At 44.9% G+C, this 71,872-nt stretch overlaps 4 protein-coding genes across 6 annotated transcripts in view; 3 read left to right on the top strand and 1 right to left on the bottom strand.

Moving 5' to 3' along the window:
• LOC307240564 (ephrin type-B receptor 4a-like) overlaps positions 1-1,878 on the top strand; it is a 22,517-nt gene extending 20,639 nt beyond the window's left edge. The window contains exons 15-16 of the mRNA XM_080014378.1: positions 119-277; positions 1,045-1,878. Of these exons, the coding sequence (XP_079870504.1) occupies positions 119-277; positions 1,045-1,177 (292 nt within the window). The 3' untranslated portion in view covers positions 1,178-1,878. The remainder of the gene's footprint in view (positions 1-118; positions 278-1,044) is intronic.
• An 11,504-nt stretch (positions 1,879-13,382) lies between these two features.
• LOC307240565 (voltage-gated potassium channel subunit beta-3) lies at positions 13,383-39,248 on the top strand (the record flags this gene model as incomplete). 2 transcript variants are annotated; one of them, XM_080014379.1, is made up of 14 exons in its annotated part: positions 13,383-13,684; positions 25,703-25,746; positions 25,836-25,873; positions 26,200-26,279; positions 26,574-26,618; positions 27,478-27,522; positions 27,630-27,673; positions 28,004-28,090; positions 28,646-28,731; positions 28,852-28,972; positions 30,276-30,370; positions 31,065-31,185; positions 38,867-38,955; positions 39,159-39,248. In XM_080014379.1, the coding sequence occupies 14 exons, from the start codon at positions 13,383-13,385 to the stop codon at positions 39,246-39,248; spliced, it is 1,287 nt and encodes a 428-aa protein (XP_079870505.1). The 2 variants fall into 2 exon arrangements, with proteins under 2 accessions (XP_079870505.1, XP_079870506.1); XM_080014380.1 differs by lacking the exon at positions 13,383-13,684 and adding an exon at positions 17,804-18,057.
• Positions 39,249-46,700: 7,452 nt separating this feature from the next.
• On the bottom strand, positions 46,701-49,288 carry LOC307240586 (sialidase-3-like). 2 transcript variants are annotated; one of them, XM_080014409.1, is made up of 3 exons: positions 48,917-49,288; positions 48,256-48,559; positions 46,701-48,180 (listed from the first exon to the last, which is right to left on the bottom strand). In XM_080014409.1, the coding sequence occupies exons 1-3, from the start codon at positions 49,139-49,141 to the stop codon at positions 47,567-47,569; spliced, it is 1,143 nt and encodes a 380-aa protein (XP_079870535.1). In that variant the 5' UTR covers positions 49,142-49,288; the 3' UTR covers positions 46,701-47,566. The 2 variants fall into 2 exon arrangements, with proteins under 2 accessions (XP_079870535.1, XP_079870534.1); XM_080014408.1 differs by having other exon boundaries at positions 46,701-48,559.
• Positions 49,289-51,190: 1,902 nt separating this feature from the next.
• xrra1 (X-ray radiation resistance associated 1) lies at positions 51,191-57,009 on the top strand (the record flags this gene model as incomplete). Its single annotated transcript, XM_080013578.1, has 11 exons — positions 51,191-51,266; positions 51,870-51,994; positions 52,110-52,181; positions 52,289-52,361; positions 52,454-52,551; positions 52,774-52,898; positions 54,752-54,856; positions 56,059-56,174; positions 56,355-56,398; positions 56,717-56,794; positions 56,884-57,009. The coding sequence occupies 11 exons, from the start codon at positions 51,191-51,193 to the stop codon at positions 57,007-57,009; spliced, it is 1,038 nt and encodes a 345-aa protein (XP_079869704.1).
• Positions 57,010-71,872: the final 14,863 nt, after the last annotated feature.

Here is a 71,872-nt window from a genome sequence, read left to right as displayed (position 1 = left end):
TCCCCGGGGCAGGGATGCAGCCGCAGGGGGGGGGGGCCGCGGGGGGCCGCGGCGGCCGCTGTTTGGGGCGACGGCGCGTGTAACCGGTTCCTTTGTCCCTCCTCTCCGGGTCCTCCAGGCCGTCCTACCCCCTGCTGGACCAGCGCGGGCCCCTGGCTCTCTCGGCGTGCGCCTCGGTGGGGGACTGGCTCAGGGCCATCAAGATGGAGCGCTACGAGGACAGCTTCCTCCACGCCGGCTTCACCTCGGTGGAGCAGCTCCCGCAGATCACCACAGAGTCCGTTTGTTTCCAAAACTCGACGTATTGTCACTTGACGTGTCGGAAATCGCGCCTCTACAAATACTGTTGTTGTCGTGTGTCTTTTGTCGTCGGTTGTCGAATGTATGTTTACTTATTTACTCATTTTAATCTTTTGACGTGACGGTGCTTTTATTGCTATTTGTAATGATTGTTTGAAATTATTCACATTAATAATTATTCTGTTGATAATTTTTTTTTTTATTATAGAAATAATCTGTCACATTTATTTATTTAATTAATTCAATTAATTAATTTATTTTTATCATAGGCCTTGAGGCTGCTCTTCACAAGTCATCCTCACCTACACGGGCATTTAGCCAGCAGCATGCAGTGCAACATGACTTTTTCATTTGGCACAAAGACAGGCACATTCACATTTTAGTGAAATGACGTTGCCACGTAATAATTTAAATGGATGCGGTGTTTAACCGGTAATTTGATTAAATTCACCGCCATTTGAATTTTTTCTCAAATTTCTCCTCAACTAATAAGTTGTATAAATATTCGTTTATCCCCTACGCCAGGCATTTTAATATCAAAGTCATTTGATTGCCTGCGACGGGAGCGAAAGTGAGAAATATTGACAGAAATTCAAAACGTGAAACGGCCAAGTACCGAACGTCGTTTGATCCGGTCCGGTGGGAAGCGCAGCGCGTTGCCCCCGCACGTGGGTCCTGCAGCGGTCGGGGCCCGTTTGACTTGACGAGTCCGCTCGTTGTGCTGTTCATTTCTCATCGCCGCAGAGACCTGCTCCAGGTGGGGGTGACCCTGGCCGGACACCAGAGGAAGATCCTCTCCAGCATCCAGACCCTAAGCACCAGGAGCAAAGCCCCCGCCGCCGCCTCAGCCGCCGCCGCCGCCGCGGTGCCGTTCTGAGCCCCCCTCCCCGAGCCTCGGAGCCGGAGCGCCGCTTCACAGGAATGCACTCAAACGCACGCAACAAGTATTGGCCGGGGCAAACGTGGCCGATCATTCATTGTGGACTTGTCGAGAGTTTTTTTCGCGTTTGCTCCCGGGTGAAAACAGCCTTTATGTTGAGGACGTTCTTCCGGAGGCTCGAGGAGAAAAACCCTCTTTGGGGACATTTTGTCGTTGGGCAGACGTCCTCCGCGACGGGGGGCTTCACCAAAACGCTCTTTTTGTTGTTCTCCTCACCGATTATATGTAGAAGTGCGGTCACTCAAAGCCGCGAGGAAAACAACAGTTTGACGCCAGTATTTAAACGTTTCGTAGTTTAGCACGTGTTTTGTTTTTTTGTTTTTTTTTCAAAGAGCAGCCATTTGGCCTAAAAACATGTATCGACCCACAATGTCCTCTTCCGCCGTAGGAGAGATTAACAAATATCAAATCAGAGTTTTATGATTTCCATAATATTGTGTAACCATGAAGAATGCCTTCACCGTAGTTGTAGTGGTAGTCTTGTAGTAATTGATTTGGATGACGGACTTGCATTCCCTCGTTTTATTTTTATTTTTATTTTATTTTTTTTCAAACGGCCTCTTCTTGACTCAGGGGTGAAGTGAGTTGTTTTTCTCGGCGAGCCCTCATTGTGCTCGGCCCCCTCGTACCTTCAGCGGCCGCCCACGTCCCGGCGGTGGCGGCGGCGTGCGGGGGGGGGGGGGGGGGGAAGCCGCCCAGACGTATCCGCACTTTTGTGGTTTTTTTTGTTAGTTTTTTTTTTTTTGGCTTTTTCCTCGGCGTGGCGGTCCTGGGCCGCCTCCTGCGCCGCGCCCTGTCTCCCTTGGACTCGGATCGGTCCCGTCCCGTCCCCCACGCAGCTCCGTGCCAAAACGGCGACTGAGGGACACCTGAGCCACGCGCCGAGGCCAGACAGCAATGTTCCAACAACCGACGACGCATTTATTTACCCAGAATGCCATCTGGCATCATGGGGTTTTTTTTTTTGGGGGGGGGGGGTTTGATTCACTTTTGATCCATTTTTTCATGGTGGTGTTTCTTTGTTTTTTTTTCTTCTTGTCGCGTCCCAATTGGTGATTGAGTGCCATTTATCATGTTTGTGTACTTAAAAAAAAAAACCCAAAAAACAAAAAAAAAAAAAACATGAAACAACCGTTTCCGTGATTGAATTCAGTCTTCTTTAAATATACCTTACGGGGGCACCTTGATATGTTGTTATTTTTTTTTTATCTAATCTTTTATCCTTCATACCTTGGTCACAGTGTTTTTGATTTTATTTTATATATTTTACAATTCTTTGCTGGCACAATGAGGTTAATTAAGAATTTCCCTCCGAGACAGAAGCTTCATGTTGTTAAGCTAATGTGCAGCTAGCCTTACCCATTGGTTTTAATGTGAAATGCTATCAGTGACGTTTCCCGTGACAAATGCCAAAACACCTAAAGATGTTCAAGATGTAAAGATAAACCTTGATTTCTTAATTAACTCTGAATGTTTATATATATAACAACATAACTCCCCAAATACTATTTAAAGCCCCTACAAAGAGTTGTTGCTATGGCGTTGTCGCAGATCCACCTGCCGCACGCCATCCGAGTGGTGGCATTTTCAGGGCCCTCTGACACAGACGATGGGGTTGAAGACACACCAGTTTTATTATAGAGAGTGGGCAAGGTGGAACAAGCCCGGAGCACATCAAGGGCTCCTCTCCTGTGTGTGTGTGTGGGGATGGGGGTTTTACCTGTTGCTTGTTGATTACTCTAAAGAACAACAGGCGTACAGCCACCCTGGTTGCGGGCCCAATTAGTTAGACCCAAGGCAGGTGTGGCTACTAAAACCACACCACCCCCACACCGCAGGCATTATTTTAAGGGGCAGAGTTTGGGACACAATGATCCTAATTAATTCTATGGATATTGACAATATTCTTGCAGACGGTCTAGTTTTCTTTTTCTTTCGTTGTTTGCGGACAAATCAAGGTTAAATTGACACTGGTGGGTAAATAGCGATAAACTCCTTATGGGCGCTTTAAGTAAACGGAAGAAAATCACTTCAAACCCACAACAACAGTAGAAAAAAGTACTGTTATTATTTTAAGAAAATGTAGACCTTCATATTGAAGATCTCCATTTGGCTTAATTGCATTGCAATGCATAATTGATAGAGTATGTTTTTGTTTACCATTCCATGTGTAGCCGAATCTGTGTTGAATATTCATAATAAAAAGAAAATTTAAAAGATTGTGAAAAGCTGTTTTTTCGCCATCTTGGACTTGTTCTTCGCCTCCGAACCCCTCAGCAGCCGACGAGAAACGGAGCGGGGCGCCGGCCCAGCCGCGGGAACGCCCGCGACGCCCGGCTTTCACTTTAACTGCCGAGTGTGAATTGACATCATCCAACGGCTGATTCCAGGACGGACGGACGTGACACCATCATGTGAACAGCTGTAGAACGCGGGGGACCAGAGCGGTCGCCCGCGCGTAACGTCGTTTAGGCATCGGAACCAAAAAGAAAATAATCGGATGACGCTCGGATTTGTTGGCGGGTGGATTTAAGAGATGGAGATTAAAGGTCGGTCGGACGCTCCCTTTACAAAACATAAGTAAATAATCATGTCCACGAACCATCCGCAATCCTACGATAGGCGGAAACCACAAGGCAGGGCTTCTCAAACTCTTCTCAGTAGAGGACCCCCTCAAAGATCCTCTTCTCAGTTGGGTACCCGCCTCACTGGCATTGGGGGTATTGGGAGTTGGGTCTCGGTATTACTGGATCTCAGCGCTGCATTGACGCGGTTGACCGCGGCATATCACTCGAGCGACTGGAAAAGTGGGAAAACTCAGGCGTAGCGCTAAACTGGTGTAAACCCTACTTTGAGGGGGACAAAAAGGGACATGCTGAGTTCCGCAAGGCTCCATTCTGGGGCCTCTTCAGTTTGACGTCTGCGCGCTCCCACTGGCTCCCATTATGGGAAACAACCTGCGATGATGCACATTTTGCTATTTCTTAGAGCTTATTGCGCGTAATCCCCGGGTGTCCCGGCGTTTCGCTGCGTATATGTTTGAGCGTATGTATGTGTGTGTGTCAAATCACCTCTTGAACTTGAACTGGAACAAAATATGTTACCGTTTTTAAGCAGACGACACACGAGTTGACGTACCCACATCACCAGGGGGCGATGGTCCAATACGATCACTGAGCAGGTGCCTTGAACAAATCAACGATGGGATGTGCAACACGTTTTTTTAAGGTTTAGGAATACCCCCCTGCAGTACCCCACAGTACCCCTAGAGGTCTTGAGAAAACTGGCATACGTGATACTGGTTTTGAGGGCAGATGCTTTTCTTTTTGGGAAGATTCCTTCATTCATTCATTCATCTTTTCCGACTGCTCTCACCCCCCACCCCCGCACCCGGGTATTGGGGCGAGAGTTGAGTTCTTCTTGCCCCCCCCCCCCATTGTTTCCAGGCCTTGCTTTCTTGTTGACAATCCTCCGCCTTGAGTTACTGCCAGACGACCTTTAACCCCTCAGGGCTCAAGGTGTGTGTGTGTGTGTGTGTGTGTGTGTGTGTGTGTGTGTGTCCTGCTCCTCTACCTCTCTAATCCAGAGAAGATGCCTTTCTGTCTTTCTCATGCGGTGCCTGGGGCTGCAAGCAGCTTATAGCAAGCTCTATGGCAAATCTCTCCCTCTCCCTCCCCCTCTCCCTCTCTCGCTCTCCCTCCCTCTCCCTTTCTCTCCCTCTCGCTCGCTCGCTCGCGCCGCCCCGTCGCTGGGATTGTTTCAACCCTGGTTCCACAAAGTGCTCGGCGTCATTGATTTATTAACTTTGATTATCTCCGCGTCTCACAGTCGTTCCTCTTCTGCTGTCGCTCCCACGGGGCCGCTTGGCGCAAGGCCCCGCGACGGGGCGACGGCGAGAGGAACTTTCGTACGTCGGAGATAAACATTGATGACTCACTGCCGTGTGTGTGTGTGTGTGTGTGTGTGTGTGTGTGTGTGTGTGTGTGTGTGTGTGTGTGTGTGTGTGTGTGTGTGTGTGTGTGTGTGTGTGTGTGTGTGTGTGTGTGTTAGCGCCGCGCCGCCTCCTCCGGTTTCCACTGCGGTCAGCGTCTGCGTGACCCCTGCCCCCCCAGCGCCCTCCTTTGCCGTTCACGCCGAGGGCCACGCTCGGGGGATGGGGGTTGTTGTTAAGGACACAGGTGGGGGCCGTTGTTAAGGACACAGGAGAGCGGGTGAAGCAGGTTTTTCGGGCACTTAGCAGGTGGTGTCATTCCGTTTGCATTCCTGCGTGCACTGGAGTGTGCTGCACATAGGGCGGGGGCAGGATAGGTAGGTGGGGGTGTCTTTTTGGACAGGGTACTAACAGAGGTTCGGACCCGTGAGCCGGAGCTTGTTATCCGCGTGCGTCGGGGAGCTCCCCCGCCATCAAAGCCGCCGACTAATTCACAACTTCTGAGTCAATCCGTCACGACGGCACGTTTGATTCCTTTCCGCCGGCGTGCGGCGCGGCTAGGGCGGAGGAGAGGAGGGGGTGTCGCCCGATGAAGCACATTCCACCCCGTCCGTGTTCCGGTCGACGGCAGAGTTGGCACCGGTGCTAAATAAAGGTGATTGAAGACGTTGTTTGTATGCCGCCCGTTTGGGGCTGGCGTGGAACGATCTGATCCGTGGGACCACTCCATCGCTGAAACGCCAAAAACTTTTTTTCATTGGAATTGTATTATACTGCATATCTACTGTTTTGATTATATTGGGGCCTGGTCTCTGGTTCTATGCTTGTGCAAAATAATAATAATAATAATAATAATATAACAACAATACAAATAATAATAAAATTAACAATTATAATAACAATAATAATAATAACAATAATAACAATAACAACAACGACAATATTATTATTAATAATAATAATAATAATAACATTACACACATTAGCATAACTTCCAGAATGTGAATCTGCTGCTCGAGAGGTGGAGGTTTTTGAAGTTTATAGCAAACGTTCCGTTTACTGTGGAAATGTTGAGTTTGTTGTACATTACCGTTTCCTTTCATATCTTCAGGTTTACTCTTCTCGTTCATTATTTCGTTAGTTATTGTATTTGACCAAATGTTTCCAGTTACATTTTTTTAGGTCATTTTATTTGTTATTGTTATTTATTGTTATCTGTTGTTTTCTCTTTGGATGTTTGTTGTTCATCATTAGGTTTAGTATAAATTGCCATATTTTTATTGTGTACAGGTTGGTTTTAACTGTTAGGTTTTATTGTATATTTTAGCATTTTCCTTGTTATGTTTTTTCATTCTATTGCCTTTTCTATCTATCTGTCTGTCTGTCTGTCTGTCTGTCTGTCTAGGGATATGGATACAGATAGATAGATCATTGACTAAGCCCCCTCTCTGGCTACCTGCTGCTTCCTGTCTGCCCTCCGTCCACACACTGAAGCCGTCTCCTCCACAGCTCCCTTTGTGACGCAAGAGCTTCTCGTTCCCTTCTCTGAGGAAATGAAGGAGGTGTGACCTTCCTGCTTCTCCACACACTGCATGTAAATCACTCTGTGCTCTGAAACGCCAGCGCCGGCTTTCATGGCCCCTTAAGGAAAAGAAAGAATAGTGGAGCCCTATCGAATTTCCCCCATAAGGTCTTTCCAGCGAGAGGGCGGCCGAGCGCTCCGGGAGGAATTGAATTTAGGTTGGTTTTTTGTTGTTGTTTTTTTTTTGTTTTGTTTGTCGAGGACTGTTGACGGAGGGGAGATGACAAGAAATGATGAATATCTCGAGTTTTTAAGTGGTTTCCTCAAACGTGTACGGGTGCGTTTTAGCTGTAGTCAGCCGTGCACTTAACCTCTCTCAGAGGCCTCAGATGAATCTCATATTTCAAACCAAACATTTCCAGTTACAACAAAGTCGCTATAAATCGATGGCAACCATATGTCTACACCGAGCTGCAGTTCACGTATAGTTCTAGTCAATCATTTAGATAGATAGGCACTTTTTTCATCCCCGGAGGGAAATTGCAATTGTCTCGGCAGCTCACATCAACACAACAGGAAAATAATGATAATAATAATAATTAATAATAAAAAAATACAATAAAAACATTCTAAAGAAAAAGGCTATGCAATAAATATAAGCCTTCAACAGCAAACCACAAAATGTTGGCAATAAGCCTATAAACAAAATATAAATATATACAATTCTATTCTATTGTAGAACACAAGAAGGAGAACCTCACTTGGAAAAGTCACTCATGGACACCGAAACACCCGACCTGTGTATGATATGTTTTAAATCGTGACTCACCGCTCCGCTGCAGCTCAATGTGTTTCGAGAAAGCAAGAGTTTACCTCCGTAGCGAGGTCTTGCGTCACCCCCGGTGTTGCGCTTTCCTCCCCAAAGGGCCCCCCAAAAACTTTCGAAGTGTTGTTCCGAGACATATTTGAGTGAGTGATTAAGACCCCTCGTAAAAATGTGTGTGCACTGAGAAAACACCAGCGATCACGTTCATAACTCACCCGGCCGTTAGGATCCATATTGCAACAATCTGCGGGCCATTCAAAACGCTGTGTTGTCTCTCTGCTTTTCCTTTGAATCACCTTTGTTCCCCACGTCTCGGAAAGGGAAGGAGCATCTGGTTATGATTTTGACCAACATCTGGCAGCGATATACAGTAATGCCGCTCCACGAATGTGGGCACACTGCGTCCGTGTACAGTGTCTTTGGAGCGCTGGTAAGTGACGCCGACGGGAAACTCTCTAGAATATCGTCAGCCGGATTGCAAATATTGAAGCGGAAACCAAAATACTAAATAGTGTTTCGCACCAAATGCTGCATGTGGGCTTATATTTTGAACATCCCAATGTAGGCCTGGCTCTAATTGGCATGTCTTGTAATGGAAGTGCATTGACATAACAAGCGCACCCCGTTTCACTTCAGCTGACAAACATATCCATTCTATTTTCTCTCTTTCCTTTCATTTTTGCAGCAACCCTTTTTTTTTTTATTGCTGTTACATGATCCTAACAGGGGCAGCCAGGGTACATGCAGCAGGTCCCATGTGTATTATGCTATGTCAACATCTCCAGCATATTTTTTTTCTCTTCTCACAAAGCAAAGGTCCTTAAAAAAATATATGGATCACTTCTCAATCCAAACAGTATCCCAAACGACTGCAATAACATGGGTGTAGCCTATCGTCGTGATTATATATTGTTTATTTATGTACTTAATTATGTATTTATTTATTTGTTTGTTTCCAATGCTACTCCATGCATTGCCAAACAATGTTTGGTTTTAATTTGTTTATTTTATTAATCTATCTTTCTATCTATGTATGTATCTGTCTATCTATCGATCTATTATTATTATTTTATTTTTTTTAATTTAGTGTGAATATTTAAATCCTTCAGCCCATCGTCCCTCGTGGTAGCGAAGAGTTTATTATTATCATGGAAAGACTAATTGCAGATTTTTTACTGTGTAGGTCAAACACCCCACATTAAATCAAGCTTACTATATATACTGTGTGTGTGTGTGTGTGTGTGTGTGTGCGCGTGCGTACGTGTGTGTGTGTGTGTGTGTGTGTGTGTGTGTGTGTGTGTGTGTGTGTGTGTGTGTGTGTGTGTGTGTGTGTGTGTATGTATATATATATATATATATATATATATATATATATATATATATATATATATATAGTGCTGCTGCAGTGTGCTTTGTCGCCATCTGCTGGATGTGCTGGGTATGCCAGGCTGAATTACCAGCAGCTTGTGCTTTGTCGCCCCCTGCTGGATGTACAGGACGTGACAGATGACGTGCCGTGATGATGCTGTTCGGCTGCAGTTCACAGCTGGTGGCGCGTCCCCTGACGCTCGGACGCCAGTGGGGCCTCGTGGATTTGTGTGGATTCATGGGGTTTTTTTTCTCATAAAAACTCGCGATCGCCACCGTGCATCATTCCCATCCCATAAGTATTATAATAGTAAAAAAGTACTACCTAAGTACTTACTGCCACTGCATATGCAGTGGTGGTACTAGTAAATATGCTGGTTTGGTAAATATATATCTGTATAAATATATCTATAGTCTAGACTAGGAGAGAATAATTAACTGTGGTGCCAGTCAAGTGGAATCTTAATCTAAGAAAGAAAATCCAGCAAATATATCTTATAATAATAATAATAATAATAATACTTATTATTATTATTATTATTATTATTATTATTGTTATTGTTATTATGATTATTATTATCATTATCATTATCAGCCCGCGTTCTCTGAATTTTGAAATCTAAAATAATTTGAAACTGGGAAATGATTGAAGCTATGAACAGGGATAATACATCTTTTTTGAACCGATATGTCACAAACACCTTGTGGTTGAAGTTTAATCCAAATCGATCCACATGCGGAGCAGAAATCAGTGAAAAACTGATTTGATCGATATCACAGACACGGTCCAATGTATTTCACGCCAACCTGGCTAAAAGTATCTGGAACACAACAATGACAGAAGCTAAGAAACACGGTGAAGGTGTCGTTACAAATATCTTGTGGTTTTAATGTCATACAAATCGATCCACATACGGAGCAGATATTAATGAAAAACCGTAGAAATATGACCTTAAGTATTCAGATGGTCGTGCTTGACTGACATGCCACTATTCATAAACAAAATGAACGAGATGAGATTAAGAGTAAGATGCTTTATGATGTCATCATACTATTTAGTATTACTAAATACTACATAGACTGACTATAAATGTGTAAGTTCTGGTTCAGAATGTACATCGGCACCGTGTCCAGTGTGAGGTGTAGACTCCGTCGCTCTGTAGTGGTTTGACATGACAAACTCTGCCTTTACATGTTTGTTTATGTACCTTTTTACCTGGTAGATGGTCTGTGGATCTGTTCCATTGATATTTTATCTCTTTGGTCCCCCGTTACTTGGCTGTATTCATGAAAAATAAAAATAAAAAGTAGTCCACAAAAACTCGTGACCACATTGAGTCGAATCCACTGAAATGTGCGGCTGAGTGATATATTCAAGATCCAGCGAGCCTTCGGAAAAAAAAAAATAAAACCTGTGCAATGTTAATTATTTACAGAAATACCACAATGTTTTTCGTATTTCATGGAAAGGTTACTTATTGAAAATGTAATCCAAGGAAAACAGTCACCACTAAAATCATGTGAATTCGACTTCTATCAAAATCTCCCGAAATACATAAACTTATGTAAATATGTCATAATTGACACACACGAGACATAACGTCAACTACCATCACTGATACTGATGTACTTACAACAAGGTAAGTTATAACAATCACAAGATTTGTTTTAAAGTAAAAAAAACAACAACTTTCGTTAAAAACAAATGTCATGTATCTACAATTTCCTACAGCTAAACTAATTTAAATGAAAAGGCAGAACGTGCTTGTCGTATCGACAAGTTATTCCATAATAATTTCTCACGAGAAATGAATGTTAAAGTTCCATAAATGTTGTCTCCATTACAACATAGACAAGGAATCTATCAAACTGAATTTTCCAATCACACATTATCAACAAAATTAACGATGTTCGTAAATTCAGTAAATTGTGATGCATTTCACAAAAAAACAAAAAACTGTAACACATACCTAAAATGAATAAACTGGAATTGCTGCCTGCAGCTATATTTGTTATTATTATTATTATTATTATTGTTATTTTTATTATTATTATTATTATTATACTAGGCTGATCACGCCTACCCACGATAGATGCATTTAATTCATTTTTTTTGTGGCTTTATTTAGGAGTTATAGTATCTTAAGACCAGCTGAGATTAAAGGTGCAGTGTGTAGAATTTAGTCGCATCTAGCGTTGAGGTTGCAGACCGGCCGCAACCAACTGAATCCCCCTCCGCATGGCGGTGCCACATGGCGGTGCCACATGGCGGTTCGACATGGCGGTCTGACATGGCGGTGCCACATGGCGGTTCGACATGGCGGTGCCACGTGGCGGTTCGACATGGCGGTGCCACGTGGCGGTTCGACATGGCGGTGCCACGTGGCGGTTCGACATGGGGGTTTGACATGGCGGTGCCACATGGCGGTTCGACATGGCGGTGCCACATGGCGGTTCGACATGGCGGTGCCACATGGCGGTTCGACATGGCGGTGCCACATGGCGGTTCGACATGGCGGTGCCACATGGCGGTTCGACATGGCGGCCTCCGTGGAAGAGACGTTGGCGGCGAAACTCTCACAAAAAACACAAAGGTCACTCTCTAGTGTTTGGTTCGTCCCTTCTGGGCTACTGTAGAAGAATCATGGCGACAACAACATGGCGGCCTCCGTGGAAGCGCACCACATAGGGTACACACTTATGAATATTATATTCCGTTTCTGCCAAGTCTGTCCCGTAGATTCTACGCACTGCACCTTTAAGATTTTCACACACTCATACTGTTTGTCTATCATGAATATTTACACAACCATCAACTTCTCACACACACACACACACACACACACACACACACACACACAGATTTCTCTGTGTGTGTTATCCACCCGACTCTGCGTTTTCCTCTGGGATCAGAGGTAACTCTCTCCCTGGGAGCACAGTGATTTGCAGTGGCGACGCTGAGATTGACCTGCGCCAGATGCCGAAGAGATTCCACTCATTGGAAAGTGCGATTACAGAAACTTAATCCCAGATCATCTGTGCCGTTAAAAGCTGAATCGCGGCAGAGTAGCACAGCCCAGAAATAGTCCCGGGATTCCTTGACAGACGTGGAGAGCAGACGGGTGAATGGACAGATGGACAGTCAATGAATTCAGTGTGGGCGCGGCCACGGGGCTCCGCGTCTTTCTTTCAAAGTTTTTTTTATTTTTATTTAATGTTAAGCGTTAGTATCGCCATTCTGTTTACTGTTTCATTTGTCAGGTTGATTTTCATATTGTTTTCTTTTTTTGGGGGCCCAATTTTCAGGCTTATATTTAATGTTGATCATTAAGTTTATTGTACATTATCAAATTCCCTCACGTCTTTAGGTTGGTCTCTCTGGTTCCCTGGTTTCATTTCATCAGTTGTTGCGTACGACAACATTTTTCCCGTTTATTCTTTGGGTCGCTTCTGTTTTATTTTGACATTTTCTTGAGGTTGTATTTGTTGTTTATGATGAGGTTTAATGTACATCATCGTATTTTATTGTACAGTGAACCATTTTTCCATATATTGTAGTTTTGTTTTAAATATTTTTATTCCATTGCAGTATTTCCATTACTGCCCATTTTTTTTAGCTGTCGTGGCGCCGTGAAAATAAGTCTCCTATTAGGGCTGGCCAATGTATCCACACGTAATATTCATACCGTGATGTGTCCACTGCAGATATCCTCTGGGCTTTTGCTTCTGTGATCATCGTATCATACAGTCAGTTGTCGTCTTTAAGGCTTCAGTGATGCATAAAGTAATAGAATGCTCCAGCTGTTCTAATCTCTAGCTGCTTGGTCGTAACATCCGCATTATTAATGATTGGTTCCCAAATATGGGCTTTGGCGGGATTCCTCCAGCACGGAACGCACGGCGTGCAAAGCCCGTGTCGGTAAATTAATCCGGCGGTCTCCCAGGAAGGTGGTCTTTCGAGAAAAAAAAAAAAAAAAAAAAAGGTCAGGAGGCCGAATCGCAGCCCTCCGCCGAGCCGGTTCAAAGTGTTGTGTCTACATCAGGACCGCGGCGTCTCCATCCGGGCCCCGCGTTAATCTGGGTGAATGTAAGCTGATGGGGGCCGCGGCGCAAATCCCTCACTTTCATTCCTCTTGAGGGATAAAGAGGGAAAGATTGCTTTCTCTGCGCTCTTCAGCCAAAAAGAAGCAAGGCGTATCAGCGCGTCGCGGCGGAACCTGCCCCCCGCCGGCGACGGGTCGGCCGGGCGTTCCTCTCGACGCAGACGCTGAGGGAAAACAACTTTTTGTTCTTTCGTATTTCGCGGGAGCTCCGGGCGATATTTTACCGTAGGTTTTTTTTTTTTTTTTCTTCGCCCCGCCCTTGGCCCCGGATGGTTGAAATCGACCGCCGCCTCAACCGGAATCCTGCCTGCGTGACACAGATGTCGAAACTCAGTTGTCTCGAGTAGCCGGCGGGAGTTTGTCATCGGCGCGGGGAAAACTCTGCGACGGCCATGTTTGGCGGGCGCGGCGGCGGCGGCGGCGGGGGGGGCAAGGGAGGGAAGTTCTCGGTGGAGGACCTGTACGGCATCAGCAAGAAGCCCAAGGCCTCCTCCTCCTCGGGGGGCACGGTGGCCAAGGCGGCGGCCCGGAGCGGCAGGGCCCCGGCTCCCAGGACCGAGTCCGGGGCGCTGGCGTCCCAGATCCTGGAGGCCGCCCACAAGCTGGTGGAGCGGCGCAAGCTGGAGCTCTACCTGAGGGAGTGCGGGCTCTCCCTGGCCGACTGCGAGGCCCAGCGCACCGCCATGGTCTACAGGTGAGGAGGGCTGAACGTGTGTGGGCAGGCGAGAGGCCGTTGCAAAGGGTGCTGTTTTCGGCTCAGTCGAGGCGTTTTGTCTTCGGAAACGCGGCGTGCGATGTGCGAGTTCTTGATTTTGACGTACTTGATACGGAGACCTTGGCAGCAACGTGTTTCACGGTAAAGAACTGACAACGGCTGACGTAGATTACAGCCTACGTAGTTTGAGGTGAGATCAGATGCGGTAAAAGGGAAACTCGGGGCGTTGCAGCAGCAAAAAACAGCAGAGTTGAGAAAGAGATGCAGAAACATAGTTCACTACCGGGCCAAATATGGGAAGCACATTTAATAGCATTAGCATTTGAAATAAAATATCTTGATGTAAATATTTTTTGTTAAGATGTTTATCAGGACCATACATACAGAATTTTAAATAAAAATATCTTTCGGAAAATATTTTGATGAAGATATTTATTTGATATTTTATCAAGATATTGACAATGACCCCGCCTGGATCCATCAAGTTCATGAACACAAAAATATGTTTTTGTGTTAACTAGGTATTTTTTCTGGGTGTTGACAAATGAAATGTCAATGCTTTTTGGGAGTCCTTTAAGGGAGGCACCACGGCCCACTCTCGACAGCCGCCGTGCATCGTGTGTCTGAGCACAGCGACCATGCAGAGCATTAAGGACCCAGAAATGAGGGCTGGAGTGGGCGGGGAAAAGCGTCGGTCTGGGTCTCCGCGGCGACTCAGGGGGAAGAAGCAAACCAATTTTATTTAAATAAGGGGATTTGAAGGCAAAGCGCGGGTTTTTTTTTTTTTTTTGTTTGTTTCTTTGTATGAAAGTCTCGTCGTGACCCCCGTTGAGGAACGTATTCGAGCAGAGCACCCGCTCAAACTCCCGCGCCGAGACGCAAACCGGCCTCCGGGTGGCGCGGCGGCGTCTCCCCGGTGTGCGGCCGGGTGACCTTGTTACAGAGTGATTTAAGCCTGAAATAAAAATCGTGTGACAACAGCAAAAAATAATTCATGCTCTGTATGCCCTGAAAGAGGAGTTCAATATTATGCGCGGGTAATGGCTTCTCGTGGTCAAGTGCGGGTCGTCCGGGCGCATTTAACGTGGCAAACACTCAGGGCTTTTAGCAAATGCAAATTCCGAATATGCATCAGCCTCCGTGCGCAGCTTTTACTTCTGTAAATCAGGAGTGAAGCGCCTCCGCTCCGTCCGACCCGGCGACTCCAGATATCATATCAAATGTTACGGTTCACCTTGCTTCTGTGCCTGGTATTGTGTGGTCGTCTTTTCCGTGCAAATTGTTGGCTTCGGTTTCAAATCCCTTTAATTTCGCTTCGCCCCGTTGTCTGCCTCCGGGGTTCTCTTTGCCCGTGGATGGGCATTAAAATACGAATTTCAAGGTCAAAATGAGTCAGAATGTCAGTGGAAAATACTGTGTGTCGCGATCTCCAAGTGCTGGGAAACGCGTCCCCTCACTCTCGCGCGCAGACTTGAAATTGCCCGGCGGGGACGGAGCCGCCGGTCCCCTCGCCTCTACTGCCGCAGTTTTCAAATACCGGCTAAGGTGCCCTTTATGGGTTTGATGGTTCAGGAGTGGAGAGCCAATCTCCGGTTGGGGTCCTCTGTTGTTTGGCAGATCTCCGGCTGCATTCCACAACTACGAAAACTATGTACGTTGTTTTGATGACGCCCTAAGATGGTGGTTAGGCCTGCATGTTTGAATATTATTTTCGGACGGCGTGACTCCCTGAACGTCGTCTGCTGCTGTCGCCACGGAGCCGGGGTCGCTCGTGCGGATGGGGGCGAGAGCGAAGCCCAGGCAAAGTCTCGGGGGCGCTCCCGGGGGCCGGGGGCAGATGTCGCGTTTTCTAGGATGTTGCACGTAAGAAAAAAACGGGAACCGGGGCCAGAATGAGGCGTGGGCGAAAACCGAAAAGCCCGCCGCCGGCGCGTGCCGGCGTTGGGACACGGAGGAGGTTGTTGGCGGATTATGCACATAGAAATGTCAAGGCAGCGGCGGGTTGAGGTGAGGGAGGCTGAGGTTGTTTATCAGGGGGACGAGGTCACGCGTCGCCGGGTTTGGCGGTCCCGCACCGCGCCGCCGTCGAGGAGGTCGCGGCCGCGCATGAACCGCTTCCATTGTCTGGCGGTTTTTTGAAAGCCTTTCGGATCGGCGGTATTTTTAGCCGCGCGGCTAAAAATACCCGTTTCCGAAAGGGGCCGCTTGCCTCCCGGCGAGGCTATTCATGTCGCGGCTAAATTTACTTTGGAGAGAATGACGCCGGCGTCTCTCCCGCGCTCCGAACCCGAAAACGCTCCGCCGCACAGCCCGTCACTACGCCTTCCCTCGTACGGGCCCGGCGCTCAGGCGGAGTCCACCGACTCCACCGGCTGTCGGCACGCGGCGTGAACGCTGTCGTATTTGAAGGAAAGGTCACGTCACGCTGCCAAACGGGGGCGACTTGGGTGATTTCACCTTGAGCGGGGCGAACGTGAGCCCTGGAGGGAGGAACGTCTGCCCGGCTCCTCGCTCGCCCTGTCGCGTCCTGCGCCTCGCGCCTTGCGTTGCCTCGGTGCCGTGGGCGGGTTTCAGGAGCCCCCTTCGGTTTTTACCAGAACGAAGGGAAACGACGACACGCACCGTGGTCTCCACACTGAGATTTAAATGTGAGGATCACACCCAGAGAGAGAGAGGGAGAGGGGCGAGGGAGAGAGGGAAAGAGAGCGAGAGAAAGAGAGGGAAAGGCAGAGAGAGGGGGGCGAGAGAGAGATTGCCAGAGACTGTGCGGGGTGGGGCGGAGAGACTGAGAGGGGGAGAGAGGAGAGAGAGAGAGAGAGAGAAAGAGGGAGAGAGGGAGGGAGAGAGAGAGAGAGGGAGGGAGGGAGGGAGGGGGAGAGAGAGAGAGAGAGAGGGAGGGGGAGAGAGAGAGAGAGAGAGGGAGGGAGGGAGAGAGAGAGAGAGAGAGCCTCTGAAACACCCCCAGTCGCTGTGTCGTGTTAAATTCTCCTGCTGCAGGAAAAGCAGGGATGTCGGGTTTTAATCCGAGGGAACAGTGAAGGAGACCTGGAGCCTCGTTGCTCTGCTGCAGATACATATTCCCTCCCTCCCTCTCTCCCCATCTCCCCCTCTCTACATAATGCCGGCATTTTGCAAATGACTTGGCAATGTGGCGTGAGAATTTCTCGAGGGAAAGCCAGAAAGCCTCGTTCCCCCGCGGGCGGCGCGTCGCCGACGACACCGACTGAAGGTAACGAATTCAACCGGCGGACGCGTCGCACCCTCTCGCTTTTTGCGCGTCGCACCGACGCAGCGTCGGTTCGGGTGCCGCGTCGCTGTGTGAACGCACACCGCAGCTAGTCGGATGCTTTCACGCTGATGGTGTCGGCTGGATCTTCTTCTTCTTCTTCTTTTTTTTTTGTTGTCTTTTTTTTCCCTCCCCCTTTTTCCTTCGAACAAGCCGGTTTCCCCATTTAATCCGAGGACAAACATGCATCTGAAGGATGCCTGCGACGGCTGCCGTGTCTCGGCTGCGGCGCGGTCCGCTTCTCCTCGCAGGACCGAGCGCAGCTGAAGAGCGGGCGGCAGGCTGGCCAGAGCTCCTCCACCCAACAGCAGCCCTATGGTCCGCAGCCTGCGCATGTATGTGAGAGAAGGCCAGGCATCCGGGTGGACCCTCTCAGGGGCGGAATCGATTGCCCCCTGCCGTGCACCGAAGGGGGTGGCTGCTGTGGAGCCGTCCGAAAAACCGCAGCATTCCGGCATCCATCTGCAGACCGCCGTGACGCTCGCCAGCCCCCTGATGCTTTTTGGAGACTCGCCCCGATGCTTCTCGCCAGTGTGAAAAGTCAGAGACTGTTTGCCCGCAGGGGTTGCATCGCCAGACAGGAGACGGAGCAGACGGCGACTCGGTGTGTGTCAAGTTTGGGCCCAGATCCTTGGCCGGCGGCCCCCAGCACTTTGCCAGGATCACTTACCTCCCTGGCTTGAGCACTTTGTCCGAGCGGCGTTGACCACGGAGGAAAAGCGGCGCAACTTGAAGCGCCGGCCACTTGCAGACATTTAAGACATTGCAAACCTTTTTCCCCAGAGAGATATTTCATAGAAACCAAGGTCAGGATGCAGGTGTCATTTGCCTGCACCGAGCACAACCTGAAGAGTCGCAGCGAGGACCGACTCTGCGGCCTCCGCACGGCTCCGCCGCCCGGCGGGGGCGTGGGGGGCGGAGGATCGGGGAGTGGACAGGGGAGCAACGGCAACTACATCTCCCAAGGCTCGGCCAAGATCAGGGAGGTGCAGGGGTCCCGGCCGACTCCGCAAGGCCATGCCCACATGAAGGAGGCCATCGGGCGCCACAGCAGTATGAAATACAGGTGAGCAGGTGAACGCACATTCAAAAAAATAACAATGAAAAACCCAAAAAAGGACGAGCCTGGTGTGTTGGGTGGAGGCGGGATGGGGCGGCGGTGGGGACTCTGTAGAAGGGGCCTAGAAGAGAAAATACTTAGCTCCCTGAGAAGGGGAGGTAAAATGATTCAAGCCAATTGACCCTCTGAGGAAAGGACGGATTATCGCGAGGAGAGTCCCAGGAGCCGGGTGACGGGGTTCCACTTCCGTGGAGAGTCTCTCGCCGCCACCGGCGCATTTTGGGTTTAATTGACTCCGTTCCCGACCCGCTGGGTTGAAGTGCACAGTGACTTCACCCTTTTAGAGCGGCTCGTGCAGGGCCGGCAGCCGCCCGGCCAGTGCCGGGTCTCCCTCGCCATAGGGGGATCCCAATTCGATATATATGGATACGCTGCGCATACCGCCACCCAGGGAAGACGTTTTACCCGCGTCGAGGTAGCGATCAATGTCCTCGTATTTATTATCCGTCTTGGCGCTGGTATTTTGACGGGCGGTGCAGCGTTGGGAAAAACGAAATGATGTCCCCGCGATATTTTCTGACGCGTTTTTTTCATCCCAAATGTTCAGCTTCTTGCCGCCTGCAGCACCTGCATGCGTGCACATTATACGTCTTTCAAACTGTCTACGTTGATGGAGGATGAAATGCCCGATTCCCTGAGATCCGCCCTCATCATCCGTAGCGTTTCTACTGAGTTGAGGGCTTTCAATTATACAATATATATAAAATATAACATAAAATTTAATACAAATTTTATATAAAATATATATAAAATCGGAGCTGCGTTGAGCTGGGCGAGGTACACTCCCTCGATCCGCACGCTCGTAAAATAAAGTCCTTTAGCCTCCGGTGACGGTTGTTCTTAAATGATTCTCTGGTCCGTCCATCTCCGGTAGGAGCAGTAGCGATTCGCACGGTTATTTCGTAGCTCGTGTCATAACTGCATGAGAATCACGAGGTGATTCAGCAAAGTTTGATCAAAGAGTGACAAGCGGCCAGCACGCCTCGACGGGGCTGCCTCGGTGTAGTACTCGTGCAGAAAGCGGAGACGCAGCGGGGAGCGGCGTCACCTCCTCCACCACACACGGCCAACGCGGGCCCCCCGGGGCCTCCTGGTTATTTTTTCAGCCGTCTTGGGACTTCCGTCACCGGTGAATGGTGAAGCGGTGAAATGCTTCCACAGTTGTAGCAGCAAATGGCCCGTTGCCAGTGGCAACACCCTGGGCAGTGCCTTTAATTTGACTCGGTCTCATTTCCTAATCAGTAGGCGTCGCCGTTCGTTACCGCTCCGCGGCTGCGAGTCTCCTCTGATCTTCGCCGCGCGGTAGAGAATTGGGATCGTTATCCCACCCTTTGCTGGAGCTCGTCCACCTCGGCGCCCGCCGTGGACTGGCCGTCAGGTTCTGGGCATTAAGACCTGCAGCACCGCCCTTCTAGACTCTCTCTCTCTCTCTCCTTTCCCCCTGCTGTCTCTGTCCCACTCTGTACTCACCATCCAATTTTCACTTTTTCTCCTGATCACAATTTATCTATCTATTTATCTATCTATCTATCTATCTGTCTGTCTATCTATCTATCTATCTGTCTATCTGTCTGTCTATCTATCTATCTATCTATCTATCTATCTATCTGTCTATCTATCTATCTATCTATCTATCTATCTATCTGTCTATCTGTCTATCTGTCTATCTGTCTATCTATCTGTCTATCTGTCTATCTGTCTATCTGTCTATCTATCTATCTATCTATCTATCTATCTGTCTGTCTGTCTGTCTGTCTGTCTGTCTGTCTGTCTGTCTGTCTGTCTGTCTGTCTGCCTGCCTGCCTGCCTGCCTGCCTGCCTGCCTGTCTACCTTATGGTTCTGAATGTAGCTGGATGTATGCAAGTCACAGGAAAATCACCTGAGATGGAGAAAATACTTCCTCACACGTGGAGTCACTTTAAAATGGTTTGAGTGGTGATTAGTAAACGTCAGATGGTTTGATGTGGGTGAGGTGGGTTAATTGTAAAATATGTTTTTATTCAAGCTTTCCCCCGCATCCGCTTAAAAGTCGTCCGGGAGCCTGGCGGCACCGCGGCGCGACGCAGCTGTTTTCGTCGCGGAATGCGACTCTCCGTAGGAAGAGAAGGACTTTGGGTTTGTTCTTGTCGTTTGTTGTTTTAGGTGTGAAGCAGGCTTGATTGATGAAGCTACTTCACTAAACATAACCACCGCCGTGCAGAGCTCCTCCAGTCCGTTATTTGAGTAATTGCCATCAGGACGCCTGTCCCCGATAAGACTTTCTTCGGTGATATTTACGAACAAACTGAACTGTGTGGAGGTTTCCCCAAGTCGGTATGACCGATTCGCTTTCAACTAACTAACAAGTCAAGTCAAGTCAAGTCACACTTTATTTATAAAGCGCATTTTAAACCAGGGCGACACAATGCGCTTTTAAAAGGAATACAAACAAAAAATAAAAAATAAAAAAATAAAATGAAATAAAAAATAAAAGAAATAAAAATCAACAAACTTTCTTGGACTTTTTTTTCTCCCCATGATAAATTGGGGCACTGTGTAAAAAAAAAAAAAAATCAGGTGAGCTCTAATCGAATGAAAGATTCTTAACAGTTTAATGTCCAACCCCCCCGCCCCCAGAAAAACTATGATCAATAACGCCATAGACTCGTTCTATGCACGATTATTGTACAAAAAGCAAACACTGAATGAAAAGAACATTTTGTCAAGCCACAGGACGTGACACCAGCAGCAGCGACGGGAGGCTCCTTCTCCATGCTACCGCCCCGTCGTCTCTTAGCGCTTCCACCGCTCGACGTTGTCTTCAGGCGGAGAGCTTTCACGTGGCGTAACAACACTGAATGTAGTATGGCCACCAATAAGTACCAAGCTCAGTTCTCCACTGAGATCGACCTCACGGGACAGTTTTCAGGAATGCGAATGACTGCACAATGTGTTCTTAACACGGCGGCAGAGGAACCTCAACGGCCGCATTTGCCTCACTCCGCCGTGAACGCACAGGAAAAAAATGCAGGTTCATTAGAAATCTGGAATATATGAAAAAAAAAAATAAAAAAAAGATCCTCTAAATTGTTGTCTAACTAGTTCATTGTAACGGGAAAACACAAAACTGATTATTACCATGAGGATGTAGGTCAAGCGATAGCACTTGGAAGCCCCGCAGCATGTTTCTCCAACTTTGAATATCAGATCATTATAAAGCTCATCAGAGGAATTTAGACCGCTGGAAATCAGGAGCCACCCTCAGGAGGCCCCCGGTGGTGGTTGGGAGGACAGAAGCTGTAAGATGTGTAAGAAATGACAGCGATCCCATTTATCTTAAATAAATACCTCTTTAGGATGTGGATTGCTCTACATATCCAAATGCCCTTGAAAATGTAAATGTATTTATTGGACATGATTGTTTCGTCTTTTCCCCCTCAACAGATGCATATTAGATAGACAGACAGACAGACAGATAGATAGATAGATAGATAGATAGATAGATAGAAAATAATAATAAATCAATACAATATACATTTAAAAATGTACACTAACATAAACAACAAATATAACCTAAAAATAACAAGAAAAACAATAAAATATAAAAGATAAAAATAAAAAGGTCCAAGAATAAAACAATTGCCTGATAAAATAACTTCAAATAAACAGTGAAGCAGAAAGCTGAACTTAAGATAGAAATGGTGATGTGCAATAAACATGACATTAAACGGTAAACAAAATGTTGGCAATAAGTCCATACACCAGATATGTCAATAAATAGTATTTAGGTGTCAGAGGCCGCACCCAATAACAACTACATTTTTTTGATGTGTGTGTGTGCGTGTACAGGTTAAGGCACTGAAACTCCGAAAATCGCCACGTCCATATAACTTCAACTAAGCATACTGGTTATAATGAAGACGATTATAATAATTATAATAATAACAACAATATGTGCAGACTCGCAGGACAGCAGGACATCTACTGGAAGCAGCAGAACGCAGAAAAAAGCATCTGTGTCTATTTGTGTGCCCTGTTCAGGAGTGCATTCATCCGTGGCCGTATGTTGATCTGCTGCTGTTTGCGAGTAGCATTTTCCATCAAGCGTGAATATCCGCGCAGGGCCGTCGACCAGCGTGCTTGCATGTACGCTGGCAAGCCTGCCCGGCGCACAGCGCCTTCGTTTTTTAACATTCACACGTCGGCTGAATCCCCGTCAAAGGAACTAACGCGGTCCACTTGTCGTCTTTTCGGAGGGGATGTGTCGTTGGAGTGTCGGCGTGTGTGTCTACAGTATATCTGTATATATATATATGTGTGTGTGTATGTATATGTCATGGAGGAGATGGTGAGAGGGAGGAGAGAGCATGTGTCCCTGCGGACCTCTCCCGACTCACTCATAGTAATTTCGCAGACTGCAGCACTGCAGAGGGTGTGGAGTGTTGTGGTGGGGGGGAGCCGACACACACACACACACACACACACACACACACACACACACACATAATGTCACATCCTCAATTGCCTTGAAACAATAACAGGCCTTTTTTCTTTTTTCTTTTTGTGACACACAGCAATCATGAAAAACATTTTTGGTATTAGTTCTGGTCTACATGGGCTCACTGGCAGTCAGGACATTGGAGTGGATCTGCAGTAAACCCACAGTGAGCCTCCCCTGAGTGAGCAGCATATTGTCCCGAGACTAAAGACGACCAAAATAGACATCAAGACTGACTCATTTTCACGCTGTGGCATTTCTAACATGACAAATAAAATAAAAACGAACTAAATAAACATTAATAAAAACATAAAATAATAATTATAATTATAATAATAAAATCAATTCTAAATAAATAAATAATAAATACACAGCTGCACTAAGATGTATTTTTGTGTTTCTCGTAGAATTATTAGGACTCACAGAATTATAGATGCATGAATGCATTCCCAAGGGCTAAATAACAAGCATATACAGTATAGCCAACATATGTAAGCATGATATTTATAACCATGCACTAAATCACTCGAAATACACACACAAGATCACCTGCTCTACTTGAATTTGGTGTCATTGTTTTGGCCAATGATCAGTAATGGATCAATTATCTATCTAGAATTATTGAGATGTTATAGGTTAAAAGAAATGTTATATAATTCCTATAATAATTAATTTAGGATAACCTAGTCTGAATTGGCATCTCTTGATCCATTTTGTGGCACTTGGCCACTTTTGGTGTCGTCCCGCCACATTTATAGCACAGTAAAAAAAATAACGAGAAGACTGGCTTCGAAATTGGATCATAAATTGTTGAAGTCCATAAGGTACACTTTTAATTTCATATGCAGTCCACCCCATTTATGTGCCGTTCTGGCTAGTGTTGAAAAGAGTCGAAAAATGACTCCCAAATTAGGAGGAGCAAGCTTTTTCTGAGAGAGATCCAGAACATTGTACAAGGAATCGAACGTGCCAATCCTGCTCTCTCGTCCGTACCGCTGTGTAAAGCCTCTCCCATCTATTACTCGAGTTATTTTGACAGAGCGCTAAGTAATGACACAGACACGGTGCTGAGTCTTTCACCCACACAAAGCGAACAGATGCCCACTAACACCTTTGCAGCGCGCACAACGCGTACACCCAAAACGCGCACCAGGGTACACAAATGCTCACATATGCAGGATTCCAAAAATAGCTCTGGTCAACCTGTAAAAATAGAACAGAGAATATAAAAGCAGGACCCCTCCGACTGAGTCTAAACGCTCTGACAGTCTGTCTCTTTCCATTTGGCTATTTGTGGCTGACACCGAGCGACAGACTGGCAGAGCGGCGAGTCGAGGCGAGCGATGAGCTCCGCCGCAGCTCTGCCGCCTCTCCAGCTGCCTCCCCTCTCCCCTCTCCAATTAGGACTGACGAGAGCGAGCGTGAAGCCCCCGTTACTTCTCCTCCACATAGAGGCTCTCTTCTGGCCAAAGTGTGAGCTCCACGCTCGCTGCTGTCTTCCAAAAAACAGATTGAGAACCACATGTGGCCGTTCCGCCTGCCCCACGCCACCGCAGGGGCTTTTCTAGGGGCTCATGTCGAAACAGAGACACAGGCAGCGATGGTGAAAACACCAGTTTATTGGAGAGAGTGGCAAGATTTAACAAGCCATGGAAAGTTGCCCTGGCAAAGGCTGTCCCCTGTGTGTGTGGGTGTGTGTGGGGATGGCTGATTTTAACCTGTAATCGATTGCTCTGATGAACAACAGGTGCACAGCCATCCCTGCTCCTGGGCACAATTAACTAGACCCAAGGCTGAACCTAGCTTAGGCCAGGGTGAATCCCTGGCCGAAGCCTACTCCCCCCAACCAAGCAAGCAAAAAACAACTCACACTAACTCAAATAGCAGACTCTGAATCTGGGTTGCCATATCTAACACAATAAAATGCCTGGACTCTGAAACAGGGTTGCCATACCTTAACGAAACAACGGACCGGACTCTGTAAGGTTTCCATACCTAACAAAAATAACAAACAGTAAAAATGACTGGACTCTGAAACAGGGTTACCGTACCCTAAACAACCACAAGTAACAAACAAAAGTGTCCAAAAACAAACCCAGTCCCCTTTTCAGGAGACCAGGAACCCCTGCACAGAACAGCACGGCCTGTGGATGACCCTGCTCTTGGGTGACAAGATAGGCTCCCCTCTTCCCTTCCAGAGCGTGGGGCCTGGGGCTGCTGTGCTGGCTGGTGGAGGTGTAGCCGGGCTTGGTTGTTGCGGGGGCTGCTTGGAGGGGTGGCCCGGCTGCTGGGCTGCTGATGGTCCTGCTTTGGAGGACTTGGAGGCTGCTTGGAGGAGTCGCTAGCTGCCCACTGTTTCCCACGGTGGCTGCTGCGGCTGCTTCTCCCCGTCCACCGCTGGACATCCGCCATGTGCCGGTCGGGAGAGGGCTGGTGCTCTGGCCGTCCGTCGACCTCAGCCACACCACAGTGGCATTTTCAGCTTTGTGCTCCTTTTTATCTCATAAGCCCAGACATTCAACGGTAAAGGACATTCAGGCAATGCATGGAATAGTCATATACCTGCCTGAATACTTATGTGTACGTAAGGGTTAATGTGCAGCCAGCTGGTTGCTATTGCAGTATAACCCCTGAGGGAGTGATCTGGATCTGAAGGGAGTCTGAAAGGAATTATTGTACAATAATGATGTTATCACTTGTATGCCTAGTTTAAGAGCTTCTGTAACACTTCCCCTGAGAAAAATAGTCCACAACAGCGTAGCTAACTATCTGGCCGACAAAACAACGACATTTGACTCACCTATTTACTGTTATTAGCGTCACCTTGGACATATCCACAGTCGTCTCTTCAAGTCTTCCGTCATTGTTTCTATGTAGCGTCACAAGGTGGCGGCCAAACTCGTTAAAAGACGTTAATCCAGAAGTGGTTGCCCATGACGACGGCCATTATCAACAACCAACGGTCATTATTCCCAAAGAAAACTGAACGACCGCCGATTACAGTGGTCAACCAATCAGAATTGGGTATTCCACAGAGCTGCGTGCCAAACGTACACATCGCCTGAATACGTCTGCCCAGGTTTTTACGAACCTCCCCCCGTCTCTCCGCACAGGAACCTCGGCAAATCGGGCCTTCGAGTTTCCTGCCTGGGACTGGGTGAGTTGACCTGCAGACGGAATAACAAATGTTCATGTTCAAAATCTCGGGAGATGAACTGCATCTCTCTTTTCTTTCCTCCGACCAAGGTACCTGGGTCACCTTCGGATCCCAAATCTCTGATGAGGTAAGAGCCGTCACGGAATTCAACATTCCCCTCTGCTTATCGGCCCGGACAGGACTGACGGGGTTCGGGGTTCGCCCTCGAGAAGGAGTTAGAAAGGCTGCGTTTCCCGCCCGCGTCCATGTGGTTTTTTGTTTTTTTTTTGGGGGGGGGGGGGGGGGGGTCGGCACTGTATCCGGAGGTTGTAAATGTACCAGTTGTGATATTAATGACTTCGGGCTCTTTTTGAGCGCCGCCGCGCTCCGGTTCCCTTCGCGGATCCTCGCCGGCCGTTTGAGATTGACCGAAGTTCCTCCTTTCCAGCTCAGTTCCGATTCCGCTTTTTCCAGATGGCCGAGAACCTGATGACCATTGCCTACGAGAACGGAGTGAACCTGTTTGACACGGCCGAGGTGTACGCTTCCGGCAGGTCCGTCTCCGGTTCTCACACACGCACGCACGTGCACACACACACACACACACATGCGCACACACACACACACACACACACACACACACACACACACACACACACACACATACACACACACAATGGTATAAAGCATTGCAAAGTTGAATTCCTGTTTTAAATCTATATTTTGAAATAATCCAATTCAGTGGTTACAGTCGTTAGCCCGTGTGTGTGCGTGTGCGTGTGTGTGCGTGTGCGTGTGTGTGTGTGTGTGTGTATGTGACCGGCTGTGTTGTCCTCACCTCCCCACAGAGCGGAAATCACCCTGGGGAATATCATCAAGAAAAAAGGATGGAGGTGAAATTACAAATTTTCCCAACTGACTCACAACCACCGTACACGCACGCATACACGCACATGCACACACACTCACGCACGCACGCACGCGCGCGCGCACACACACACATACTGTGTATATATATATATATATACTGTAGTTGTCTAAACCCATTAAATCATGTTGCTCTTGTCGCAGGCGTACCCAAGCATTTCCCTTGCTTCAAGGCATTTGCAGATTTTTTTTTAAGCATTGCTTGATTACCCCCTAAAAAGAACATTATAAACTCATACAAAAAAAAAAGTATACATAAAAAAAATGGGTTCTTTAGCTGCTGCCGGAGCACAAAGGGCTAAAACTGCAATAATGTTGTTTGAAATGATCCCGATTGTCGTACAGTTTTCTAAACTTGGCTAATTATTATTAATAATAATTCTAATAATTATTAGTCTGTGAATCGCCCCAAGCATTTGAAATCTCACAAATAACTCAACTCAATAAAATAAACACTGTATTGAAATGAACATGCATAAAGTAACTTAAAGTGTCTATTCTAATAAAAAGGACAATTTTGTACTCGCTTGAATACCAGGCTCAGTGCGACAGTATATGGAACATAGTGTACAGTGTGATGAGTATGATTAATAAACTCATAAATGACCGCAAAAAATGTCATAAGTAATAAGCCCTATCTTTATGTAATCAACTACGTATCCAGTGGTTTGGTCGGTAGGGGAAGTTTACTTATACATAAATAAAATGATCCTTTCCCTTAGTGTACATATGATGCTATATTTGATGTTTTAAAGCACAATCAGTTCCATGTATTTTCTCCATTACTCTCCCGTGTTTTTTTTTTTTTTTGTTTGTTTTTGTCAGACGTTCGAGTTACGTCGTCACAACAAAGATTTATTGGGGAGGCCAGTAAGTACACTGCAATCAAAGATATGTAATTTATCTGTTCATTCTTTAGTTATTTAATTGGATGGAGGGAGGGGTAAAAAAAAAAATGCAATTCCATCTCTTCACAGAGCGGAGACCGAGAGAGGACTCTCCAGAAAACACATCATTGAAGGTAGGCATCCATTCCATTCCAGTGTAGGTACAGCCGTGTGTCTCCAGTCGCACCAAACCGCTCTACTTCCATTATCTTACACACAATTTTGCACTTTTTTGTCCAGTAAAATATTGAAAAGCTTTACCTGAAAAAGGCTGAGGGAAATTGCAATGAATTAGAATTCTGGTGGGTTATGTGCTGAATTAGAAGCCAGACATGTTGTTCTTTGATATATCGTGCGTCCCCATTAAGGGGCTTATATTCGGCTGTTATCAAATGTTTTTTCTCACAATGAAAGTGACGTTCTGATAAGTAATTGATGGGGTGTATTGATCTGGATGTGGACAGGCTTGAGAGGATCCTTGTCGAGACTCCAGCTGGATTACGTGGACATTGTTTTCGCCAACAGAAACGACGTGAACAGTCCCATGGAAGGTCAGTCAGCGTTGCCCCAGACTCTAAAGGCCGTGCGTCGGGGCCGGCTCCCGACTGCTGCGTTTCATCCGTCGGTGATGTCTCGATGAAATAAAGGGATTTCTGTTGGTTTTCTTTACGGCCTCTCAATTGGGTGTTATTCATTGGTGGCAAATTAGGTCCCGCAAAACGGAAAAAAAAAACGTTATCCGGTTGGATTTAGAAACTTTAAATGAAGACATTTCATGACATTGAATTGGTCACATCAAATCAGCGTGGAGGCCTCCTTTTTTTAAAGTTTTGGTTCAAACTTTCATTTTCTCTCGTTCCTCCGTGCACCACGGGGGGGCCGCCGCGCGGTTTTATACTGCCGTTCAGATTGAATGATTCAGTTTGGAAGTAGATACTATTGCATAGATCTCGCCGTGGATGATGATGATGATGATGATGATGAAGTAGATCAATTCTTGTTCTCTGTCACTGCAGAACCTCCATTTGCATTCGGGCCGAGTTGAGTGAATTGATTTAATTTTTCTTTTCTTTTTTTTCGTTTTTCCTTTTGTTTTGCCTCCACAGAGATAGTCAGGGCCATGACATTTGTAATAAACCAGGGAATGGCCATGTACTGGGGAACTTCACGCTGGAGTGCCATGGAAATTATGGTGAGTGTGGGCGTATCTAAAGAGCGTTAATATTGAAATAAGTTGTGGGCTCTCTCTTGCCGCCTTTTTTAAAATGCCACTCAGTCACCGTGTCATTTCTGTTTTTCCGGTGTCTCTCAGGAGGCGTACTCGGTGGCTCGCCAGTTCAACCTGATCCCCCCGGTGTGCGAGCAGGCCGAGTACCACTACTTCCAGAGGGACAAGGTGGAGGTGCAGCTCCCCGAGCTCTACCACAAGATAGGTCTGTCATGTTTATTGACCGTCGTCAGCATTATTATAGTTCCTGGGGCGTAACTCACTCAAATGACTTTTTGCTATTACAAAAAAAGTATTTTCAATCGATAGTCCATGAGGTATGCTATGAAGGTGAATTTGTTGCAAACCGCAAGAGCTTGTAGAATAGGGAGTGAGAACCTGTGGAACAAAACCCTGAACTTGTATACTGAAGTTTTCACTCAAATCAAATATTCACACATATCACACATTTGATATTTGGATGGACATGAACTTCAAGCTGTTTTCTATTACAAGCACAAATCTGTGATCCGACCTCTCACATTGGTCATTACAACTTCACTAAACGTCGCATCTGCCGTCCCAGACTTTTGCGACACTTGTCGCACTAAATGTGTCGCAAAACTGCCTTGTAGCCGTGGAAGTCAGAGAGCAGGGCCGGCGTGCGGGCGGGCAGGCGGGGGCGGCGCGGTAAGTCCTGACCAGTCACAAGACAGAAGGGTGTTTTGAGCATCGATCACAATATCTCGTCACACGTCAGATATTCAACAGACATTTGTCCGGACCTCACAGGGGAGAGGAGCTGACCGCGTCTCAGGACCCCCCAAACTGGGTCTTCATAGTACTAGGACCTAGACTACATGTCGCACAGTCTTTCAATTTCAAAATAAAAGTTCCTGTTTTTATGTATAGAATTTTTCGTAAATTTCAAAGTTCAATATGTAGTCGTGAAAGGCTGTAGTATTCATTATTACTGTATATCAGTAGTATTCAAACTGTTGTGGTGCGTCCCCCTAGTGGGGTATGGAGGAATTCTAAGGGGTGTGAGAAAACGAAAGATAGAAAAATAAATGTATAAAAAAATAGGCCTTTAATTAAAAAAAAAAAGCCTAAATTGTATTATTTTTTAAGGGGCTGTTATTTTGGATAAGCGTTACTTTGCATGTCACACATTGTTCATTTGTACTTTTTGGGGGGGCTCTGCACAAGAAGTTTGTATTATACTGTATTATATTGATAGAACCATTTTGTTTTCCACCTGGTACACACAGTATACGTATATATTTTATATATGTATGCAAACTTGGACAATTTCCTTCGCACTCATAGTGTGAATTGTTGATGTAGAGGTTTATTGTATATTGCTGTATATTGCTATTTCTTTAAATTATTGAGTAACATTTTTAGGTTAATTGCATATTGCCGTTTTTTGTATTCTTCTTTATTATTATTACTTTATTATTATGGCCTATTTGAGCTGCCATAAATAAATAATATAATAAAATATCTATCAACACATTGTATCTCAGGCGTGGGAGCGATGACTTGGTCTCCGCTTGCGTGTGGACTCATCACAGGGAAGTACAGCGAGGGGGTTCCAGACTGTTCCAGGGCGGCCATGAAGGTGAGTGGACAAATTTCCCCAAAGGGGGTCAGTGCTTGCTCAACCAACTTAATACCTGGTCAGTGAGCTACTGTTAGATAGACACTTTCTTCATCCCTAGAGGGAAATTGGGTGTTACAGCAGAACACAACCTGGCAAGTTGGCAATAAGAAATAAAGTAATAACGGATAGAACATATTTGAACAAATATTTGAGTATCCCATAAGGAATAAACCTAAAATAAACAAGTTTTTGTTATGCGCTACAAAACACAAAAATGGAAAACAATAAAAAATTTATATATTTTGAAAAACAATGCATTTTTTTCTTCAATGCTTTTTGCTAAAAACAAGAAAAATGTTTTTGTGCAAAATCTTACTTATGTGGAAAATAAATCAAAAAATAATAATAAAAACATGACTTGAAATGTCTTCTTTCAGAACGGAGAGCATTAAAAGCCCTGTTGTCTCTAAAATGTGACTTATTTCACTTGAATAAATCTATATAATTGGGGCAAATATTATCAAAGCTCTACAATTCTAGAGCAAATTCTGGAGAAAAATGTTCAATAGAAATAAACCTTAAAATAAACAAGAAACATCACCCTCAAGATAGTAGAGGATGATAGTGTTGATGATTGTATAATGATGATAGTGATGATTATGATGATGATGATGATGATGATGATGATGATGATGATGATCTCATGCTGCAGGGTTACCAGTGGCTGAAGGAGCGGGTGCACAGTGAGGAGGGCCGCCGGCAGCTTGCTAAGATCAAGGAGCTGCATCTTCTGGCCGACAGGCTGGGCTGCACAGCCGCACAGCTCGCCATCGGTAGGATGTGCCTCTCTTCTGTGGGAGTTCGACTAGCAGTTTAAAATGTATCGAGCAAAGGAGCGGAATCACAAGGCAAATTGAATAACGTAAACACTATGAATCATATAGTGTAATGACCGAGACAGACTTGGGGTTCTTATGATGTTATAGGAAGGAGACTCATGTGAGCATGGGGAGAACATGCAAACTCCACACAGAAAGGCCCCTAATTGGGAGATTACCCTCCGGAGTGTGGTGCCAACAGCACTCCAGGTGAGAATTGAACCCAGGACCTTCTTGCTGTGAGGCAGCAGTGCAATGCAGCCATCTGTGCCACCGTGCCTACATGGAATGAGGGTGGATCTGCATAGCCAGAGGAAGACGGAGGCGGTGCAGGGTTTATAACCTTAGCGAAAGGGAATGGTCCCTGAATGCCTGGACAGATGGGACACTGGCCTTCTGCTCTTGCTGAAGTAAGAGTGGAGGTTGGTAACCTCTGGAACACTGGAACGGGGAATGACCAGTAGTTGAGCTGGCAAGTGTGTTATACATGTTTGGACGAGGAGGAAAGATTGCGTGAGGAGAGGCAACGTAGTGCGGTCTCCCTCTCGTCGTTCACCTGTCTGGCTTGACCGTTGTACTGCGGATGAAAGCCGGAGGACAGACTGACAGAGGCTCCCAGGAGACTGCAAAACTCAGACCAGAATCGTGATTGTAAACTGGCCCCCTTCAGAGACCAGGTCACTTGGGAGGCCATGCAGACGAAACACATGTTGAACCATAATCTCAGCAGTTTCCTTAGCAGAGGGTAGGTTAAGCAGGGGAATGAAATGTGTGCCTTGTAAAAGTGATTAACAACATAGCATACTTCTGCTGGGCGCAGATGCGACCAGCGGCAACGAATTGTCTCCCTCCATAGAGGACCACCAGAAGCGTTGGTGCTACAGGGCCAGGGTGCATTTGGCAAGACGCCATGAGTGGCCCCACTGGAGAAACTGAGATTGGAGAGTGGCAGGAACATAGAGGCGGTCTTCGGGACAGGCATTGGGAGAAGCATCTTCAGAGTGAGACGCTTTGACCTGGTTTTCAATGTCCCACATGATGACACCGATGACACAGGTGGGCGGGGGGAATACCCTTGGGGTCTGCTGAGGAACTGGCAGGTTCGAAACTGACAAGATAAGGCGTCAGGTTTACCGTTCTTAGGCCCTGGATGATAGGAGAGAGAAAAGTCAAAATGGTTGAAGAACAGCGGCCACCTGGCTTGACGAGCGTTCAACCTCTTGGCCAAATGGATGTACTCAAGGTTCTTGTGGTCCGTCCAGACCACAAAGGGTTTGTTCCACCAGTGTCTCCATTCCTCCAAAGTCAGCTTTACCACCAGCAGCTTGCGGTTACCGACATCGTAGATCCTTTCAGCGGGGGACAGCTTACGAGAGAAAAAAGCACAGGGATGGACTTTCTGATCTTCGACTGACCTCTGGGACAGGGTGGTCCCCGACCCCTGAGTTGGAGGTGTCCACTTCCACCACATACCGCCTAGTAGGATCTTGGAAGGTGAGAATTGGGACAGAGGTGAATCTGGACTTCAACTCACCAAATGCCTTCTCCGCTGCTGGAGTCCACTGGGACAACGATTTATGGGATGTGAGGGCTGGGAGGGGGCCCGCCACTTAGCTGTCGTTCAAAATAAAACAACGGTAGAAGTTTGGCACATGAAACTCACACTCACACTTTGACAAACATCTTGTTTTCCGAATACGCAGACATTCAGCAGATCACGCAGCCGGATATTCACCTTGGCCTGAAAGACAACAGGGGCACAAGGCATAACCCAATATTTGTAATGTCCACTGGGTGTATTGAAAGCAGTCTTCCATTCACCCCCCCCCCCCCCCCCCAAATATGAACCAGATGGTAAGCGTTTCTGAGATCCAGCTTGGTGAAAATGGGAGCTCCCTGTTACAGTTCAAAAGCAGAAGCAATGACCGGGAGGGGGTATCTGTTCTTCATGGTGACGTCGTTGAGACTTCTGTAGTCCATACAGGGCCGGAGGGTCTTGTCCTTGTTCTCCATGGAAAAATAATCTGGCTCCGACTCGAGATAAGGATGGGTGGATAATACCTGCTGGCAACAACTCATTGATGTACCTTTCCATGGCAGCGAGTAGAGCCCACCCCTGGGAGATGAGAAGCCTGGAAGAAGGTCGATGGCGCAGTAGTAGGGGCGGTGAGGAGGAAGTGCAGTGGCCTGAGACTTCACCTCCTTAAGATCGAGATAATCAGGGGGAACTCCTGAAAGGTCAGGGAACTCAGGGGAGACCGTGGGGTTAGATGTGGTCAAGCAGACTGATTTAAGACAGACTGCATGACAGTAGTTATTCCACTGTAAGATAGCCACAGTTTCCCAGTCTATGTGAGAACTCTGTCTCCTAAGCACAAACCCAAAATAACTGGCTGCTGAGGAGCATTGATGCGGTGAAAAGTATTTGTCTCAAAATGGTGTAGCGTGATAGGGAACTATAATTCATATTTATATTTTAGTTAAGTTGTGCGCCACTAGATTTTTACGAAAACCTGGAAAAATTAAATTTAGTTTACGGCAGCACGGGCGGCGACAAAGGTCCTCGGCTCTCAGGGAAGCCGATTCTTTTACATTTGGAAATTCCCACACTATATGTCAGATAAATACACGACTACTTCTTAATCAAACAATGAATGTTTATTTTTAATAACAGGGTTCTATAATATGAAAGAAGGGTTGAGGTAGAAAAACAACGTTCATTTACATTAAGAAAGAAATACACACCTGGCAGGTGCAACTACATATACTAAACTGAATAATAAAATAAAGAGATCATAAAACATCACGTCGCTATGCTTTACCGGGGATCGAGGGCTCACAGGGTTCGCCTTTGTCTGGATCACCATATGAGCTCTGATGAGTTGTTCGCCTTTGTCACCTGATAAGCTTGGGGTTCCCACAGGCTGTTTGGTCCGAAACAGCGAGGAGGGTCACAGACCTTTCCGTATTGACGGGTCCTAAAATGACGAGGTACGGCTCACATGCTCAGCAGGAGTTATCCCGGGCATGGCGTGGAGTGGTTTGATGACGTGTCGGCGGCTTCAGGGAATCTGGTCCATTCGTTCAACACAGAAAAAGTGACTCGGTCCAAAACAGTTAATCGAGCCAGAAGGAGGAACTTTAAACTGTGGTTCTTCAACCAGATTTAAGAGAAGGTAAAAGGAAGAAAAGCTTCTAAGGTACGATGCTTACCTGAGGGTCTCTGCGACGTGGCTGTGTCGTGGTTTTTCACAAAACGTGGTTTCAAAAGAACAAAGAAAAAGACAGGCGGCTTTCCATTACACCGGGTAGATGGAAGGGAGGTCCATTTAGGTAACAGTCATGGTCGTGAGAGAGTAACATCCTTGGTAACATAGGAACTGGTGAGCGGTTGCGTTCCGGGATTTTTATGTCTTTTGATGGGGCGGAACTGGAAGTGACCTTCTTTGACGGCAATTGGTCGAGGGGTCCGTGAGAGGTTTTCGGGGTCCGGGAATTCTCGTAAGGCTCTCTTAGTTTTTTTCCTCTTCATCGTGAGGTGTACAAAACCCTATTCTATGATCTCAATTTTACAACGCATCTCTTTCAATCCTCAATCTCTGTTCGTTAAAAACATCTTGAAATAAAAGAAGACAAAATCACACACGTAAATACTTCTTTGGAATGCTAGAATCTGACAAAACATAAGTGAATGAATCGTTGGAATGCAAGAACATAAACACATACGACAAATGAATCTTTGGGATGCAAGAAGGGACATCGTACATGTCCATTTGTCTTTTAACTGCTTGGATAAAATTGCGCACAGAATGAATCTTTGAAATGCAAGAGGATGAATATATTCTATAATAAACAACACGAACAACACAATAAACGAACGGTGACTGTTAGGGGCGTCCAAGCTCAGCAAATGGAAAGACAGCTTAAACATATAACTTTGTTATTATTCATCTCCCAAAGTCGGTAGTGTAATCATTCTTTGCACAATTATCTAATGAAAAATGTTTAAGTGGTTACACATTGATTAAGATACATTTTCCGTGTGATCTCCTTTCAGGAGAGTTCAGGTCATGTAAATCTCTTGGAACAAATGGCCGTTGTTCACTGATCCAGACACTTTGTCTGGGGTTCCTTGCTGTTTACAGCAGGGGAAGGGACACAGAGGCTGGACATGTCTGTTTCTGCTCTCTTGGCCAGTTCCAAATGTTAAATTGGTTTGATCTTCCGAGATCATTGTCTTACTGTGGTTGTCAGAGAGAGGCGAGCATATTCTTTCAAAGTCTAGACGGCGTCTCCTTACAATGGTTACCTGATATGCCCAATTGAAAAGGAGCCGTCTGGTGGGTCACTGTGCACAGGAGACGACCATCGAGGGCAGTGGCTCTGATGGGTTCCTCCAACAGAACCCGGTGGAGGCCTAGCTGGTCGGCGAGCTGAAGGTCCATAAGGTTGGTGTCCAAGACCAAAACCTTTATTACTTGTCCAGAGCAGACCATCTCAGCATGGAGCATAGGCCGAGAAGGCATATAGAGTCATGGTCTGGCTCACCAACATCCTCTGGACGACTAGTGAGCCATGGCTTTTACTAGGCAAGAGGACGCATAATGGCCGCTCTGGCCGCAGTACATGCAACAGTTCTCCTGCAGGCGGTGCTGTCATTCTGCAGCTGAGAGCCAAGCACGGCCTAGCTGCATGAGCTCTGGGGTTTGGATAGGGCCGCTGGGAGCTAAAACTGGAGCACAGGGTGGGGACTGAGAGTAGTGGCGAGGCTGCCCCCGGGAACAAGTGAAGTGAGCCCTCTCCTTCTGCCATCGTCCAGATCCACGGGAGTTCCCGTACCGCCAACGCATCCTTAATGCCAGCAGACAATCTATTGTAGAAAACTTCAAACAACAAGGGAGCACTCCATTTACTCACTGCAGCAACGGAAAAGGACTCAGTGGAAAGAGACCACCATGGCACAGGAAGAGGACTCGCTCTCCCACTCAGCCGTTCCCCATTCCCTAGCTCTCTCAAAGAGGAGCAATATGATTTACACCACTCATGATTGTTTAGTGGGGAAAGAAGAGGGCTGAAGCTTGAACATGAGGGAACACTGGACCAGGAAGGGTCTGCAAACTTCTGGAGACCCCCAATAAAGCTCCGCAGGTGGTGGCAAACGTGGCTCAGAAACCAGAGCTGAAGGGGCCGACGGGCTGGCTCAGAGCGGCAAGCTCAGAGATGGACATATCCTGCAGACCCCCCGCAAATGAGGTGTGTGTTCAGCTGCTGCTTGAGAGGGTTTGAGTCGGCTGGGTTCATATGGGCCAGATTGTAATGTGATGACCGAGACAGACTTGAACCCAAAAACAGGACCACAAAAACACAACAATATTAAAAAGACATCAGGATTAGAAATGTGATTGGTTCAGTAGAGTGGCACCCAGTGGCATGACTTGGCATAAGTTCACCATCTCCCTGAAGACGCCTTTTACTCCAGGTGTTTCTTCCCAAAACAGCGTTTTATCCTAAACTCTGAGCTGTAATTTTAGCTTATTTCACCACTGACGCTCCGATTCCAACCCGGTGTTTATATAGTGTTAGGGGGAGGGGCCATGCAGAGTATGACCGATGTAGTTCAAGTCCAAGAGATTATTTGTCACATACATATACATACGGTCATACATATATGCAGTGAAAGGTCATGACACCCGTTGATTATGCACAATAAGCTCTATAAGCTCTAAAAATACTAAAAAATACCAAAATGTGCGTAATCGACACAAGGTGCTCGCGCAGGCAGCCGCAAGGGGAGGCGCCACAATCGCGATTCTGGGTTCTATAATTATATAATAGAATTAAGTGACTGTGTTGTAATTATCAAGTATTGAATTGCATACCTGTTTTGTACGTGATCGAGTCATGATTTAGCTCCACCCGAAAAATCCAGGCCACAAAAATGGTGAAAAACGGTTTCACAGTCTAACTCCACAATTAAGTACTACATCGTTCACAGTCTTTTCACGTTTTCAGCAATTACTTTCTAACATGTGTAATGTGGTTAGAAACAAATCTCTGAATTCACTTTATGATGTCCTACATGCTGTTATCCATCTTTTTTTTTTTTTTTTTTTACCCGCTTACTCCTGCTAAGGGTCACGGTATTTACAGCTGATCCCTGCTCACTGGGACACCAGTACATTAAAGGCTCACACACAACAACAGGAAGCACACACTAATGGTAGGCTCACGCCGCCAGCGACGGGGCTTCTGTGCACCTGGTGTTTGTGGGCGTGTCGGCTCAAAATCAGCTGGCCCTTTCCATATTTAATATACGTTATATAAATAGATAGGGTTATATCTACTTTTTTTTTTTTCATTAAAATGCTTTAGCTGTTTACTTAGCAAAATAAATTACCCGTCGAAAAAATTACGTAAATAATCACCCGTCCCTTAACATAAAGAATTGACCTCCACCATGCCTCCGCACATGAATACTGCTCTCATTTCGGTTTTACTCAAACCCAATAAGGACCCAGCCCTCACCTCCAGTTATAGACCCATAAGCCTAATTAATTGCAATTTAAAGATTATTAGTAAAACACTAATCAACAGAATTCAAAAAAGTTAATCCATTTAAAATTCACCCGGGCCAAACAGGCTTTGTCAAGGGCAGACACTCATCCAGCAATATGTGCCGTTCTTAAATACCGTGTACTGTGTACTCTTTAGACGCCGAAAAACCATTTGACAGAGTTAATTGGACATATCTCTTTTCCACCCTCAACAAGTTTGGCTTTGGAAAGTCACTCATTCACTGGATCAGAATCCTGTACAACTCACCATCTGCTTCTGTCATCACCAATGGTTACAATTCACAGCGTTTCAGTCTGCAACGCGGCACAAGACAAGGATGTCCGCTCCCCCCTTCACTATTCGCCTTCTTTATTGAGCCCCTCGCGGCGGCCTTCCGCCAAAACAGTAATATCGTCGGCATACAAACAGGAAACTCTGTTCACAAAATCAGTTTGTATACAAACGTTTTTTTTGTTGTATTTACGGAACCCTATATCATCCCTACCGGAAGTGTTCAATCTTATATCTAAATTGTCAGCTATCTCAGACTATTCAATAAACTGGACCAAAATCACAGTCTTACCACTCAGTGGGGAAGACTGGAATGCAGTAACCCAGAAACTTCCCTAAACCATCACAACGTCACATTAGATACCTTGCTATTGATATCTCCACCAATCTGTCAGGTTTTTCTACCTTTAACTTTATTCCATTGCTCAAATCCATTGAAGAAGACCTCATTCCATGGAACAACCTACCCATCTCACTAATTGGTAGGACAGTCAGCAGTGAAAATGAAAATACTACCAAAAATAGACTATATATTTTCAATGACCCCAGTGCAACCAACAGTAAATTGGTTTAATACTCTAGACTCAATAATCAATCAATTCTATTGCAAATACAAGAAAACGGGAATTAAACGAGCAACACCAATGACATCACCATCCATGACATTTATACCACAAATACTGTATATGCGGATCGATGACGTGCAACTTATTATTATTATTTTTTTCTTTCGAAAAGCATTTGTTGATCATATCTCTGAGTCTGTCTGTTCGTCTGTCCCTCCCCTCAGCCTGGTGTCTGCGCAGCGAGGGCGTCAGCTCCGTCCTGCTGGGCGTCTCTACCACCGAGCAGCTGGTGGAGAACCTGGGCGCCCTGCGGGTAGCCATGCTTTATTTGCTACCACACAACTCTCCTCTCCATTCTGCCTTTAGATGCCCATGGATATTTTATCAGAACAATAAACATATACCAAACTGCCAAGTTTATGAACCTGGCAAAGAAGCATCACTCGGAAAGTTGTCGACCGAGAGCTTCTCCATTTTAACTTTTTTTTTTGGTTGTTTTTCCTTTCCTAATCACAGGTTTTGACGCAAATGACGCCGCAAACCATCGCGGAGATCGACGCCCTGCTGGGAAACAAGCCACACTCGAAGAAGGAGTCCCGTGCCTAAAGGTGCCGAGAGACCACGCTGCAGCGAGAGGAGGAAGTCCAGCAACATTGGGAAACATCGCTTTTTGCTCTGCCGTTTACGCAACAATGCAAAACAATCGCATGTCCTCAGCAACATTATCCTTCCACTACTGTGCGCATTTCCATTTTGCGCATTTTACAGTACATTGTGTCATGTATGAAGAAAAAAAAAAAATCTCTCAATGTGCAAACAAATGATATGGTCATATACTATTCACTGCTTATTCTCCACCGAGGGAGCGTTTTTACAGACGGGGAGGCTGAAGAGCGTTACGTCCAAGGGGAAAGAAGAGGTTTAACGATGCTCTAGCTGATTGTTATCAATGGACGCAGTTTTTATTCACAAAAGCAAAACTTGCTTTAATACGAGCAGAAAAAACAAAACAAAACAGAGTCGTTCTCGGAGCCACGAGTCTCCTCCCACCGCAGCGACCTGTTGATCTGTGCGATGTTCAAGGAGCGACGGTTAGTACGTACAGGTCCGACCGGGACTCCTCCATTGGTGTGCACGTGCTTGGCATGCCACTCTTAGCGCTTAATAATGTTGGAGAATAACGGATTAGAAGTAGCAGGATACGGTAATGTGATTACTTAAAAAAAAAAAAAAAAAAATGTAGTTCATCTGTTACCGTAAAAAAATAAAAATAAAATACATTTTATTACAGGTGAGGAAGTGGGAGCCCGTTGGGTTGGTGTCCGGCAACGAGCTCCACGGTAAAACTCGGCTCTCGAGACACATGCATCACTTCACACGTCTTAAAATAAATTAAAACAACAGTGCGTACCGGTCTGAAAAAAAGTACATAAAACATGTAAAAGAGAGAACAAAAGCAGTATTCAGCTATCAGTCGTGACATTTGAAAAACAGAATTCATTATGTGATGGAGATTGGAGGCAAAGGACACCCGCCGCCCCTTGAAAAAAAAAAAAATCGAATCAGATTGCACCGATCACCCGTGGATAATCAGTAATCTTTACCGGATTACGTTTTGAAAGTAGCCTTCCCGACCCCGCTGGCCTGGTCAGCGGCGTTTCTTTGGATTTTCTTTGCCTCCTGTGTGTGTAAGCTGTACGCATGTCCCTTTAAGACAGAAGAGCCCTTTACGGCGCCTCAATGTGGCATGGCTTTTATGGCTTATGTAGATTTGCAGTGCCGTGGCCATTTCGTTTTTGTTCTAAGTTGGCCTGGCGGGCTCTGGCCAGGTGGAGAACCCGGCCGCGCTTTTTTTTTTTTTTTTTTTCCCGGTTTCTCCCCGCCCAGCCGTCCGTCCAGGTGGAGGTTGCCCTCCGTGTCGTCCTCCTCCTTCTCCTCCTGAATCGAAGGGTTGACGAGAGGCTTGATCCCTGGGTCACAGGGCGGGACGCACCGGGGGTAGAACCAGGCGTTCTCACCTTCTAATAACACAAAGAGGATTTCAGAGGAAGAGAGGTTACTAGTTTACTGGCGCTGAGATTTTAACAATGAGATTTATTTTTTTTTCAAAGCCTGTTTCTGGTCTTTATTTTTATTTTTTATTTTTTGTCTAGAAGTCTGGTTTCTTTGCTCATGTTTACTTACAACAATTTTCACTCCCTCCGGGCTGTTTATTTTCCCGCTCATACTATTCTTCACTACTCTGTATTTATTTATGTTTTATTATTCTATGTTCAGAGTGTTTATTTATTTGACTTGTCATAATACGGGGAATTGAGGAGGTTTGCTCTTTAAGTGGTTTACCATGAAAGCAATGGCACATTTTGATAAATAGTTTGATAAGTTATTTATGTTGGTTAAAAAAAAAAAAAAAAAAAAAAAAACACACCGACGCACATCCACACTGTAAATAGGCTGATCTGCCTGCACGGGAGAAGGAAAAGGGTTACACTTGGGGATTCATGAAGGAGGAGCTGAGACACTGCTCCCCTCTCTGACTCTGATGATGTCCGGGACAGTACAAGACGCCTCTGGTGTACAGATAGAGACTCAAATCCAACCTGAAACTGTAACTTTGCCTGCATAACTTATATTTTACTTGTCTTGCAACAAAGAAAAAAAAAACATAAGAAAAGGAACAAGAGAAGAGACAGTTTCCTTTGTGTCTTGTTTGTTTTTGAAATTATTGGAAATACCCACTTGCGCGCACACACATACACATATACACATAGTATATAGACATGTAAGTGTCTGAATTCTTCCCAAAATGGCCACATTTTTCTTAATTTATGGAGTGCAATACTGACAGAAATATAATATATCAAATAAAATATAAATAAAAATCATGAAATCATCATGAAATAATAGCAAATAATTAAATATAAAATAAATAACTAATGTATTTACAGTTTGCTGTTGAGAAACCATTGCCGCATGAAACCATTGCCATATCAATACTTTTCTGTTTATTGGTGTATAAGGGTTATAGTAGTTATAGTATATATATATATGGTAAATATATAGTATATATATACAACATAATATAAGCCTAGTGGTTCTGGAATTATAAGAAGCACACTACTAGTGCATTTAAAAAAAAAAACATTTCGGCCTCCAGCGTAAATGAAATATTTGCTTTCATGGCATAAATCAGTGTTCTGATCATTCTATTCTCATCTTTGCCGTCTATTCCATAGACAACGCTACGAAAAGAAAGCAACACAGAGGGATCTCGGGAAAGCAATGTCAAACCTGGACTGTGTAGGCCCTGTGTTACCTAGGCAACCACCAGCACTGAGATTGCAGCTTTTCATTGTCGACCTTTCTGACTCTGAAACACATTACTGATACATCTTGTCTCCCCCGTCTCACGACCATCCCTGGAAGCGCTCAGACTGCTGGAGGCTTCCGGAGTGTTCAGCTCTCTGTGGAGGGCCCTCTCAGGGTCTTCTGTCCGAGGGCGGCCTTAATGATTTGTGGGGCCCCGGGGCGGGACCGATGTGAGGCCCCTCTCCCCTTCGACAAAAGCAAATTCTGTTCTTCAGCGAGCGAAGCTAAGCAAGAACTCTAACCGAGCCGTTCCAACGCTCGTCACTCGGTTTGGAGTCAGCGAACGGGATCTCTATACTGGACAGACGTGTTCAAATGCTTTCATTTGAAATTGTATTCATCCTGATAGTACTCCTTCGTTTCAATACCAATGAATTTATTTCAAGAGAAAACACTAGAAGACTGTTTTCCTACAGGTGATCGTTTGAAAGCCCGCATGTGCACGTTTAAAGGCGCCCGGAGACTTGGGCTGAGCGTGAGGGCGACCTGCTGGAGCGATGGCTCAGACGCCGCCTGATTTGTTTTTTTCCATCCGAGCCCTGTTCGTTGAACGAGATGATTGGAGGACGCGGCAAAGCTTCAGCGGAGAAAAGAGACAAGGAGCTGGATAGGAGCTCCAGTGTCGGAGGAGCGGCGGGGGTTCGACGTCCAGGGTGAACTTTTGAAAGCCGGAGACCAAGGCTGAGCGTGAAGGCAACCTGGAGTGGAGTGACGGTTCAGACGCTGCCTTCGGGTTCCAGGCCTGATTTTATCATCCATGTCCTGTTGCTTCAATCAAATGACCGCCGGCCACGGCAGGCTCAGTAGCGCAGAGATAAGTCATTGGATGAGAACTTCAGCGTTGGGGGTCTTGAGCGTTCAATGCCAAGTGAAGTCTTTGGAGGCCGGCAACACAAGTGCACGTTTAAAAGCGCCCGGAGACCACAGTCCGAGCGTGAAGGTGACCTGGCAGCGCGATGGCAGGGGTGTAGTCTACCTGGTACGCAGGTATACGCCTTGAAAAAAAAGAATGCGCAAGGATTCTTGACAGCGCGGTTTTGTGACAGGACTTTCACTTTATGATTTTGTTTTCGCAAATACCGGGTGGAGTAGGCTATAACCGCAATAAAATGAGTTTTGCAGGGGACCTTGCCGGTGTCTGGCCCAGCCCCTCCAAGGACTTCCTTACAATTTTACATTTTCTTCAAACACGATAAATCAAAATAACTAAAATAACTGTGGGACAGCCACAATTATTTAATGTTCAAAATGTATTTAAGACCGATAATTTGTAAAACAGGCAAGTGGTGTGAATGCGTAAGGGAGATGGAGCGAAGCCCTGTGCGTCAGCTGCGTAGAGCAGAGGTTCCCAACCACCTGGCCGTGAGAAGGTGGGCGGGAATTTCACCTCGCGGCGGAGAGGCTCCGCGATGGTGTGTGTTCTTATTGTAGATGTATTCAATTTATTCTGTTTCCTAATTGATTGTGACAAAAAGAGCCATGTGTCAAACGGGGAGACTTTCTCAGTCACTCTCAGCTTCGATATATCGTGTTCGATATGTCTGTTTAAGGACTAGATATAGACAAATATATTTTATCGCAGCATTATCAATCACAATACAGTATTTCATATTATCCGATTGAAGAAAAATAAACATATTCAACATATAATTTTGTGCCGTGTAACAAGTTAAGTGAAGTTTATTTATACAGCCCTTAATCACAGTACAGTACCAAAGGGCTTCACAAACCCACATTTCACATAGAAATCAACAGCATCCCCTGGTCCGAATCCCATCTGGGCAAGGAAAATCTCCCAGAAAACTCCTTGGTAAAAAAACGAAGAAACCTTGAGAAGGGAATACAGACGGAGGAATCCTCTTCTCAGGATGACCAGGCTGCAGTGGATTCAAGGTGTTTATTTATCACATACATATATACAAGCATACACATATGCAGTGAGATGTCATGCCGGGTGGGCAGCATTAATAACATAATACAACAAATCCTCATCACATGCATGTATTAAGTTTGTTACTTTTGCTTATTCACTTGGTTGATTTGTCTTATGTAATGAATTCAATACACTTGGTCTGTTGTGTTGTGGGTTGCAAGCCCGGCGGCCTGGGCCGACTCTCTAAAAAGAGGCAAACTTTTCATCACAAAAGTCCGAACATTACAAATGCCTCCTCTCCTCCGCCCACCATGTCCACTATGTAGCCGTTCTCTAATGGCCTTGTTTCCAATTCAAATTATTGGGATACTTGTACCCATACTACTATGGGATGTGAGTGATGCACTGCGCTGCTCGCTGCAGTGACAAAGGAAAATAAAGAATGAAGAATGAAAAAAAAAGAAAGTCCACACAAATTCACGAGGTCTCCTTGCCCATGAGGCTCCAGGCAATTGCTGAACTACACCCTGTTGAATGACCGCCTGCGCGTCTGTCAGGTTGTGCAGCAGAGAACACACAATAATTATGTTCACAAGGACAAAACTTCTCCTTGTGGCATATTCAAAATATCTCCTCGTCAGTGAGTTTTAACTTAGATGACTTATCTTTACCACTCACAGATGTTGTGACAACAAATTATGAATTGTGGCAGCGTCGCCTGCCACACGCCACCCAAGTGGCGTTTTCAGGGGCCTCCGGCACAGAGACACAGAAGGCGGGGGGGGTTGTAGACATCAGTTAATTGGGGAAAGTTGGCCAGTTGGAATTAGCCAGGAGCAGATGGACATGTCATGACAGGGCTCCTCTCCTGAGTGTGTGTGAGGATGGGGGTTTTAACCTGTCGTTCGTTAAACCAACCAACGAGCAACAGGCATGCAGCCACCCTGATCCCAATCCCCTAGATCCAGGTCAGGTGTGGCTGCTTAAACCATCCCATCCCATGCACAGCACATGAATGTTCTCTTTTTATTTAATCTTTAATTACTTAATTAAGAATGTCTTTGGTTTAGGGACAATTTTATTCCATACGCCGTCATAGCTGAAGTGGAATGATATAAGATAAATTAGATAAATGCATAGAAATGTACTTGTTTACTCGGGGGGGGGGGGGGGGGGGTGTGTGCGATCTGATCTGATTCATCCGGTTTGAAATGGTTGGCATCAAGACCACGGCGAAGATCAACTGGCCATGATGCCTCTGCTCAAACATCTTGGAAGAGACTCACCACTCCCATTTCAAAGTGACAATAAAGCATACATAACTCAAACACTACCGATCAGACATATTACACAGCGGTATTCAAATTTTTCTTTGGCGAGACCCCCTCCCTAGGATTTCAAGGACTTACTAATGTAGCTATAACATAGATCATAGTAAACCAGGCTGAGTAGTCACATTGCATATTCACACAGGCTAACAGGGGCAGAAAGGTGCACAATAAAGGAAATAATAATAATAATAATAATAATAATAATAATAATAATAATGATAATCACAACGAAAACAAATAATGAAAATATATAAAAATATTAACAAATTGTATTATTTTAAATTAACTAATGAAAATAACAACCAATATCTCTCCCTGCCTAAAATAATACTTATAAAAGGCCTACATATATAAAAGGCCTTCTCCATTAGGGTGTGCATCACAATTTGAATACCACTACATTGTTTTCCAATGATCAGAATCACATCTTGAAAATGATTCAAGTTTTAAAAAAAATATTGCATTCTTGATATCTCAATACCAACACCCTGATACCCTCACCTACTAATAGTGTTCAAAAGAAATATAAACAGGACTATATTCTACAAAGAAAACATGCTTTCGATGTGGCTTTTTATGAATTTACAATAGCTTCCACGTTTCTTTTGAGTCAATTCATGAGATGATCATAAAATCATGTGGATTCTGTGGCCTTACGCAGTGCTCAACTAGAACCTGTAGCGTTGTTGTAGCATGAGGAGCCCATGGCCGAGTTTCTACCTGTTTCTATTTGTTTCCACTGACATCACAGTCCCACCACGGCTGTGAAGGTTTATAACTGTTTCTAAGTGCAATTTCTACCAAAAAAAAAAAAGCACCAAGACAATTTCCCTGCTTAGTGCCCCCGGAGCCCTGCAGATCAGACAACAAAGCTCTTTCACAGAGCTGCAGACACGAGCCTGCCCTAAATAAAATCTTTCCTCTCTTTGTCTCACTGAGTGTCCAGGTCCACTTTGGTTATAATTGCTGTTACAGATCAGCGATCGAGAGGCAACTCGGATTTTTAACTCAACATGATGTCATTTACTGTCATGATAGTGAATTCTATCCTTAAAGCCATGGAACAGGGCTATATATTAGATTGAGTAGATTTTTTTAAACTATGTTCTTTGCACAACATTGCATAGAATTATTGGTAATATAACCATGATATAAATGTGAACATATTATTCACATAAGAAGAAAAGTAGGTTGTTATCAAATCACTGACAAAAATACTAACAAAGAAAAAAACAAATACATTTTCATCTGAGAGAAAATGTTAGATTTTTATTAAACCATTATCCCAATGTTTGTCTTTACAGTAAAATATACTTTATACAGTCATACTGGTGTGAGACTTTGATAAGATGGGCTGTTATCTTTTGTGTTTAACTGTTTATTTATTACTATAACTAATGCCAGATGATTGCATTTACAGTATGATTGTGCAGAGAATACTATTTTACATTCAGAATACATCATGGAGATCAAGAAGGATCAGAATCAATGAGTTTATTTTGCAAGGTGCACTTACAAGGAATTTCTACAAGGAATTTGTGGAAGGATTGATGCGTTATCACAGACAATTCATTTTGGAAAAAAAAAAGTTTAAACAGTCTGACGTTTTTTTTTATAAAATAATAAAATAAAATATAAATAAAAATAAAAATGCCAAATATACACAAATACAAAAGAAAAATACAAACAACAAAGAACATGCAGAAAAATACAAAACATTAAGTCAAATATATAAGAATATACAAATTTAAAAAGAATGTAATTCTATGCAGCATTCACAGAAACCAGTAATCAGGCGTGCGTAAAATGTTAACCTAATGGCAACAGATTTTCCATATTTTGTTTCATATAAGCGCTACAGTATACGTTAAGATTTCTCAAATACTACAGAAAAATGACAAATGAGTACACAATGTAAACTTTTAAAATGATCAGTAAACTTTTGTATTTTACTGAAGGTCAAATCTCTAGAAGATCTCTGAGTAAAATGTCTCCATATTCAATGGGCACACAGAGAAGGACATTGAGAGGAAGGGAAGGAGTGTATTGTACTAGACAAACGTAAATGTGAATGGTCAAAAAAAATCTCTTGGGGTGTTCTCCAGTCGAATTATCAGCAAATCTCGATCTACCTAACTGAACTGCTGGTTGTGCAAGAGTGTAAAAGGCCTTAAATAGATCAACAGCTCACACAGACAGCTTTATAGGGTACAATGCAGATTATATAAATGATTCTTTATATTCCAGTCATTAAGATAAAGTTCCAGAAAAATGCTAGTGCGATAACTTTGAAGAGTGAGGCTAAATACCCACCCAATCACCCGCATGAAACTCGAAACGAGTATCTTCATTTATCTAATATTGGATGCGTGTGTGACGTCGCCGAGCCTAAAGGACACAAATGCGATCTGTTCCAGTTCACTGCGCTCCCCGCACTCCATCAGGCACGAAAACTCCCCGTGGTCCTCGTTGTACACCAGGTCCGAGTATCCACTGGGCCCGCTGTGGATGATCCCCGGGGGGTCCCACCTGGAGGAGTGCAGGGGCGAACGGTTCAAATACACCCCCAAGTCTTTCCTCCTGCACTTGTTGGTCGGGTGCGAGAAGAGCAGCCATGTTTGTGTGTCCGATGACGACAGCGCTGCGCCGCCGCCTTGGCTTCCGGCGCCGTCACTCGGTGCAAACTCAGGAGCGGGAAAGCCGATCACGCTCCCCTGGCAGCCGCGCGGCTGCTCGACCAACTCCGGAGCAACGCGGGGCTTGTCGAAATAGGTGCCGCTGCTTTCACTCAAGGCCTCCACTCGGTGCCCTCTGGTGGTGCGGGCGTTGCAGTAGAGACGGCCCCTGCCCTCGTGGTCTATGATCTCTGCCATCTCACATTCACAAGACATTTTGTTGAGCATCTTGCCGATGTGCCACGTCTGCCCAAAGTCGTCGCTGTATATGGAGAAGGCGTGAGGGTGCACTGTGAAAGGAATGGGGAAGGAAATGCATTTGATGGGGACATAGTAAGCGTAAGCTGGGATGATCAGTCGCCTACCCTCCAGCTGAATGCCGTGGCCGGGTCCCACAGCAAACGTAGCCCATTTGTGGACGGTTTTGCCAATCACACTCTCTGTCAAGTCCTTCACTCCACCCCAACTCTGACCGCCGTCGCTGCTGGTGACGTAGCACAGGCGCGCTTTGTTGTGGCCCGTGACAATCTGGTGACGCTCTGTGGTGTTGCCCGGGATGCAGATGAAAAACAGGAACAGAGTTTGGCTGTTCTTTTCAAATACGGGACTAGGGTTCATGGTGCGGTGACCCGGTAAACACGCCGCTGACAGCTCCTGGCAAGACGACCACTGGAAAGCCAAGGAAGACAACATGTGATATGAGAGATGACGAGCAAGGGCGGATTGATGGATCCTTTATTCATTCCCGGAGGGACACTGCAGTGTCACAGAAGCTCACATCAGAACAATAACAAGCAATACACCTAGAAATCAACAAAACAATTCAAATGTGGTTATTATTTGGTAATGTACAATAAAGAAAAACAATTAACAGTGAACGTATGTCAATAGTAAATTGTGCAAGTTCACTGACATATATTGACACAATAAAATCTGCACATATACTGTGTATATAGTCTGAATAGAATAGAACATGCACGTCAATCAATCGAAGCCTTTATCGAACGATAAGATTCTAATCAGGACCTGTATAGAGCCATTGTCTTGAAGCGTCCCTCTTCTTAGAACCAGGACTTTGGAGTGGCTGTCATCGGGAGAGGTCCTCTTCTCTGCGAAAGCCAGGAACGTGTGTGTGTGCCTCAGGTAGAGCAGCGCGGGGATCCTGTATGTCGTCCCGCTGCGCTCCTGCTGGAACAACGTGGTTTTCACAGGTTCCCCTCCCTTCTCGGCTTTGGGTGGCGTGTTGCCCATGATGGATCACTTTCCTGATTACAGCATAACGTGCCACGTGTGTGTAAAGCTCTCTTGCTGTATAGCCTGGTGCAGGACCCCCCTCGGACTAGTGGCTCGTGTTTACGACGCTGCAGCCCACCGTGCCGCAGATCGCCATCTACTTCCTGATTTGCTTCCACTTCCGTACTACTTCTACACTCGGGGTCCGCTCAATACACGCCAAATCATTTTCGTGTCATAAAAATAAAAATTTAAAAGATACAAATACACATGTAGAGTGTGTTCACCGGGCACAATAAAATAAACAAATAATTTCGGTATAATAATACTAAAAGTACAATATAGAGTGCTGCGGGAACGAGTCCTAAAACCCGGAAATGTGTTTGCATTTTTGCACTTCCGGTTCTCCCGTCCCGAAGCGGTGTTGTAAGGTCCATGACTCTCCCGCGGAATTGGGCTTCTTTTGAAGCGTTGCCGCGGGTTTAACTTGTTGTCTGCGGGTTCGGTACATACCCAGTGTGCATGCAAAGTACGCGAATAATATTTATGAATCAAAACAATAACCAAAAAATATATATTACCCCCCCGCGCAGACTTTCCACTGGTATTCCGCTGATTTTGATTGGCCATTACGCTGGTATGTCACATAGACCTGGCAACCATGTCCCGAAATCAATGTTGTTGTTTTTTTTTAAGGTTTTTGTTTATAAGCCTGAAATAATTTCGGTGGTTAACACAAGCTTAAGAGATTTTCATGTTTTTTTTTTTTTTTTCTATGGCATAGAATACATAGCGTCTTTAAAAAAGGCGGCTGCTAACAAGCGGCTAAATAAGACTCCAGGGTCGGGGACGTTACATTACATTTACATTACATTTAGTGCGCTCTTTGCAAACTATTTCAACTCAAACTTTCCAGGCTTTCATAGAGGAGGTAAGCGCACAAAAGCTAATTCCAAGTGGGAAGCTTCGTGGTGGTGACGTTGAAGTCATGCGACCGTGGCGTGGCTCGTTTATAGCCTAATGTTAGCTTATTACTTCTGGCGATTGTGTTCACCCTTCAGAAGTCGTAAAAGTCGTCTTCATTTGGGAGGATTTGTCTGGCTGAACAAAACGTGTAGGTATCGTCATCAACTTTCGTCTGCCACAGAGCTTACGTTCTGCAATAATCCAAAAGTTGATGTCGTGGGAGCCGGGGCGACGCTAACTTCCGGGTTGGCCTACAAAAATACGTCATCCCTGCGCCACTCTATAATGAGCGAATGCAAAGTTTAAATGTCTACATTGCAAGTCGACAAACCCCTTGACGTAACAGTCGATTGAATGAAAAGGAATACAATTAAATAAACAAATTAAAATAAGTGAAACAAAAACCGACACATTGGTTAGACGAGACATTTAAACCCCTCGCTGAAGCAAGTCAACGTATATTCTAACACACGCGTGCAAGCCCCTTCACGACTGGACACGGGCGCCAGAAGGTGGAAATTAGACCTGGAATCCTTCCTACGGGTGTTTTGTTTTGTTTTGTTTTTGTTTTTGTTTGTCCCCCACATGAGATTGAAACTATGAAGTCGCGGAGCTCCGTCTGCAGGCGCCGCACGGAGAGGCGCGGGCTGCTGTGCCTCCTCCCCACCGCCCGGCGTCGCTGCGTTCTGCGTCGTTCACAGCCCCGAAGCGTCAACCCCTGTTCGTCGCTACCGACCGGAAGAAAGCCCCGAAGCACCGCAAGGCTCCGCCGGCCACCTCTACCCGTTTTATATTTATATATATATATTTATATATGTATATATATATATTTTTAAACAAATGTCGTTTTATCTGAAAATAAATATAACTTTACCTTTTAGTTCGTGAACAGAAGAGGAGGCTGTGGAAATGAGCTGATCCAACACCGCCACCCGGTGGCCGAGAGGTGCGTTTTTTTTTTTCTTCGTTTTTTTTCTTCTTTTACCCCCGCACGCGTTGCTATGGAGACTGTTTACCATATAAGGTTTCCACGCGTTTCCATGGCCACACTGGGTCCGGAGAGACGTGACGTGACGTGGGACGTCGTCACTCCGTGTGGCCATGAGTGCGGGTGATTGTTGGAGCGGTCGTGCGTCCAGCTGCTTTCCTGTCCGCGCCTTCCCCCGTCACTGTGAAGGTAAATGAGGTCAGAACGTTCAACTGGCGGTTAAATGACGTTTTGTTTGTGTGAAATAATCACTCGAGGAGGAGACGCGCTTCTTTTAAAACGACGCAGTCGCTCAGATGTTCATTGGGTAATGGTATATGTAGTAGTTAGAAAGTTAGAATATAGTCTGAATATAATATATGTATAAAGCTGTATAACCGCCATGGAAAAATAAACATATTTAAGCTGAATCATGTGATGATTGATTGCTATTTATTATAATTATAATTATAATTATTATTATTATTATTATTATTATTATATTACAATGTACGATGAACTTTGTATTACATATTGAGTGTGTGTCTCAGTTTGTCTCTGTGAGACGGAAGATAAAACCTTTTTGAACTTCCATTGAGTCAAAAATAAATAAAATATATTTGATCCAACCCTGGATTTTGCTGTCTCAAACAGAAAAAAACATATTCCCTGCTGAAAACACCTTGTTTTTGACTTACCAAGAAACTGAACAGTAAAATAAGTCAGCGAATCATATGTGACCTGGTTTTTTCGAAATCTGTTTTATATAATTAATAAAAAACAAGATGTTAATTTCATGTTGGTTTTTTTTAGGTGCTGGCCATTGGGTTGTCGTACACAGAAAAACTTTAGAACAGAAATACAGAAATGCACAAGCTCAGAATAAGAGGAAAAAGAAACACATTCTCACTAACAATACACTGGATGGTGCCTTCCTGGTGAGCAGCATCGCATGCATGCAAACACACCAAACTGAAGTAAAAAAAAACCCCAAAAAAACAAGATTTGTTTTCCTATAGACGCACGGAACAACCCTCTTGTTTTATTTTCTAGATGCGATTGCATTGTGTTGATGAGCCGTCTGAGCTGTGCTCTGTGGACGTCAGCGAGCAGAGGCTGAATTCTGTAAGATTTTTTGTCAAATTCATCAAAGTAGTGTTTGCGTTGGGGGAGGGGGTTCATGACGGAAAAAATAAGCAATGAAATAAAGACGCTCTCTTGACTGCACGCAGGTGAAGCAGGAGGACTTTGCAGGGTTCGACAATGTGGCCTACATCAAGGCCTCCGACAACGCTCTGACCTTGGGTGATGAGTCGTTGCAGATGAAAGCGCATTGACGCCAAAAAAGTAACTCGACGGCGGTAAATAACCTCATGTTTGGCCGCTCTCGTCAACAGGGTCCTTCAGCCGCTTCTGCTTCTTGAGGGAGCTCGATCTCTCTTTGAATGGCTGCTGTAATATGATATTTAGCGCCGCTGACTTCCCGCACCTCGAGGTAAGACGACTCCAAGGCCCTGCACCTCAGCGGTGCTCATCCGCGTCTTTTGGCGCGACAGCCGCAAAATCTCAGCCCTTCTCCGCTTCTGAGCTTGAGTCAAAATGTATTTGAAGAATATAAATGTCATGTTTAACATAACCGTGGTTACTATTGCTGAATATCCAAGTTTCTTACTTTTCCAACTTTTATAGGTCAATGTTTTTTTTTAATCCCTCACAGGTTTTGGATTTGTCTTGCAACAGCCTGTCCCCGGATGACGTTGTGTCACTTGGTCAATTTCCACGTCTGAAAGTCCTTCTTCTGTCGAGAAATGGACTTTCCTGTTTCCTACCTGACCATGACCTGTAGGTGCATTTTAAACGATGAGCTTTTTTTCAAGCTTGAAGGATGTTCGTTCTACTTAAAATTTGGATTTTAAGTAGAATGGATTTTTGTTGAGTTTATTGCTTGATTGCTTAGTGTCTCAGTAACCGAGTGGCGGACCTTTTTGCATAAAAATATCATACATTTTTCGAATAACCTTAGATACCCCAAGATGAAAGTCATAATGTAGATAAGGTTGATTTCAATCAATTAATTTTTTTAATTAGTTGAGAAGGTAAACTTCTAAAATGTACATATTTTGGTCACAGTGGTTAATCAAATTACCCATAATAATAAAAGTTTACTATTATTATTATTAATATTATTGTTGTTGTTGTTGTTTCTTAATATCTATCTGTTAATTGCTCAATCAATTGTCATAAAGTTGAGCCACATGTGCATTCAGGTCAATAGGAAATGTATCCCAAGCAATTTGCAAATTGACCAACAGGGGGCGCATAAACGATTAAAATTCATAGGCCTGGATCTGAAGGACCCCCCCCCCCCACACACACACACACCCCCCAACACACACTCACACACACACACACACACACACACACCAACACACACACTGTGGAATGCACAGTGTGTGTTGACAGCCCGGTTTTTAAAAAGTGATTCCAACACAGTAAGCACAGTGAACGCAGCTCTGCAAGGTCCTGTCAACCTGGTAGAGTGAACCTGTAGACACATTAACACAGTGCTATTCTGACTTTTAAGGCCGAGCGCCTCCCAAGGATTTCAAGGACTTGACGCCCCCCCACGCCCCAAAAAGTGTGGGGGGGGAATCATGATATAGTTTATTATACTATACAGTGTATATTATATAATCAAATATAGTAAACTAGGCCGAACAGTCACATTCATTTGTGGCTTTTATTACATATTCACATAGACTAACGGGGCACAAAGGTGCACAACTAATTAAAGCAATAACTAAATAATAATGATAATAATGAAAATAATATTAGAATATTAACAAATTGTATTAATTTCAATAAACTAATGAAAATAACACCCCCCCCCCCACCTCCCCAGAACAAACACGGGAGTGGCTCACACGCACACACACACACACACACACACACGGTAAACAGCACTTTTTGTTTGTTGTTTTTTCATTACGTTTCAATTCTCCCCTTGCAATTTCACTGGTGACCACTAGGGGGCCCCCACAGTTTGAATACCACTGAGTTAGTTATTAGGGTTATTGTAATGACCCAGTGTCTGATCTGGGGCTCATTAGAGATAATAAAATATTTTACATATCAACAGTACAAACAAAGTCCCATCCATCTATCTATCTGTCTGTCTATCTATCTACCTATCTATCTGTCTATCTATCTATCTATCTAAGCCTGCCTGTCTGCCTGTCTATCTCTAGTTTGAGGGATCTGCATGTTCTCTGTTGGAACAGGGATGGGAACCGGTTGAAAAGGTTAGATTTTTCCAGAGAGCTTCTTTGCTCAGACTAACACTCCGACTCCACCCGGGATCAATTAGGCGCAGATCTAAACGAAACATTTCATATTTCGAGGCAGCGCGTCGGCTTTTCCTCCGCAAAGACACAAACAGTACGTCAGAAGGGAAATTTGTGTGGATATAAGCTAAGATCAACTTTTGGCCAGGTCAACAATTCCTTCCAATCTCGCTCTAAGAAGCCAAAACAAATGGCAGGCGACAGGAGCCCTGACTTGTGGATGTAATCTTTACAGGCGTCATGTTCGCCCGGTAATTCACCGTCCTGTAACTCTCTGAAAGGCAGATTTCGGACTGCCCTCGTGACGCTGTGACGCCTGTCTGTTGGCTTTTCCTTCGTGTCGTTTCACAGGCAAACGAGGGAGGAGGACGCTCTGTTCCAGCCTCTGGAAGTCCTGATGCTGGATGAGAACAAGATGACGTCCAACGTCTTCCATGGTCTCACACGCCTCAGACGGTCAGGATGCGTTTCCAACACGTTTCCTTCTCGTTATTTTTCAGTGAACTGGTGAAAATAACAACCCCCCCCCCCCCCTCCCCATCTAACACTATCCCCAGTGCACCTTCCCCCAATGTTTTCTTAGTCAAGTCAAGTCAAGTCAAGTCAAGTCAAGTCACACTTTATTTATAAAGCACATTTCATACCAGGGCAGCACAATGTGCTTTACAAAGAAATACAATCAAAAAAAGGAACATAGTTGTCAGCTGGTCATTTCAAAAGAGTGCCCCTGAAACAACAGCAACAACAAAAGCAGCAGCAAAAATAGCAACAAAAGCAACTACAAACACAGTAGCAACAACAACAGCAACAGAAAACAACAGCAGCAGCAGCCACAGAAACAACAGCAGCAGCAACAGCAAAAACAACTACAACAGCAGCAACAACAACATAAACAACACCAGCAGCAGCAACAACAATAAAACAGCAAATATAACTACAACAACAGCAGCAACAACAAAGACATAAACAACAGCAGCAACAACAACGACATAAACAACAGCAGCAGCAACAACAACATAAACAACAGCTGCAGCAACAACAGCAAAAACAACTACAACAGCAGAAACATCAGCAACAACAATAGAAACACCAACAGAAAAAGCAGCAACAACTACAGTAGAAACAACAGAAACAGCAGCAAATGAGACAACAACAGAAACAGACAGCAGCAGCAACAGAAACAGCAACAGTGGCAGCAACAGGAAAAACAGAGAATTTGTATTTTAGAATGATATCAACTATTATCCTGTTCGATTTAGAAACGTTGACAACATTTAAACACGCATCAAACATATCTCATGAAATGTAATTAGTCATGACAAATTAGTGCCTCAAATATATATTAAAGGCAATTTTTTATTTCATTTTTTTCATTTCCTCGGGGCCCCGCTTGCAATTCTTCGGCGCCGCACCGTTGGAACACCACTATTCTAGAATCTAGATCGAAATCATGATTGGATCAAAGCTATTTAATTCTGCCCTGATTTGTTGACTCACAGAAGAAAATGACACTTTATCATATGGGGATTTGGTTTTCTGTTATTATAACTTTTATTCGAGTGTGCTGAGAAGTTATTTGGTTTCACTCAAGGAACAGGGTTAGGGTTGAAAGAAGTAAGTCAAACATAACCGCTTTGTTTTCTTTGCGTCAAATATAGGCTTCGGCATTTGAACCTGGAGGGGAACTGCATATCTGAGATACCGCACCTGCCGTTTGGGAGCTTTCCGCTGCGGACGTTGGACCAGCAGCACGGTGGAAAACAGGAGGACCTTGGTAAACGCTTGAGCCGGCTCCTTGCTAGAGCATCAAATACACTCTTTTTTAATTTTTTTTTTTTTTTAATTGTCTATGTTCTGTTTAATGGCATGTTATCAATGCAACTCCATTAAAAGCTGAAAGAAAAAATCTCTTAAAAAAATATATTTTTTAACTTTTTTCCTCTCTTACGTCCAGCCCAAAGCAAGCCCAGTCAAGATCACGTTCGAGAAATCTCAGAGGTAATTGCAGCTATTAACTTGCGTTGGTGTCATTGGTATTTCCTTGTTTCACCGTTATGCCCGTGTATATTTTTCTGCCTCTTTTTTCTGCTTTAACTACTTTAATTGCTCAGGTTATTTTTAGATTTCAAGGCTTGGCATTTTCAGGTTTACACTGCTTAGTTTAAAATGTTATTATCCTGCCATATTTTTTATTTTATTGTGTAACAGTTAATGGTGAGGTTTAGTTTCATTTTCACATTTTATGTTTATAGTTTGTTCTTGTTTCTACCTATTGTTTTTTTAATGTGAGCTGCTGGAACTGTCTGTCTGTTTCAGGAAAACCTCAGGGCATATTGTGGAGAAACCCACGTGCCGCTACCGAGGCTGCAGTGGCTCAACTTGGCCAATAACAAGGTCTGTTTTATACCTCGTACGAGTAGCTCACGACTCAATTTTTCCACCGGAAAGATCATGTGTGTCGTGGCGGTGGGTGTCGTCTCTAGATCGCAGAAGAAGAAGCGCTGTTTGCCGCCGCCTCGTTTCCGATGCTTCGAGAGATTGTTCTTCACTCCAACCCCCTGACGACACAGAGAAGCAAGTTACAAGCGAGAGTCCTCTTTCTCGATTGAACAAAAAAACCCAAAACAGTTATGTCATGACGTTTAGTTTTTTTTTTTGCTGAGATGTGAGTGTTTGTTCTGTCGACACAGGCAACTCTCCTTTATTAACCCGTTTGCTTCAAGAGAAGTTGGGCGTGAAGATTAGGCGGACAGACAAACCGGACGGAGCGAAGCCGTCGGTGCAGTTGTCGGCCCAAATAAAGCGCAAGGTTCGAATTTGCTCTTTGCTCAATAGTTCTTTACGTCATTTTTGTTTTTGTTTTTGTTTTTTTTGTCCGTTTAGCAACTTTCTTGAAAGTGGGAAATATTTTAGCCTTTTCAGAGAAATTGAAAAATCTGTTGCATCATTTTATTGTTGGTTGATTAAAAACTCCCTTTCAACAAGTCATTTAATCTAGTTTTTAAGCTATTTAGTTTAGCTTTTTTGAACAAAAAGTGCACAAACTACGCAATATTCCCTGTTTCACACACTGTACTGCCTTCACCCAAATATCATTTGAAAATATCTTAAATCAAGAGATATTATACCTAGGTTACACATATCTAGCTTGTTTGAATTGATTCCAGAAAATGAATCAGATATTTTTATTTGTATCAGAAAAATCTATATTTTCAATTTTTTTTCCACTATTGAAAACACAAGGTTTGAAAACCAAATGACTGAAATCGATAAAACACTGTTACTTTTTTTTTTTTTTTTTTTGTAGTTTAAGAAGAAACATACAAACATACAGAAGACAGACGCTCCCCCTGACTTTCTAGAAGAAGAGACGCAGGATCTGGATCTCTCCGTGGATCCCACCTCCTGCTGCTCTTCTTTGAACAAAGCAGAGGAATGTGAGGGAAGGTGCCGGACAGCGGGCTCCTCCCCTCGCACTGAAACAAACCACCATGCGGAGCCACTCTTCCTGACTCAGGTACCTTATTTATGGCCGTGTCGTCATCGCACATTTCAGAATAGGTTAAACCAGGGGGCTTTTAACCTTTTTGGCCCATGACCCTGTCTTTAGGTCTCAAAAATTCTCACAAAAACAGCAGCTAGAGCAGTGCTGCGCTCTCCCGTCTAGGATTTCAAAATATTTGACACCCCCTCCGCCCAAAAAATACAAATAAAAAATGTGTCATATGCAAACTAACGTAGTTCATAGTAAATGAGGGTTGAGCAGTTACATTGACTATTCCCACAGGCAATGGGGGCAGAAAGGTGCATAACCTAAAAAAGAAAAGAAAAATGACAACACATGGCGGTGCGCTTTACACAAACTCCAGCCGACGCTTGGCCATAGAAACCCAGTTCATGAAGCTAACGACAAATAAGTTTTTGTGCTGATGTTGCACAGACCCATTAATTAGAAGGGGTGTCCACATACTTTTGGCTATATAGTGGGACCCGGTGTACATATCAAGTGACCAGTATCAGTATCAAGTGAGAATGTCTGGTTTTAGGTGCATGTGTTGAAATCCAGAGGCTCAATCTGGTGTGAAAAAGAAACAGAATTAAATCTTGACATTAGAAAACACAATTTTCATTGTTCTGTTGTAAGTTCACTGGTGTAATAAATGGCTCTAATCATCATGTAAAAGTGCAATGGCATTTACACACGATCAGCAACAACATTGAAACCACTGAGGGGTGAAGTAAATAACATTGCTCATCTGGTTCCGATGACACCTGTCAAGGGGTTGAATATATTAGGCAGCAAGTGAACAGTCAGTTCTCGAAGTTGATGTGTTGAAAGCAGGAAAAATGGGCGTGGTAAGGATCTGAGACACTTTGACAAGGACCACATTGTGATGCTAGACGGGTGGGGGCCCATGCCTCATTGATGCACGTGGGGAGCATCGCATCGCTTGCTCCGTACGGGGCCAAGTAGCTGCAGACCGCTCAGAGTGTCCATGCTGACCCCTGTCCACCCCTGAAAGCAATGAGCGTCAGAACTGGACCATGGAGCAATGGAAGAAGGTGGCCTGGTCTGATGAATCAGGTTTTCTTCTACATCGTGCGGATGGGCGGGGTTAGGGTCCGATCCGATGGAGCATCTGTGGGATGTGCCGGAACAACAATCCGATCCATGGGGGCCCCACCTCCCAACTTCCAGGACTTAAAGGATCTGCTGCTGACGTCTTGGTGCCAGATGCCACAGGACACCTTCAGAGTCTGGTGGAGTCCATGCCTCCACGGGTCACAGCTGTTTTGGCTGCACGAGGGAAAGCTGCACAATATTAGTGTTATTAGTGGTGATTTTAATGTTGTGGGTGATCAGTATGTGTCACTGGGTATTTTTTTGAATTTGTGTTATTTTAAATGGTTTGATGTATTTGAACTGGTTTTAGATTCAAGCTCTGCCTCACATTTATTTATTATCTCAGGCGACGGATCTTCCCGACCACGAGTTGACAGAGAAAGAAAGAACTGACCCCGGTGCCGTCTCCCCAAAATTGAAGGAGTTTGATATGTTAATGAATGCAAAACCAGCAGGGGGTGAGCTGACGGCGGCTGGTGAGGGAACGCTGATTCATGTCGGCTGACTTTGTGAATATTAACATATTTATTTATGCACTTTCTTTCTTCAACAGGAATTCAAAGTGCTGTGAGGTTGTTGGAGCAGACACTGAAGAAGGTTGTTGTTAATAGAGATTTAGAAGCGACACATTACAGTCCCAAGGGGCCAAACGAACAAAGGCAGCGAATGGTATGCAAATGTTTCAGTAAAAAAAAAGAAAATCACCTTGCTGGATTTAACGTTTTATGTTTTTTTTTCTACACAGAATGAAAAACTTCTACGCTCGAAATCAACAAAAAATGGAGGGGAAAAGTCTTTGGAAATGAAAGAAAATACATCCGTCACAAAAGTCCCTCTAAGTAGGCAACGAACTTACACAATCCAACTCATTCTATGCAAGGGTTATGATTATTATTTTGTTATTCTTCTCATTTTGTTTGTGCTGTGGTTTTTGTCTTCACAGGCAGCGTCATGGACGGCCCCTTTGGTGACAGGCGAGATTAATATTGAAGAAGCGCTTTTCCTTCTGAAAGATCTGGAGAAAAGGTACAAGGTGGTCCTCAACAAATCAGTTCAAGAAATGACCTCCGCTGAACACGAACGCATCAGCAAATAAAGACACGCACAAAATGTTCAAATGGGCAGCTGTTAACATTCATGTAGCAAACTCCACGTTTCAACGCATTTTATTTTATTTTATTTTTAATTGTATTGATTTATTTATTTTATACAGAACTGCCACCAAGCCCCCTCCTTGGAGAACTATTTTACCATGTTTGGCTCTATAAACAACTAATTACAACTCAAAGAGGGGGAGAATCGCCACGGGTGAGACATAAACAGAAACAACATGGGAAATGGGAAAACATAAACATAGAAACAAACAACAACATGTACACGGAAAAACATAAATTTCGGACGGCAACACGTTTCGAAAAAACTGAGTTAATTAAGTCCAGGAAAACTGGAACAGCAATTGGTCACGTGGCCTCTTCCTGTCATAGATATGGCAGTAAATGAGGAAGAAAAGGAGAGGGATGTAATCAGGAGGGTGTTGGTTTGTGTTCAAAGCACGTGTGTGTGTGTGTGTGTGTGTGTGTGTGTGTGTGTGTGTGTGTGTGTGTGTGTGTGTGTGTGTGTGTGTGTGTGTGTGTGTGTGTGTGTGTGTGTGTGTGTGTGTGTGTGTGTGTGTGTGCCTGTGATGAGACCGTGTGGGTGCATGCGTGTGCATGTCTGTGTGCGCGCACGTGTGTGTGTCTTGTTTTGAGTGTATGAGTAAATGTACAAATCTGTTGCATGGATTACTCCAAGAATGACAAAAATGGATGATAATTAGATGTTTAAAGTTATCGGTTGGGAGGAATAACTTCAAATTGAAACAAGCACCAAATACTCCAAATCCATACAGTTGGCTGAATTAAACATGAAATATTGCGATATTCCAACCAGCCAAATGTCTTGGAACTAGGGCTGGGCGATATTTCATTATGATATCAGTATCATGATACGAGACTAGATATCGTCTGGGATTTCCGTAATCATAATATCGTGATTTAGTTAGATTACAGTAAAGCAATGATATCTTCTGAACTTTATAGACTGTCCTACCTCTTCTAAACACCTCGAGCTGCTTATACACATGACTTCTCAATTTTTTTTTTTGTAAATATCTTATAAAAGCACCAATAGTCATTTGTACCATTATTAAATAATCAATATTGAGGAATCAGTCAAAAAACTGCGATGTTTGCTTTCGTCACTCCTTGCAGTTTTGCGGGATGAGTCTGAGGCGGTGGGAAATGTTGAGGCCACCCTCCTCCACGCTACCCTGTCGGGTCCCTTCCCTACCGCTCTAGCTTGGTGAGCCTGCCTGCATCCGGGGCCTTAATTCCACTGTCCAAAAACAAGTGTGACTGTCGGAGCACTGCACCTGACAGTGAGCAGAAGTCAAATAAACAGTGGTGACACCACATGAGTGATAAGGATGATGGGAAACGTGTGTGTGAGGTGCCGTCGCTCCCATGGGAACTGCTTTCCACTTGCAGAACGGCCACGAAATTCAACATTATTTCATGGACCGGCTTCAAATTGCAGCAGGTCCACGGCACCATGTTTTATTATTTGTTTATGTTTATTCATTTATGGCTGGTTTGTCTTGAAAAGGGAGGAAGATGGCGCCTTATTTACGGGGAAAATGCCATTGAATGCCTTTTGAAGAAGATTATTTATTATTTTTGTTCTCAATAATCAAATCATACTATGGCTATAACTCAAAAGCAATGCTTCTTAAATAGAAACATATTTTTTTAGGGTGTTATGGATGGGTGGGGTGGGTGGGTGGATGGATGGCGGTTATGAAAGATGTTGTGTTCCTTAAGTCAATGTGTTCATGTGCGTTGGTGCATTCCTCCACATCTCTCAGTGCAGCGTGGCTCCATAAAAAAAAGATACACGATTTCATTACTTCCCCTGTTTGTTTCGTGCTCGTTCGCTCCCTGATTTTATGGCCTTCACCCCTGTATGATTTCAATTATTTCTCCACGGCGTGGCTTGCAGATGTGGAATGCGTTCTTCAGCCCAGGTGGAATAAATCAATGTGCATTTTGAGGACGCATCAAGGGAATCCACATTATCACATTCAGGAAGGCGCTGCGTGGAAGGGTTCTGGGATAAACCGAATATGATATCAAATGATCTATCGTCGGCAGAGGGCATCACATATTAAACAACACCAATGGTCCAAGAAAACCTCAACGCAGGTTACAGGAAAACCGACGCTTTTGATGTTTTTTATAGTCTTTTTCAGGAGAGTGGAAATAAATTGTTGCATGAAGCTGATGATTCTACACCTTTTTTTCCCCCACACCGCACTTGAACCGGAGCTCGATCAGTTCCTAAGTTACGATCGGGCAGAGCTGTGGTCTCTCGAGTCCAGTGCCAGCTCACCCTACCGAGCCAGGGAAGATAGAAACCTGGAGATACCGTTGGCCTCGGCAGCTTCTTGTGGGTGAATGTGCTCTTGCGTTGTCATGCAAACTGCCGAGCAATCCAGCGGAGTGCAGGAGAAGAATTTGGCACGCCACTATTTTTCCACCGGGTGTTTACTAGTTGAGTATTCTGGTTGTTATGACTTATCTGCGGGTGAGACGCAGTGAAGCTCTTCTCACTTCTCACCTCTTTTATTACAACATCACGTCCAAAGCTTCGGGCATTTGCAGCGCCGCACATGTTTGCAAACGGACAGGCCCGTAGCCAGAACAAATTGAACGGAGGGGTTGGGGATGGAAGTTTTCAAAGGGGACTTTGAACACGGTTTGAAACATTCTTTTACCGGGCAAAAATGCCAATACCACTATGTGACAAGAGAGCCCCTCATAAGGGTTCACTAATCACTGGATGTCTGCGTTGGAGCGCATCACAGCATTTCAAGTACAAACCTAATGAACAAAAACAAGAATGTGGCTCAAGCAAAAGTGATTAATTTCACCGAATTGTCACAACATAACAGAAGAAGCTGCAGTACCTTTAAATGGGTTTGTACTCCGTCCTGAGCGCCGCGAGCGCCGACGGCCTTATTGAACTCGGCCTCACAGCGGAGTTTCTAAACGCACTCCGCAACACTCACCAGCTACAGGTGAAAACAGCTTTTTAAACCACTGGAATCGCTGTGAGAAGAGCCGCGGGCGACGCGTCTCGGGGCGGAATCTCCCGAGGACCTTCCCCTCATTCTGGCGTTTGCGTGTGAGTCCTCTCTGGAAGGCCAGCTGCGCCTTGCGTGCATGGCGCATGGACCGACGGGGTCGGTGAAGACGTCTCTCAATACTGGGAATTAATTTTCACACATCATAGTAGACGCACCAAATGTCAATCAAAGTCTCATTGCGGTCACGACACCTGGCATGGCTTCCAGCGTTTCGTGGTATTTTGAGAGGAGTTTTGTCACTGAAGCTACACTAATGGCTCGCTGATTGATCTCTCGAAGCACAGTGTCGGTTGCACTGTAAAAAAGAAGAAGAATCTTTAATTGTCACGCAACACACCACATGCATACACACACACACACACACACACACTTTTGGATGGTTGCCGGTGAAATGAGGCCTCTGCATTTGACCCATCCAAGGGGGTCAAGGGGGTCAAGGGGATGTAGCTCAGTGGAGCGCATGCTTTGCGTGTATGAGGCCCCGGGTTCAATCCCCGGCATCTCCAGGGCTTTCTTTCGTGGCACGGTGGCGCAGTGCATTGCACTGCTGCCTCACAGCAAGAAGGTCCTGGGTTCGATTCCCGCCTGAGCCTTCCTGTGTGGAGTTTGCATGTTCTCCCCGTGCTCACATGGGGTTTCCTCCACCTCACGTCAGTAAGGACCCCCACCAAAAACATGCACCCATCATGGTCTGACCAGCGATGGACACTCATCACCTGGTCCCCGGGCGCGTCCACGTATGCTGCCCACTGCTCCTGGCTGTGCCCCCGGAGGAAGGACAAGCCAGGATGGGTCAAAAGCAGAGAATCCATTTCACCGGCCACCATCAAAAGCATGTGTGTTGTAGTGTGGTGTGTTGTGTGACTAATAAAGACTGTTTCTTCTTCTTTCATCCTGGCTTGTCTGGATGCACAGGGAACTTGTCCCTCCTTCAACACACTCCGACGCACTCGCCACCGGTTCCAATGCCGTGAGCAAGTCCATGTCCTCTGCCTGCAGGGGTCTGTTAGGGGCATCTAACACAGCGGCAGTTTTTGCACAAAGGAAGCAATAAACATGGAGGCAAGCTCAGAAACCTCCTGAGCCCAGTGGCCCCCATCCTCACATCTGCAGCAAGGATGTGATATCCTTAAAAGATCCTATGATCACAGACAAGGTGGCTAAATGTCCCGTTTACCTATGATCAAGAAGCCATTTTAACCACCCACCTTTATACCGTACGGCAACAGTGGACTTTCTGAATAATTTGTACAGGCATCCACAAACATCAAATAAATCAGTGACCACTTTCTCTGCTGCCAATGCGGGGATTACCACCAGATGCAACGCAAGCAATGCATGTAGCGCACACACCTTTCTCCGTCCATTCTCTACTGCAACAACGCTTGCACGCCACCTTGCCTCCCAGCCATTACTGAAGCCCCGTCGTATACCTGACTTCATTTTGTTGACACGTCAGGTCCAGTTTCTGTCAGCTCTGCAATGACTTGGTCTGTCAGCGGCATCCCCCGTCCCATCCACCTTGACGGTGTACCACCATGTGCCGATTCTTTCCACAATGGCATCCATCACAACATTACTCAGTGTGCAGATGAGTTCATTCCGAATATTGGGACTGGTATAGCTTGCGTTACATGGGATGTATTTATTATTTTGGCTCGCTCAGGGTCTCTTTTGATTGTGTATGTGGGAGTCTCTGCCCACAGGTAAGGGTTTAGGGAGGGAGACGAGGAGGGAGAAGAGAGTCTTTCTGGCCGTGGTGTGCCGACATGGCAAGAGTTTTTATTGTAACCTTTAACAATAAGGTACGCTGGCCACAAGTATCAATAACAAATGATAATGATGATTGATGATGATTATTGTAATAATGATGATGATGATGATGATAATGATGATCACCACGGGCGCAGGAGGAATGGCGTTCCGCTGCTGGGCTGCTGACAAGCCTGTGCGCCGACCCCCTCTGCAAAACAGACAAAACATTAAGAAAGCTCCCTGCCTTGAGTCGGACCGATCCGACCCCTTTGTCCGCCGCGGTGTAGTTTAAAAGCGAGAGAAAGAGCTCGCTACGCCTGTCTGTCACATCCTCGAAATGATCAAGGCTCCCTCTGGAAGGTAACTGATTCTCTGCTAGAAATCCAACACCATCAATAAGAGCAGACGTAAAGTACCTGTTTCTACTTTGAAGTGGAGTGTTTGTGAAGCCCTGAGTCCTTCTCAGCGCCGAGGTTTTTGATCCTGGTAGCCTCACTGTGAAGGTTGAGTCCACTGGGGCACGTGCAGTGTTAAAGGTCTTACATACAGTAGACAGCAGCATCTGCCTTCACACTTTCCCAGCCACCAAGTCTGGTATCACAAATGAGCGACTGTTGTTCTAGGTGGCAAGGGTACCGCTGTGGAACTACTTGATCAGGTCTCTCACTTCCAGGATCATCTGGAGGCCGAAGTTGTGCTCCACTGACAGTCACACCCGATCCCCCAGTAAACAATGACAGCAGCGGGCATGATGGCGGCGGGGCTCCAGCCGGCAGGGCTCTAGCAGCAGCCGCAGGACTGCCGTTAACATTAGCTTGGCCTTCTGTCGTGATTTCGTCATCCCCTCCTCCTCCCACAACAATCTGTCTTTCTCCCGATTCCAAGCCGGACGTCTCTTTATTTTTTTTGGTTGAATATGCTTTAACATTGAGCCATTTTTGTCGATCCATCATCACCTGTATACTATTTGCCAATGCTATGGTGGGTACAGGTGCTCGGTGGGGGCGGATCACGAGATGCGTCTTGGTGGGGCATTGCACCCCAACGCCCCCGCCCCCCTAGTGATGGGCCTGTATACGGAGTTGAAGGCACACAGTGGACGTACTGTAGTTGCAGTGTTTTGGGTGCTCAGAGCTGCTTTGATCAGTCGCAGTGTGTGGGTGTGTGGGTGCAGAAAAGACCAAGTTAACGTGTCCATCCTATTAGCAAACCAAATAATTTCTTCAGAATCCAAATCGGAAACAGATATTAATCGAGCATAATTTGTTTAACAAGTGTTTTAAAGAAAGGGCATCAGACCTGCATTGACGTATCCAAACCATTGGGACTTAGAGGAGGCTATAGGTGAAAAAACCTGGCGCAGGGTCGGTGTCTTTGGTCCAGGGAGCAGGTCTGGGGTCAGGTGCTGGGTTGCTGTTTTTCCTTTTGTGTTCATGACACTGGACCTTGGATGTGCAGTTCTTTGCATTGCGTGAGCATCTTAAGCAAACACTGTCCTCTCTCAACGAGGTCTGGCGTCCTTCAATGGGCTTCTCTCGAAAGGCATTTTCACGTGAAGGATGCATTTTTCTATGCATGGGACCGAGTCTATCTGCATCCGGACCTCTGCATCGGAGCTTCCTTTGGGCGCGGTCTGCGGTTTTTGCCTTAGACTTTCTGGAGCGTTGAAGTTGAAGCTCGGATTGTTTTCGATGCTCGCCTCTTCGCTAACAAGGTCAACAAAGTCACCGACCGGCAGGAAGGGAACATGGTGGTGGCGAGGTGGGGACGCCGGTAGGAAGTTCTTCCGTACTTCTGTACGATTGGGTTGACGTTCCTTTGGCCTTGGCCTTGGCTGATAGAATGTTTTGCTGGGTGGAGGCGAGGCTTAGGCCACCCTGCATTAATCCAATCCCGCGCATAGAACGAAGGAAAGAATGTAATGCGACAAATGCGGGAGAGTGGAAGGTTTTTTTGGAACGGGACGGAACGGGACAGTCCCTTAACTCAGTTGTGTCTAAAACCATTGTTTCGTACACGTAGGAAACAAACGAAAATGAATAGAAGGAATGTAAAATAATAAACACAGGTAGAGGAGCTGGGCACCGGCGTGCGTGCACGGTGCACTGCTGCCTGGAGGAGAAACAAGGACAAAAAGAACATAATCAAATATATGCTTCCTATACACAAACTGCATATATACACTTTTGATATGAATTCAGTTGTCTTTTTTAACCCTTGTACTTTTACACAATTATTACATATTTAACTATTACAGCTACAAATAACCATCTTTCCTCTTTTAACGTATAATTATCACGTGTCTATGTTGCTATGAACTCTCAACGCCTAGAAATAACCTTAAAACCCTCTAAATGAGACCAACTGAAGATGGCGTGGTAGACTTCTTGTATTTACAAAGCATAATGTATTTAGATAATTAATGGATTGTAATTGAAGGTGAGAATAAAATATGTGCTAGGCTTAAGATGTTTGCAGGTGTTGAAGAGGTGAACTGAAAAGAGTCTCCCACGCCGTCAACACTTGACTTCCTGACCAAAGCTCACGTAGGAATCGTAGTTACTCTAAATCATGATGGGACTCAGGATACTCACGCTGCTAAATTAAATTACAATGTGATCAAATTCAGTATTAATATGAAGGAGGGAAAAAAAAAAAAGGAAAATATGTGTGAATATAGTATAATTATCTTGGCCAAACTGTTTATTCAGTGTTGAAACCTTTTAAGGACCGCCTTTAAATGTCGTGCTGCGGACTCGGGGAATAACCTACAATGCACTCTAAATATTGATTCCTTGATACCATTGGGACATTTTTGACGAGGAGTTGTTCTTGTGTTTGAGTTCTTATTGTCTTCTTCAGTTATTGCAGATTATTTTGTTATTTGTATTATTTATTTATTTATTTATTTATTTATCTATTTATATCTTCTGCCCAATGTGAACCCAGCATCATTGAAAGTGATTCATCCCTCAACTTATTTTGAGCCCTGCTCTAAGAATATGCTGATATGGTGGAGATGCAGTGTGTCCAAAAGAACAAAAAACACGTCATGGGGAAAAGGATATGCATACAGTATACGTATATACCTATACTGTATAGTAACACTGTGTGTGTGTGTGTGTGTGTGTGTATGTGTATGTATGTGTGTGCGTGCGTGGGCGTGCGCACGGGTGCGTGAACTAACGTTGTTTGAAAGCTCACATCTGGAACAATCATCTTCATAAATTGCAATCAGGGCCGAGAAAAGTTTTGTTATGATTTGTTTGACTCTCCATTCGGGGGCCAGCAGTTCACCCTGGAGGAGCGCCCCGCCGAGCCTCGGAAACATCATTAACACTCCTCATTACCCGACGTGCCAAACTAATTTGCTGCAGAGCGGACCCATTCATTATTTCTTTTGATGAACAGTTGAACTGTAACATGCTCGCCGTGTGACACTGGGGAGGGTTGGGAACAGTGCCCGTCATTAGTTACGGATTCGAACTGCGTATTTTCTTCTCCGTTTTAGTCACCTTAAAAAAAAAACACACACACACCTCACACACTCATTTTATCTGGATCTATTAAACTCGGGGTTACATCTCTTACAACCGTGGATTTAAAGGGTGACCCCCCTCACGCTGTGGAGTTGGAGAAAGAAAGTGTCCGAAAAAGACCAGAGTGTTTATGACATGAATCCACGTGTTGTCCATATTTTCCGGGCAGGACTCCAACCATCGGCAAAAATGATCAGGGCCAACTTAATTAATGAGAAGGGAAGGGTGTAAAAAAAACAGTGCCCTTAATAGATTTCGGAATTATTTTGATGAAGTATAAACTCGGGGGGTTCTCTCCAGCGCCTTGATCAGCTATAAAAGCAAACACATCCATCAGAGTTGATTAACTTAACACACGTTGGCTGCCTTTGAATCAGAGCTCTGCCTTGTTGATTTACAATGCTTCAGTTCCTCCCAAACACTGGGAACAAGGAGCTGCTTGTTGGAGCAGACGCTATTCTTTTCTATTGTGTTTTGCTCTATTCTATTCTATTCCGTTCTGTTCTGTTCTGTTCTATTCTGCGCTATTCTATTCTATTCTGTTGTGCTCTATTCTATTCTATTTTATTCCATTCTATTCTATTATTTTCTATTCTCTTCTGCTATATTCTATTCTATTCTGTTCTATTATTTTCTATTTTATTTTCTGCTCTATTGTATTCTGTTGTATTCTATTCTATTTTATTCTATTCTGTTCTATTCTGTTACATTTTATTCTATTCTGTTCTGTTCTATTTTATTCTATTCTACTCTGTTCTATTCTATTAATTAAAAAAAACATGAAACTGACAAAGTCCTGAAAAGTAAAAAGTTCATAAAAAAGAAAGATACCGTCCTACACAACACCACACTCTACTTCATCTCCTTTACTTCATTCCACAGCTTGAACAAGTGTTTTGGCATTTGTTGACTTTAAATCCCCGCTCATTTTTATTTCTATTTTTTCCATAAAATGCATAAGGAACAAACGCATCATCATTGCTTTTCTGCAATAAAGCCTCCATCTGCCCCCCCCCAAAAGAACCTTTTTGGGCTCTGAAATGAAACAGGCTTCTGCTTTGAAACGAGGACTTGTTGGTACAATAACAAGGAGCAGAACTCATCCAGCCCTTGACCCGGTCCTCACCCTGGATCTCTGCCTGTCACATTTTCTGCACTTCCTGTAGAATTGGGTAACAAGGGCGGCAGGAAGCAGTGGACGTAGAAGGAGAGCTGACCCGCTGCATGATTTATACCCAGTGACTGCCCCCAGCTGTTCCTGCTGCCGGAGCCAAGAGCAGGCTCCGCCCGGGCAGGCTGCCGCCGAGGACACCGGACGGACACAGCCTCCGTGTTTTGGATCGTTTTTGGGTTTCGTTTTTTTTTTGTTTTTTTTACACGTCAAGCTGGACGTTTTAAAGACAGTGGTGGAAGAAGAAGTGCGGCCAGCTTCTGCCGGCGTCAAAGTACACGCACGCACACAGAAAGTACCGTGTCGACGTTTCCACTTCAGTAGAAGTAGATAAGTACGAGCTCTTAATGTATTGAAAGTAAAAGTATTTGTGGTATTCAGCTTAGCGTGTTCTTGCCTTTCATGGATAGAAACATAAATCCTGATTTATAGAATGTACATGGGTATAAATCCATATTTTCAAAACTAAATGTAAACAAATATAAATCCGGATTAAAAAAAAACAAAAAAAAGAAACGAAAGTGAAAGTTTCTAGATATTTGCTGAAACTTTTGAAACGTTGTGGAGTGAAAGTGGAGAGTCCTTCAATCAGAATTTACTTAAGCAAGTACAGATTCTTGACAAATGTGCTTTGTTATTTTTCACGCCTGTTTGAACGCTGCTTTTTATTCCTGGTGAGATGTAATTGAGTCCACAGAGAAAACTCAAACGGTCCAAACGAAACCCTGATTTTCTGTGCAAATGATACTCCCCCGTCCGTGTCCCCGGGCATCACGGGAAAGGGAAAAGCCTAAAAACGTGTCGACCACAATACGTTTTCATGTCCCGAGGCTGGAAGACTTCAAATGAGTCGGACAAATTATAACGCGTACGAGCGCAAAGGCCAATCTGTTTCCAAATATTTGATCGGGCCTTTGTGGCGAGTTGGACGCCGCGGCCTGGCAGCGACGTGTGAAAGAAAAACAATGAGTCATTGTAGAGGAGGGAGGAGGTGGAGAGAGGGAGAGGGGGAGAGAAAGAAGGAGAGAGAGAGGGGGGGGGAGGGAGCGAGGGAAGCAAATATTAATCACGTTTCAGAAGACGGTGTCGTGGGAACGGTTTTGTTTCACACCTGTTGAACGCCGAGCTGCTTTGCACAGCTGCTGAGCAACACATCTGTTCAGCGCTTCTTGCCCACATACAGTCGGCGTAAAAAGTTGGCCATTTTTATTTTTATCTTTATGTCGTTTTTTTTTTACTTCACTTCTTAATTATTGTATTTTATTGTTTATTGTAATTTATTCCAATTTAAGATTTTTTATTTTTTTATGCTAATGGTTTGTAATGAAACGCACCAATTATCACCAAGACAATATATATGTACAATATGTGTGTATATATATATATATATATATATATATATATATATATATATATATATATATATATATATATATATATATATATATACATATTTTTATTTTTTTTTTTTTTTATAGAGGGTGACGTTTTCCACAAATTGAATGTGATTTCGCATTATTCCAGTGTGCTCTGATTCAAAAGTCTCTTGACATGACAGGACACAGCTTGGGCAGTTTTCCCACAACATTCCTGATATTAATGAAAAATGTCAGCAGTGATACTTTTTCGCATTTTGTGAAGCATTTCCTCAGTGGACATTCCTGCGGTGAAATGATACTACCACGCACAACATTTTGGCCATGTTTTCACATCCCGTTTATTGAATACATCTCCACAGCTCCCTCCGACAGGCCGTCGCTGCTCGGACGTAGCGCGACGGTTTTTGTGACTCTCACAGGAATGCCGGCCGCCGTGGCCGCCGGCCCCCGGCCCACGGCCCCGGCCCGCGCTGCTGCTCTCGCTGCTCCTTGTCGCGGCGGCGCGAGGGGGGGCTCCCACCTTCTGCTTTTGATTTATCTGTGTCTAATACCAGTGATAACATTTAATTTCCGGTTTGGCCCCCTCATCTGGACTTCTTTTACGGAGGAGTTTGCAGGCGGCTGGGCCACTTGCGCTTCCCGTCCCGGTAGCGGGCGGCGGGCTGCCCGGACACGACGAGGCGCCGAGTCGATACAAAAAGAAAATCAATCACGACTCCGTGGAAACACAAACTTCCAGACTTGCACAGATTAGAGGAACCTTCAAGGGGCTCCAGGTTACGAAGGAGACGCGTCGTACAGCCGTCGGTCAAGCCCAAATT

This window comes from Zeus faber (assembly GCF_960531495.2).
Source record: "Zeus faber genome assembly, chromosome: 14".
NCBI lineage: Eukaryota > Metazoa > Chordata > Actinopteri > Zeiformes > Zeidae > Zeus > Zeus faber.
This window is presented reverse-complemented; position numbering and strand designations above follow the sequence as displayed.

Bases quoted from the DNA above. Each gene is read 5' to 3' on its own strand.
- LOC307240586 (XM_080014408.1), bottom strand. From the start codon at position 49,141: ATGGGCAACACGCCACCCAAAGCCGAGAAGGGAGGGGAACCTGTGAAA. The intron at 48,560-48,916 runs GTCCTGATTAGA...TTGGCTTTCCAG, and splicing joins AAGACAATGGCTCTATACAG to TGGTCGTCTTGCCAGGAGCT.